The sequence below is a fragment of the Ammospiza nelsoni genome, chromosome 2, assembly GCF_027579445.1.
Source record: "Ammospiza nelsoni isolate bAmmNel1 chromosome 2, bAmmNel1.pri, whole genome shotgun sequence".
NCBI lineage: Eukaryota > Metazoa > Chordata > Aves > Passeriformes > Passerellidae > Ammospiza > Ammospiza nelsoni.
In genome coordinates, this window is record NC_080634.1 from 56297918 (window position 1) to 56370006 (window position 72089).

Consider the following 72089-nt stretch of genomic DNA (forward strand, 5'->3'; position numbering starts at 1 on the left):
CACAAAGAGCAACCTAATATAACTAAATTGTCCTGATCCTAAGGAGCTTTGTAAACTGATTTTGTTTGTGTTATGGCATCATCTCAGCAGTATATGACTGTACTTGGATTTGCCTCTACAGAGCTCCAGACCTTGGGCTGAGCAATGTCCAAGGTATGGCTGAGTGCTCATGCAGCACATTGCTGGAAAAATCTCACCTTGGGAGTAAATTCTGACCAACACTGATCTGAGAGAAGAAGCATATCCTCAAGATGAAATTAATAAAGAACAGATCCACATCACTTCCACCAAAATCACTGCTTATCAGGCTGGCCAGGATTGTGTCTCTGCTCTTTCATTTTCCCTTTGATTGTCCACATCTAAATTTTACCTCTTCTCTTGTAGTAAAAGATTATTCTTTATTATTCTATGTACCAAAATACTTCTAGTAATGAATTTTAATAAATATGTCAGTAACTGTGTAATGTCAACAAGTAATTCTTTTAGTAGATAATGATATAGGGAAAAGCATGGGAATCCTTTCTACCGAACTTATGTAAGTCACATGAAAACACATACATAGAAGACAGAATTGAAAAACCCACACAAAACAAAACTGGGATTAGATCTTTAGGCAGTAAAAATGGACTACTGTTGTCATGTTTCTTCTTAATTCTGAATATCAATATTTTTGAACTTATTTCCTTTAAAATATCACATTTTTTTGTATTATTACCCAGCTTTTCTCCCTAACTTGGTGCACAGTTTTCATTCTTCTTTTTTTTTCAAAATGCTTACAGCATGTACGAGGCTGCATTAATAAAATTTGGACCTTTCCTGGATTATTAAAAAAGCCAGTAATTAAGATACATTAGCAACAATCTTTGCAACACCTAAAGGCATTCCAAATTGCTCTGTTTTGTGGACTTTTACCCAGATTTCATGTTATGTGAAATGTTTTTTAAAAATTTGATTTAATTTTTTTGGATGAAACTTTATGAGACTTAGAGAAATGCAGTTCTGAAGTATAAATGCTGTTCTTCAGCTTGCTTTAATAAGTATGATGAAGTCAATATGGTTATGTTTCCTTTCTCCAGCCGAGACTCTGACCTTCAGTATAACATTTACCTCATTTTCTTCTTCCATTAATTAGTCTAGGCTATAAAATGGTTTGTCTGGCAACATTTAGTCTTGACAAAACAGTGCAGGTTATTGATCATAATTTTACTGTCTTCTAGATGTTCAAAGATTATTTTCCTTATCAGATGTTGCATTTTGGATTACAGTACTTTAAAAATTGTAATTACTAACAATATTCTCTTTTTAGAGGATTGCTAGTGCTCTTCTCTTCTTATTCCAGTCGTTTCTAAGTGCTTTCAGGTTTTCAAAAAGTAACTGCTCATTGTCTGGTAAGCCAAAGGGCTTGCTAAGACCTAGCTCATATTTCTTAACCTTTTTGTCATAACCTTAAAGTAACCATATGAAGGAATTCTGAAAAATTAGCAACACCTAATTTTTTTAGAGAAGGACTTTATAAAGGTGTTCATTGCCTTGATCTCGAATTGTCACTAATTGCGTGCCTGTTCACAATTAATAGCGGATTGTTTCCCAGGTTTTTAATCTTGCATTCTTTCAAAGTTAAGGATGAGGATTTTATTTACCTTATGGGTATAGAAGTGAATCATTTCTTCTCAAAAGAAAAAAAAAAGAGTGAAAGCTTTCATTTTCTTTAACCTCAAAGCCTAATTCACAGGACACACACAAGTTCACCCAATTTACACTTATTCCACACCAATACCAATAAAAACCATTTACTGAATACATCAGTTTCTGAGTAGTCTTGGCTAGGTTTCCTTACTCTTCCCCCTGTGGCGTATTTTATTACCTGTCTCATTGCGATTTGAAGCCACAATCAATGTAACAATCTCTTGTTGAGGCTACATGTGCTCTTCTCAGTTGCAGTCTTAATTCTCTTCCACTCATTACAGAATCATACAATGGTTGAGATTGGAAGGAACTTTGGAGCTCACCTGGTCCGACCCCCTGGTAAAGAAGGGCCACCTACAGCAGGCTTGCCAGGACCAAGTCCTGACAACTTCTTGCTACCTCCAAGGAGAGACAACCCACAACCTCCCTGCACAACCTGTGCCAGTGATTGGTCACACTTAGAGTAAGCAAACCTGTTTTCTGATATTCAGAAAGAGAGAGAACCTTCTGTGTTTTAGTTTGGGCCCATAGCCTCTGGTGCTGCCTCCAGGCATCACTAGAAAGAGCCTGGATGTGTCCTCTTTACCCTTCAAGTATTTATACACACTGATAAGGTCTTCTCTTCTCTTCTCTTCTCTTCTCTTCTCTTCTCTTCTCTTCTCTTCTCTTCTCTTCTCTTCTCTTCTCTTCTCTTCTCTTCTCTTCTCTTCTCTTCTCTTCTCTTCTCTTCTCTTCTCTTCTCTGCTCTTCTCTTCTCATCACTGAGCAAAACAAAAAACCCCATTAGAGTCAATGGAAAAACTCCGGTCTGATTTCTGCTGGTGGAAGTTTGACCAGGACCCCTCTGGGTTGTACTGCACCTGGTTAGCTTGAATAAAACAATTTGTTACAGTTTTAGATGGATTAGAAACATTTTTTTCATTTCATGTAGGAGGATATTTAGATGAGTTTTTAAAGCAATGTTTTTCTCTACTATGCAAGGAAAAGGTGACTACTGCTCTCATATGTTTACCAGATTTAAATTACTCATCTCTCCTAAGTCCATTAAGAAATAATACACTTTTTTCTGATTTTGCCAAACAGCAAGAATGTAAGCTTTTCAGTGGTACTCCATCAATTACTTCATGGCTATAGTGGAAAGGTAGCTGCACTCAGGGGCCAAACGGTGATTTACTCAGCCCAGTTAGTACAGTTAACTGAATCTTTGGCTTATTTAGCAGAAAGACGGGCATCTGCTAACACAGAGGCAACACTTTTTTAAAACTGTCTGTGAAGTAATGACTCATGTTTTGGGAAGTCCTAAAACATCATATTTAAAGTGAGGGCACTTCAATTTGAAGAATGCAGCCAGTGTAATCTAACAGCAGCAGTGACTTCAGTGGCAATTTTGGGAAGTATCCTGATCACTTTGGGAGATGTGGAAAATGAATCTTTAGCGATTGCATAGATATCAATTACCTCAGCTATAATCTTGTATAGTTTCTACAAATGCCAGCATTTCTTCATTACAGAGAAGGGACCATCATCCAGATCCTCTATGCCCTCCGAGCTGGAATTCAAACACTTTGTTGGTTTTTGTTTTCCTCTCTCTCTTCTCCATCATCCAAATTCTTTCTCCAAGAATTTCCACAGGACAGCTGTCTTAATGTAAATTAAGTAATCTCTCACACGTTGCAGGAAAGCATGCTGGTTGTGCTAAATGTGCTGGGCTGTACAGAAACTAGCAATAACTCTACTTCTGCCCTTCCTCACCCTGAATGCTTTGGACTATGAAAATGGCCTTTCACTGCCCATGGCAGTGGGGTTGGAACTAGGTGAACTTGAGTGTCCCTCCCAACCCAGACCACTTTTGACTCTCTGATTATACAACAAGAATCACTTAGGTATGTATTCTTACCATGCTGGTAGTTTTCCTTTAATTGACTAATTGCACAACCTCGCTTCAAATAATATCAGAAAAAACAAATAGAGTAAGATTTATGCACTTATACTGTAATATAAGGGTTCTGCAGTTTGGAAACCTAACTTTGTGGATACAGGCATCAGGTTAATGCAGAGGTTTCCTAAACTGGCACCAGCCTCATTAGCAACACCACTATAACTGGATTGCTGCCATGTGCTGAAATAACCAATAAATGAAGTAACCAATAAATAACCTATCAATGAATGACCAGGACATGACCATACATGCATCAAAACAAAGATTATGAGGCTTCAGTTTCCTTCCCCCACAGGCATGTGCTATTGGCTCAATTAGTACAGCATTCTCCAGGTGGTGCCTATCAGAAATTGAAATAAAGGGCTACGTGGCTACGAGCAGGAACCTTGAGCAATATGACAAAACTTGTTTCACAGGCATGATTGACCCATGGAACTGCATACATTCTCAAAACATAATAAACACAAAGATGAAAGAAGAGATTACAAACTGCAATATTTTTCTTATTAGCTCAGTAAAAAAGTTGCTGATGGGAACTGACCACAAAAGATGCATGAACAATGAGGAATGAAAACCTGCATTTAAATACTGTATAGGAAAAATATAAAAATGAAGTACTCTCAAGACATAGATCATTAATAGTGAAATCAAGGAAAATTTTCACATAGATTTTCTCCAAGATGGCAGCTGCTCTTAGGAGCTGATCCAAAGCCTACTGAATTCAATGGGAAAATTTAAATTCAATGGACTTGGTATCCTTTTCACTTTTGGCTGAGAGAGTTGTACTACTCCAAGTTAAAAGAAAGAGGACTTGGCAAACAATAGCTGAGACTACAGCACATTTAGGGTCAAAAGACCTTAGCTGCTAGACCAAATCATCCCTGATGTGATTCCACCTTACCCAGAGGATTTGCTGAGTCGGTTTTGTAGAGAATGATGATGCCATTTGTGATTTTCAAAGAGTTCAGTTTATAAGTCAGGGTAAAAGTTGATCCAGTGGATGCGACCAAACTGTAAAGTTTAGTTTATTTAAATACAATAGTCCTCTTGGTTTAAATAACTGCAGAAGTTTTTCTTAACACATTAAATGGCTATATTTTATATCTATAACCTCAGAGTTATGAAATATAGCTCTCCAATGATATAACTATTCTATATAACTCTCTTCCCAATGGCTGCTGGTAGGAATTTCACTGTTTCTGAAATAAATAGGATATGAATACATACCATACATGGAGGGAAAGGGAGAGCAATGAGAAATACAATGAGCTGACTCAAGATATGTTATTTATTTGCACACATTTTCAATGATGTCATATCTCAGAAGTGGTGGAGGGAACCTGAGCCACTTGTGAATTATGAAAGGTCATCAATAACTCATAGCACTATATGACACATCCATTCAGGTCATCCAGACTCACTCCATGCTTGGATCTGTTTATCTAACACCAGTTTTAGTTTAGTCTGTACTGTGTGTTGATTTCATAGTACATCATGTAGCAATGAGACCTCTTGGCTACACTCCCATGTAAGATGACTGAGTTTGAAGTATAAGAGAACCTGAAACAAATTTTCAGAGTATCAGTTGGTTGAACTGAACCACACATCTCTACTTCTAATGACATGTTGTGAGCATTAAGTAAAATAACTTAAATATATCAGATTGGTTGTGTGCACGTGCATCTGTAAAAACACTCTCACATTTCATGCAGTTGAAACTCAAAACTTTTCCTCATGCTTGTTTCTCTCCCTAAGAAACTGAAATAGCAAACATGCAACAGAGATTACTTTGATAGTAACAGCACAAGACACTCAAGTACTACGGAGATGAGCATAAAAGAAGAATGAAATTAATTGCAATCCAGTTTTTTACTGTCTTAAAAGAAAGCTAAAAGGCACATTTTATTCCCAGTCACATATCTGAAATTCAACAATTAGGTATAATCCATATAGAGACAAGGGTATAATTTGCTGTGCTATTCTTAAAAACTATGCAGGCTACAGTTACACGTTTTAATGATAGCTACTTTGCGACAGCTCTCCGACAATAAACCATATTTGAAAACCTAGTTCTGAAAAAAACTCCTATGATTTTAAATGGGTTTCGTCCAAGCAATCTTAATCAATCAATTAGAAAATATTAAACTCCTCCGCTAGTTTCTCTTGGTGACACTCATGATATCAAACTGACCAGGCAGTGCCCATTATTGACTGCCAGAAGTTCATGGCAATACCCTGGGGCGGAGCTCATTTCTTCCAGCCCCAAGCACCCCTGTGGTTATCCCTTCATGAGCTAATGTGAGTTTGGTGTGGGAAATACACGGCACGTGGCACACCTTGGGGAGCTGTGGTGAACACACATTCTAGGACTGCTGCATACTTAGAAGGAGCCTAATGCCAGCACTGTCATCACTACTCACTCATGCAAATTCTCAGTACGGACCAGTATCCAACAGCTACACAGCAAGACAGGATGCATTTTGGTGACCTACAGATGTGTTTTTTGGGATGGCTGCAAACATTCAGGCCTTTGGACAAGCCACCTGGCTCTATATCAGCCCAAATGCTATATAAACTATTTTGTAGTGTTCCTGCATCAACTTGGCATGAAAAAAAAATAAGTCTCCAAACATCTCACATCACATGCGCTGTTTGAGGCAGACACCAAAGTAATTTATCTGCACAGTTGTTCTCCAATTTGACAAAAAACCCAAGCCAAAGGGTCTTTGATAGCAAAGAAAAATAAATTCCATGCACGCAATTCTTGGACTTTTGAACTACTTTAATGAAACTCTCATGGTAAGTCATTTCACATTTAATACATGAAATAGAGCATCCTGTTTATAAACCAAACATAGTTTTTGTCAGGGCAGGAGAACAGCTCTCAGGCAAATGACAGCACAAAACAATACTTTCTACAGGCTGCTGGGCACTCCACACCACATGATAAAGTCAGGGTTACCTGTTTACAGCCAGAAGATGGACGAAAGCTTGGTCCTATCTTTTGCTGTCAAAACTTCCCTCAACTTAATATGGCAAATGTACCTATCTAAAAGTGACAGGACACCCTGCAATTAGTTTTAATTCTTTCTCCTTCACTTAGTCTTTTAGAAAGTTTCATGTGTTTTTCCCTCCTATCACCTCAAAATTGGCTTTAAAGAACTGATTTATGAGCTTTCATCAAGCTTTCAGGTTTTTGGTTGGTTTATTGGTTGGAATTTTTTTCCAAACAGGACAGCTAACTTTCTCAAAGTTAAAATAAAAGCATTGGTTGCAACATGAAAACTGAGTGAGTGGTGAAGCATAGTGGATGGCCCCTGCCACAAATACCCAGAGCTGCAATCTACAAAGCTCAGAACTGCACAATTTTATAAGTGAAAGAACCACCAGATCTAAAGCTAGAAGGGGATGGTTAGGATGGCTGAGGTTCTGCTAGGAAGGGTTTCCATACCTGACATGTTTCAAAAAGTAAGTGCAGGGTAAAAAAAGGGCCTGTTTGCTCTTTCAACAGGTTGCTCACCGGTCCTAAGTAAAAAAGCCAGCTCAGAAAGCCAGGTTACACTGAATTTTCCTCCTAACTCATGAGAGGTCAATCTTCTAGGAACAAACCACCACAATTTACAGAGCTCTAGAGAAGCTCACATCAGCTATCAGCGTTGCTCCTCCCTTGGGGATGAATGGACGCCAGAAGACTACAGTGCTTCTCACAAGGTTACAATTCTTCAGATTCAGATGTAAAAACTTCAAGTAAAAGAAAGAAAAGAGCCTATTGTTTTACAGTAAGCACTTCTTCCAGTTATTGTATGAACACACTGACCAGATAAACCCTCTGAACCTGATTCTGACATCACCACATTAAATATATTGCACTATCTCTGTCAATTTAAGTCAAATCACTGCTGATTTTTCCTACTATTAGATCAGAGTTAAGCAAATGAACTGTTCAACATGACTGCAGAAGTCAGGTGTTCTGAGAACAGTGTTGATTGTTCCTATGCACAGAGTTAAACACAACAAAACAGAATACAGCAGAGCCTGACTAACACAAATCTGGCATGAGACCAGGATCTAAGCCTCGTTTTTCTCATTCATACATCACCACCACATTTTTCAAGTGCCACTGTCATTAAGTTAAGATACAGTGCAATCCATCATTTAAAACCGTTAAGTAAACCTTTTGGGTCAAAAATATGGCTTTTCATACAGCTTGGTCTGAAAAGAAGAGCACTTTCCCAATGTGGCAAAGGGAATTAAGCAGAACAATGCAACACACTATCAACAAGTAAATCTAACAGCTTCATCACTAATTAATTATGATTTCCACAGGATTTATGCTTCATGGTTGACTGCACCTTCAAACAAATCACAATGAACTCATCCTTGTTTCACCTACAACCCCACCACAAAAACCTCAGTTCCCTCATTTCTCCTCACTGCAGGGCTCTTCAGTCCCCTACCACAACATCCTTATGCCCTTTCCATTTGTTCTTCTCCTAGGCAGATATTTTATCAACTTTGTGTAGCTTGCTGGTGGGCCAAGAGACATCAAGACCTTTGTAGGGACCAGGGCTACATGAACACAGTTTGACTGGCCAGGACACCCCATACTGGTTGCTCAACCAGTCAGTCAGAAGTCCAACACTTTTCCACAACAGAGTCCACAAGAGTGCTTCAGGTGCCCTGTGATGAATTCTGCCACACTTTTCTTTTGGACGGACAAGACAGGACATGGTGAAAGTCAGGTAACTGTGGATCCTCGTGCTCTTTCACCATACATCTCACAGACCTTTACCATAAATTTTGTATATTGGAGAATTAACCCTCTGTTAAATCTTAATGAAATTGGCTTGTGGATTGAAATGATAACAGTGAGGAAAAGAACTGACATACCCACCGACTTTACTCTAAGAGTAAATATACACTGATACCATACAAGCACATGAAAATGTGCCACCTTAGTAGAAGGTAGAGATTTGCTCACACAATTTAAAATGCTTCCTGTTGTGCAATTTTCATGTAGCTGCTCAAAACAGTGAAGTAATGGACATTCAAGTTGATAGAGAAAATCTGGGAGTTGCAGAGTTACGTTAGCATTACTCCCCTTCTCTGAAGTAATACTGCTCTGAGTATTACTCACCTTGGCCAATGGAAGGAGACTTTCTTTAGCTGCTCTTTACCTGTAAAATCTAAAAATAAAAATTATCAGGTCTGAGAATTACCTAGGGTCTTTCTGAAGCTTCTTGCAATGTTTAGAGGAAGAAAAACATTAATTCAACTCCCAGATGCACAATCTTCTGCTAGCAGCAAAGTTTCAATGGTTTTGCAAGTCCTGCTGTCAATAATTACCTGTCAGCTCCAGAACAGCTCTTCTGTGCTCAGGCTTTTCCTTCTATTCTGAATGATTGCTTGTCATGCATTCAAGCCATAGGCACTGCAACTATTCCCAGCTACTTTGAATTCTAGTCAATATTTGTGATGTCCAGTGTTTTCCTCCATTTAATTTATTTAGGCATTTGTAACAGATGGGTGAATAACAACAGATGATAAAGATAACAGCAGAAAGACACAGCAGTTGGGTAAGTTAATTTACAATCCCACTTAAAAATCAGTCTTTTCTGGTTATCACCTTCCTCTACTTCAGTTTCAGCATGATTTTTAGCAACCATGCTTCTCATAAAGTCCTGGACTCAGCAAATAAGGCTTAAGAGTTAAACCACTCAAAATGGAAGCAACAATGTTCTAAAATTGTCTACTGCCTCCATCCTTTAGACAGCTGCTGCTAAAATGAGAATGGTGTGGAAGCAGAGAGGAAAATGGAACAGGCAATTATTTTTCATGTGCAAATCAGTAAGATTCTATAGAAACATTGTGCATAGTCAGAAAATAAGCATTCCAAAGGTGTCCAGCCTTTCTTTCCTGTTCATGGTACTTCATGATCATGAAGGTTTGGAAATACCCACATATTCTTTTCATCCCAGCAGGAGCTAAGGATGTTAGTCAACATGCCAGGATGCTTTATTACCACTGGGAGCTTGGGTCAGTCCATCTGTACCGTTACTTGAAGATGGAGAGTTGTCCTCCAGTAATTAATACATTTCCACCTCTGTCTAATTAAAGAGATCTATTGCATTCATTCTCATTAAAAAAGAAATGTGGAGCTTTGCAGTTTCTCCAGTTTGGGGCTGTAAAAGAACTTCAAACATCAGAATAATTTTCTAAAAGTAATGAGTTCCCTCATTCTAGCTGGAGCTACAGCCCTGGTAATAAAGCATCTTTGCTAAAAACTGCTGTCTGCAGACTGATTCATTCTGGTGGCATGAGAGAGAGATTCAGACTGCAAGTGCTCTGCAGGGAATCTGTGACAGTCTTTCATCAGCTGCATATTCTTGACTTTTAAAAACAAAAGCAAAGGCATATTGTGAAGATCATGGAGCCTCATTGCTGGGCTGCAGAGTGTTTTAGCTGAAGATTTCAGACTCGGATACAAGAGTGTACTTGAGAAAAGGGCGCCATATAAACTTAAAATCAAGTGTGAGTTTTCTGTCTCCATTGCTGTCTGTACAAATCAACAAAATCTCAACTATTCTCCCTCAAGGCATCTTGTGGATTTTATTTTTCTCTTAACAGACCCACTCTATCCCTTTGAAGTGGCAAGCGGAGACAGTGGCTTGCCTCTCTGGGGTAATATGCATAATGAATGTGTTCACATACAACTGCCTCCTTTCTTGGCAATCTGCAGGATACTCGCACCATATTTTCATCCAGATCATACCAGTGTAAATCTTGAATAATTTAGACAGAAATCATTACAGCTGAGGAGAAAAAGTGCCAAACAGGCTCCAACAGGAGACTGGCCTAAGCAAAGTCTGCAAAACTACTGTAACAATACCTCGCAGAAATGTCCTCAGAAGCCAATGCCAGGGCACTAAGCTCCTAATTTACATGACCTTGCTTGGCTTTCCAAATTAGTCAGAATTAGGGAGGAGACAGAAGCTTGGGCTACAGCCCACCTTGCCTTTGCTTTGCACCTTCTGACAATCCTGGGCCTCCTGGGAGGAGCAGTTGTTCTGCTCCTTCGAGTGTGGGAACCACGGGCATTTCTGGCACTTGCAAGCAGAACTTTCAATATACTCTCCCCTCTACTCACACCCACATTAAGCATAAAAGACAGTGTTTTCCATCAACACTTATCAAAGTGCCAGTACTCTGAGATGGAAAACTGAGGGAAGGGGAATTCAGCTAAGAAAATCAAACCACTGCCATCAGCCTATTGAAAACTCTTCTAAAAGCTTTTTTCTTCCATATTCCCCACCAGAGTGCCAAACAAACAGTAATTAAAACATATATTATGCTCAAAGGCACAGATTATTCTTCCCACTGGATTTCTTGAGTGGTTCTCCTGTCTTCTTGCATCAGTGTTTCAAACTGTGAGCTTTCTGAGACATGACTTTCATTATCTCTGGGTCATTAGCAGCTCATAACTCAATGTCAGATAATACTGATAAAGAGAGACAAAGGGCAGACCCTTTTCAAACTGTGGAGCCAAACATATTGCACTGCATTGTGTAAAGTCAAAACCAGGCAGTGACAATGCTGGACACTTGTCTGGCTAAGCAAAGTAGATGGCATGGCACATTGCCTTCAGCACTGGGATTGACACAGCTGCTCAAAGGCACACTTTGACAGCCACGTTGAGTCCACGATGGGTCTTCAGGGATCTTGGTCACCAGAACAGAACCCATGACTCAGATTAGTTTAGCTAGGGCAGAGATTTTTTTGTAGCTTCAGAAAAATAATCTAAAAATACTCCTGAAAATCCCAAACTTGGCCTTCCACTGTCATCAACAGGAACCATGACCCACAGCAATGTGTTTGGACTTCCACATAACTTTGGGAATTCTGCACCAAATGCAGAAGGTGCCTCCAGATACTTAGCACTAGCAGGGCTCCATGGGATCTGCCAAAGTCACCTTGGAAAGCGAGCCTAGTGTCACTCTTTTAATAATCTCAATATTTTATAGGGGAAGTAACTTTTTAAGAGTATCCTAGTGACTGTGCATTCACTTGGAAAGCAGACCAGCCCTGGGGTGCATCACACCAGATGAATAGCCTGGCCTTGAGAAGTCTGATTCATCTCCCATCTTGGTTTTCATTCAAGTCTCATGATCCCCACATTCTATGTGACACCATAACACCAGTTCAGTGGGAAAGGTTGGAAGAACCCTCCCACACAACCTTATTTTCACAGGTGTGACTCAAGGTACTTCCCAGTTCAGTAGTGAATGTGGGTTTGAATGCCCTCAGGCTGATGAGGGTGGTGTACCCAGCTCCTTACTCCTTAGTTGTAGAACCTAACTCACAACGTAATATGTAAAGACACTGAAATTTTCCGGCCAGGGAATTTTTAACTGAGGAAAGGACTGCTGATGGTGAGCATGTGAACTGTCTCATGTTCTCTGGGCAGGGAGCATGAATCTGCAACCACACCCTTCAGGTAACCATGAAAAATACTTCTCTGATAGCTAGGAACATGATGCAGCCCAAAGACTGTTGGTTCTGCCAGCTTCCAGAGGCTCTCTGGGACCAAATCAGAGATGGCCCTACAAGGAACCTGCTGAGAGAGCGAGTTTGGGGAATCACAGATTTAATTCACCTAAAGCTTATCAAGGTGGCAGTAATCTTATTAAAGATCTGGCATCATCTGGTTTTCTTGCCCTCACCTGAAATATCTTCTTCCAGGGCATCACCACTTATCAACAAACCTCAGTAGCTGCCTGAGGTAGGGCTCCAGCACTCAGCCATCACCATGGCTCACTTGCAGCTTTCTGGAAGCAACTGAGCAAATGACACCAGGGTGTGGATACTCTCTAGGACAGCTGGTCTCCTAAGAAGATATTGGGCTGAACTGAGAGCAGTATATGTGGTTTTTTGCCAGAAGATCTTCAAATAAAAAAACATTTTCCACATGACTTCTGGAACCTTGTTTTGTCAGTAAAACAAAAAAAAAAAAAAAAAAAGTTCAATATTGCTAATTAGGAATTCTTTTTTTAATTATCATGTCAGTAATTTTTCTATGCAACTTTTTCTGCAAATGCCTATTGTGCTTTAAAGCCTTCTCAGTTAAATAAAAAGCAACTTCAGTTGTGATCCTAGATAGACACCTGAGCCATGTTTAATTAGTCTGGATTTTGCTGCTAAATATATTTTTAAAATTAAATCCACATCTTTGAAAGGATGCTAGGGGGAAAGGATGAAAATGCAGTATCATTCAACCTGCTGAAATTCTCTGTTACTCCAGTGTAACATGTCACTGTTAAAATTCCCCTCTTCCACAACATACACACCTGAACATATTAAGTGGGAAAAGAGTTTTAAAAGTTGGAGAAACTCATGATCCAGTTTAGAAATGGGGGAATGAGTCTGCCATTTTCAACATATAAAATTACACAGACATCTCAATTTAAGTATAAACTCTATGCTTGACTTACAAAGGAAGGTGGCAATTCTACCAGTACTTGGTGAAATATTAACCACAAAAATTTTGCTCCCTGATTTCTGAAGAGCAAGGAAAGTGGATTGGTTCTCCGATGGACTTATGTGATAAGGTTGAGATGGTGATCTGCCCCAAAGTTCAACAGGCTGAGGATACTACAAACTGCCAAAGGGGGAGGAGGCTGAATATAGAAACTCTGAGATTCCAGAGAGAGTTTAATAGGATCAGAGGAAGCTTTATGTGCATAGGTTGACATAAACATGGCTTTGGATGTCAGGCCTATATAATCAAGATGGAGGAAAGCGATTTGAAAAATAGTGCTTCTATTGAGAAAAGGCACCTTGGACGCTTTGGAAAGAGAAAATCTGAAAAAACCCAGTTTGGAACCATGTGCCTCCTTTTTCTTGATAAGGGTCTGCTGGCACCTCCAGCTCAGTTTTCACCATTGCTAAGTGTCTCCCACCTTCAATCTGGTAAACTCCATGATCATGGTCCCAAATGGCCCCACCTGCACCACGGCACCAAATAGCCTGAAGGTCTGAAGCTGGATCCAGGAGCTCCCATCACTCTGCCAGGCTGCAGAAATCCCAGCATGGCTTGGGATTAATCTCCAGGCAGGGTGGACAGTGCCATCTCTATCTGCAGTGCTGGCGGCTTCCAGGTTCCTCATGTGTCCCTGAAGTTACCCTATCAGGCTGGAAAGGCTTTAAGGCTATTTGATCCTCCCAGAAGAGTCACAATAGAACCAGGGCAAGAGCTGTGTGCTGACAGCCCAAGCACAGCCCACATGTCCATAATGAAAATCACCAGTGAAGGCATCATGTAACACACCTTTCACCCAACAAACCTTCCCTGTGGCCACAAGAAGATTACAAAGGTGAACAAATTATCGTACATTTCAGTACTATTTACAAACAGGTGTGTCTCAGATATTATATAACTGTGCATGAAGGAAAGAGTTTTGATTGCTTCTGCAGTGCAGAAGTAACACTGTCAGGAATGAAAACAGCTCTTCTCTGAAGATTTTTGCAGCTGAATGGTCAGACCATGTTTTGTCTATGAATATCAGGGAGGAGCAGTTCTTTCTTCTTTTCATTTGTACCATCTGCAGTGGTGCCTCTGTGAAAATACAAGACAGTTGTGAATGACAAGGGCTGCAAAGCAGGACTGCCATGGGATGATTTAAAAGCAGAAATGGATATGGACAGTTAGTTCTTATAACAAAGTTCTAAGTCTGACAAAACAGAGCCTGGGATTATAGTGATGCCTCGTGAAGGCTGACCTAGAACAGAGACTAGATGGAGCTAAAGAATAAAGTAGACATTTACTAGAAGGCCTCAGTGGATACACCTCGGGGAGCACAAGAGCCCAGCCAGGACCACACCCAAGATGAACCCAAAATGTTGACAAAATGGATGACAGGTCACGGGGTCTCATACTTTTATAATTCTTGTCCATTAACATATTGGAGTTAATTGTCCAATTATAACTTTAGCTTATGAAGTCATATCCTTCTTGTTTTTCTCTCTTTGGTCCACTGTTTTTTATGCTCTTGTGCCTGAAATTTGGATCATTTATCCTTGGTTGCCAACTAGAAAAGGAATTGTTTTGTCTACCTACTCTGTGAAGATTGCTTACTGTCCCCTAATATGAAGCTCAGAAGTACACACCAAAGCAGTACAGAATCTGAAAAATATAAAAGCTAAAACCTGAGGCATCAATACCATGGAAAGAGAAGGTAGATTTAGGAAGTTCACTGTTTCATTTAACTAATTTGAGGTCAGGGCAAGGTAGGGCAGATGGAAAAAAATAAATGGAAAATGTTCTTTAAATGGTTTTATTAATCATGAGAGGATCTAGTGCTGAGGGTGGGAAGAGAAGAACGTCATGCTTTTTACTAGCATTTTAAAACAGTCCCACCTTCAGATGAACACAGTAAGGGAGTATTCCTTCAAGCAAGGGATAGGGAGGAAGAGCTTAAAGCATGTTTCTGGAACATTTGTAGCTTCTTCCTTCATGGTTTTCTACATCCAGTAGTAAGGAGCACTGAAGTCTATACTGGTAAATACAGTAGTAAATTAAACATGCTGAGCTCTAGTGCCTGTCCCTGAGGGTAGCAAGATGCAAACAGCCCACTTCACTTACTCTCCAAAACTGGGTAGCCATTACCAAGTTGTTCTTTTGGAGTTCTCCTCTCCGGCACTAATTCTGGGCCTACCAGCCAGACACAGAAAGCTGACCAAGGCCAAACCCATGCTAAAGACTCTGCTAACAGTTCAGCGCTATGGGCAATCCCCTTCCCATTGCCTAAGGGGCTGGAAATACAGAGCCACATTCAGCAGCTCTAAGTAGGCAGGATCCCGCTGTACCTCACCTCCAAGACAAATTATCTCACAGACAAATTTAGCTTCATCATCTTCCTCTTTGCCTACGGTTAAGGTGGAGCGGCTGGAAGGCTTTCATCCTGGTCATTTTGTGCCAGTGGAAAGTTCCAGTATAAAGGTCCTACCTTAGCTCCCTGATCAGTGATGTAAATGTCTCTTCTGGACCTGAGCCTAAAGTGAAGACTAGTTAATCTTTTGGGAACACAGAACTGACTGACCTTTGCTGTGCTTCTGCTCGGGTCTGGCCTCTGGAGGAAACAGGGAAGGGACACAGCCAGTAGGTCTGCAAATGTGAGAATCACAAAATTTGAAAAAAAGTTCTCCCATTAACAGGAGACAAAAAGGTGACAGCTGTCACCACACCACCGTCATTGCATTAGTAGTGCTCTAGTCCCAGTTTTGGGAAAAAGACCCCGTTCCAGTCCCAGTCCGTGCAGTGGGGGCCCAGCAAAGCCTGTTCATTCAGCTGTTAAGCATTTGATCTTCCATATTTCATCAAGCGGATCACCTAAGAAAGGAGATGGGAGCTTTGCCTGAGAGGACTCTGCAGGATTTTGGTCTTTCTTTTTAATGGTTAAGCAGCTCTGAGTCTCAACCTTCAGCATGGCTGAGGAGATCTGTGCAGATGGGAGACTGTTCCTTCTTTTCTTGTGGTAAAATTAAAAAGAAAAAGAAGCTCATACATCATAAAATGTGACAATTCCCAGAGTAGTTCTTTTGGGGCTCCTTCTACCAAAGAGTTGTAGCACTGCCAGGCAAAAGGAGAAATTATCTTAATCACCCAGACCCTAGGAAAACACTATATCTTTTTTTGTGAATCGAGTTTAAACAGAAGTTATGCAGGAAGGACCAAGTCAAAAAACACTTTTTCCAGATGTCAGAAAGATTGAAACACACATGAGGGGAAAAAAGCAGCGTTACAAACATTTAGCTTGATATATCTTGTACGTGAAAGAACTAATGCTGTAAAGAAAATGTTTGTCTAGTGCCGCTGAGTCTGCTCTAGACTATAGCACCGGTCAAGCAGCTCTTTGACCAAGCATTTCTTATCCACTCTGCTGTTTGAAGAGCAGAAAGTACAGGGAGGAGGAGAAAAAGAAAAATCTAAATGTGAACACTAAGTTCTATTTACTGAGATAAAGATTGAAGAAATAGATATGAATATAGAAAATGTTCTAGAAATATGTTCCTTGTTATAAATAAACCATGTTGCCAGCACTTAAATAAAAAAAAAAAAAAACTAAAAAAATCCCTCTTGAGAGTCACAGGGGAGGAATACCATCACTGGAATATCTGCTGATGCAGCTGAACTATGCTTAAGACATCTGCTGAGATGAAACTACTTTGTGGCTGGAGGTATTAGGAAAAAGAGAGTTACTTCAACAAAAAAATAGCCAGTGTGTGAAAACAAAACCACACCAAACTCTAACAGATCACACACTTCTACAACTGTGGCACCACCATACCGTAGTTATTCCATCAATCTGTCTGCCTCGGAATCGAAGCAGAAGATTGTAAAACAGGCTGATAAATGAAGAAACCTCCCCCACAGCACCACTTTCTCTTGAAACCTCAGATCCTGAGCAGACGCGCAAAATATTAAGAGAAAGCGAGGATCAGAAATAAGAGGGATTTGCAGCCAATTTATTTAAAGTGAGCGCCTTGCTCACTTTGCTGGCAGAGCTCTGAGCTCAGCCCCGCGAGGGGAGCCCGGCGGTCGCTGCTGCTGTCGCCGCTCCCCAACGCGAGGGCAGCACCGGCGGCGGCGGCGGCGCCGAGCCCAGCGCGCCCCGGCGGGCAGCCGGCATGGGCATCGCTCGTGTGACATGCACCGCTTGACTGACCACGGGTGAGTTTCAAAACTATTTCCTTAACTCGGAGTGGCTCGCACTTCGGCTCGCAAGTGGTTTGATGCTGGCTTTGCTGCAGTTCATTCTCTAGTGTCTGCCGCTTCATCAGATCAACTGCTTGACCACAAGACACAAAAGCACCTCTTTCTGATTAAACTGCTTTAAAAGTCAGCTTCAACAAAACACAAGTTGTTTCTGCACACAAACCATACCTTGCCTTTCGAAGGCTGAAGCCTTCCATTTAGTTTTTTATAATGAGTACAATTCTCTGCACTTCTGTAAGGAAAGAAGGAGTTCTTGTTTTCACTTTTAGTATGAGCTCCTTACTCCTGCTTTTTGAAATGCTGCATTGTGATTACTAACCATTGGTCACGTCTTCAGGCAGTAAGGGACAGACTGGCAGACCTAATGCACATGTAAATTAGAGATATAGTTCAGGAATACTGAAGTACATGTAACCCACTCCCACGTCCAAACTCTCACTTGAAATAGCAAAGCATTACTCAAAGCGTTACTGCTTTTCTCCCTTCTCCCCCCATTCCCTTCTCTTCGATTTCTTCTTCTCCCATCTAAAATTTTCACAGATGTTATACATAGTTGTAGTCCCAGGTGTCACTCAACAACCAACTTCACCCCACTTTGCTGTTTCCCCCTGATGCTCCTCCACCAGCATTTTAAAAAATATTTACCAGCCACCATACAGAGTTCCCATGTTCCCCTTTCTTGCCAGCCTAATGATATTAATTTTCCTCAGTTGCTTGTAAAGGGTTTAAAACATGAATCAACTTTGGGATTAGCTTTTGTTCTTATAGAAAAATTATGTGGGGAGGGAGAGGTGTTGCAATCAAAAGCCCTGTTTCTCTGCAATCAAAAGCCCAGTTTCTCAAACAGTCATAGCTGATACCTTTTCACCTGTACATCAGGATCAGACCAGATGAGTGATGCATTGGACAGCCAAGAGAGGGTCAGGGCTTCCCAGAGGGAGGATTCCACAGATACTTTACTACCCAGTGGCAGCTTTATATTGATGAAACAACACATGAAACTTTAGATCCCTGCTAGAGCATTATAGTGAATCAACAGCTCAGAAAATTCTCGAAGGCCCCTGCTCGCATGGAAAAGCAGTGGTAGCCTCCCTGATTTACCTCTGGTCCCTTAAGCAATAACTCAGTAACTGAGGTAACTTTATTAATACCTACTTGACAGACAAGAAAGGTAATGACAGTCTTGTCACAACAAGTCTCATTGTGGCTTTTGCCTTTCCTCCCTGCTGCTGCTTTCAGCTCCTGTTTACTGGGAAACCTGACTCATTTGCTACTTTTGTAATACACTGTAATGCAGAGTTGGGGGATTCCCTGATGGAAGAGCTATTTAAAACTTAGTTGTAACCAGAGTTCATACGGGATTTTGTGTGTGTATGTGTGTGTGTGTGTGTGTGTGTGTGTGTTGTACACACTGTCTCCTAATCTAAGGTGCTCTTGTATGGTAGCTTTTGCAAAACAAAATAGTACGGACATAAATAAGCGTTTTATGGGTACTTAAAAGAACCTTCACAAACAAAATAAGCTGAGAAAGTATAGGCTGCTTTTATCTCCCCCTGATGTATATGAACTTAAGAAACTTCTAGGCCATTAGAAGAAGTGTACAAAAACACAGCTCTCTGAGGTCAGACAAAACACAAAATATTAGTCATCGTAAAATTATTGAAGGAAAAAATGAGATGTTCGGTATCAGGTACACCTTTTTGATCACAAATAGAGAATAGGTGACAACACGATGCAGATGGTCTGTATGATGTTTTGATAAACACTTAATAAAAATGCTCCAAGCTCCCACTGTGTTAAGTGATACATAGATGCTCTTGTGGCCATTTCAACGGGGCCAGTTCAGTGGGACTCATTTTTAAGTATATCTGTATTGGTTGCTCACGTGTGTTCTAGTTGCAAGTATCAAATGCCAATCCCAAATGCAGAAGGTTTTGGAAATCATTCAAGGAGGTTTTACTAACAGCATTTGCAGGAGGGCATTCACATCAAGAATAACTTAAGACCTAAGATGTCTATTCCAAAGTAAATTTCTTTATTCTAAAAAATAAGGAAATTATTTATTCTAAAGAATAATTTCTAAGAGGAAACAAGTGATGGTCAACATTGAACATTATTAAGAGGAGTTTTCTTCTTTCCTGGGAATCACTTTGGAGCAGTCATGCAGGGAATATGTACCATGCTCATTGTAAGTGGAGCACATGCTCATGTCTCACGTTAAAGAACACCCTATATCAACAGTGTATTCTTCACTCACGCAAAAGCCCAGAGAGAAAGGGTTTTATACAACTTATTTCTGCAAACTGGAAAAATAAAACCAGCATAAAACAAACAAACAAACAAACAATTCAGAGACAAAGATGTGAAGTATTTCTGTGAATACATACGGGCTGGTCTTTTCCACCCAAATAAATCTTCATGCTACCATAAGTATTACACTAATTTTACTTCAAAAGTTATGGGTATATCTGCAAATATTTCCCCCCACATTTTTGTGGTTTTTTTATCCTCTCAACCCATTTTCAGCTATGGAATTAATTTACAAACAATGTGTGTTGTCCCCCAAATGACTGTATGAGAAGGATACCCTGTGCAATGAGGCATTTCATACCATTAAGGCCACCCAGTCTGCCCACGGAGACATGTCCTTCTGAAAACTGTGCTTACATTTCCATTTTTATATAGTATTTGAAGTTCAGAATTATGTCTTAAATGCTCGGCATAACCTTTTCATTAGTCCATAGTATACTTCTCACACAAAATAACAGGCAAATAAGAGAAGAGGATCTGAACATATTTTTATGGTGTTTATGTCACAGAACATCTGGTATTACCTTTGATTTTAAAATCCTTTTAGCATGTAAGAGTTTGTAAAATTTTTTCAATCACAAAGCATTTGGTCCACAGATCTCAATGTGTATAATAGTAGCTCACTAGTTCCTGAGAATTAAATGATACCATTTTTTGACAGAGGAAAAATTTTCAGAGGCACTGTAGGTGGGGTCTAGCACCAGATACCCAGAACAGGGGGTAAAGGAAAAAAAAAAAAAGAGAGAGAAAAAGATTAAACCATGACAATCTTCTACTATTTTAGGCATGTCAGCACAGATTTTTCACAGAAGCATTGTTTCAGACTAGGATGGATATAGCTGATAGACACAACTCCACACTGTTTCTTCCACCTCTTTAATGAAATTTAAGGAGAAAAAAAAAAAAAAATGTTCACAAAACCACCAGGCAGTATTTGGGTGCAAGCAACCCTGTACCCTATAGACATAAGTATCCTGAACAGCCCAAGAAGTGGTGGCAATGCAAGTGCTGGGGTGCGTTTCTTGCAACCAGCATTGCTGCAACAGAGCTACTCCAAACAAAAATCCCCACGCAGTCCTTGTATGGTTCTTCTTATGGGTTTTTCGTGGATGCAGGCAGCTGGTCCTTCCCCCTCCTCCTCCTCCTCCCCCCAGGGCTGGTGCGTGGGGCCCAGGTTTTGGAGGTGTGCTGAGGCCATGCAGGGGCAGGCACTGGCATCAGGGCCCTGGCCCACCACGGGGCAGGTACCAGAGCAGAGATGCTGGCAGAAGCTCCTGCCCTGGATGCCCGTGGCAAGATGGGGTGCACCTGGCCCCAGCACTACAAACAAAGCAAGGATCTTTGTCTGTGGCTGAGTGCTATTTGAGACTGTGAGCTTCACATTTTCTAGCTTTTTCCATGACCACAACAGCTAAAATTAATTTCCTTTTTAATGTGTTAACTGAAGCTGGACACCTGTCTTCTAAAATTTGGATTTGAATTCCCCTTGTCCCCATCTAGTCTCCCCCTTCTCCTCTCCTCTTCCTCCTCTCCCACAACACTCCAATGCTCAAATTTAGGAAGATTCATGCTTGAGCTGCTGGAGCTGGCAGCATTATATTAGTAGCAGAAGGTGGTATTCGAGTAAGGGCCAAAGCAACACAGAATTGCAGAGATGGATACAAGAGCAAACAGAAAAGAAACACCTACCATACAGTTTTTTGCATCAGAGCTGGCTGCAAATTTTTCACCAAAGCAAATTTTCAGTGAAAATTGTTATTCCTTGTTTTGGCCAAAGACAGATTCTACATGTGAGGTGTCCACTTTTGCATTTGTCCTTAAAATAAATGTGAACTATGAAACAAAAGATATTACAATAAGCACATATTCAGTTTTCAGCCAAATTGTGTTTGACAAAAATCTGTCCATTCCCAGGAGAGAAAAGAACCTTTTTTTTACCCTGTCCTATTTTATAAGCCTACAGTATACAATACCTATTGTTTTCTATGTTGTTAAACCTCTACCATGGTTCAGTATTGCAGCTGGCTGTCATGCTTGTGTTTGTACACTGGATATCTGTGGAGTAGATTACTTCATTATTTATGTGCATCAATTCCCCATTTGGAAAGGGAACATACCACACTTTGTCTGCTCAGCTGATAAGCATAGCAACTACTGTCTCTTACTGTGCTTGGGTACAGTGCCACTTTAAATGGGTCTTCAGTTTCAATGAGCACTAATGTTGTGCTAATGTAATGCAAACAATACAGAATAATAGTCTTATTAAATTAATATCTTCTGATCAGCTCCAAAGCAGGCAAAGAAGCACATGCTCAGGTTATTTTTTCCCCCAGAAACAGGCCTCATGAAGCAAATCTCCCTGGTTCTCTGACAGAGGATGATGTCTATAAATCTTTTCAAGCCCATGTTGTTTGCTGAACAAACAATGAGGATGAGGTATCCTCTAGGATTATTTGTGCACTAGTGACAGAAATCACATTGATATGAGGCTAACTCAGTACTCATTCTTTCCTGTTCCTCCAACAACTACCCAGATTATTCTCTTTTTTTTTTTCCTCCTTTCTCAAAAGGATTTTATTTTTGCACTGTCGATACAAATGTCCATCACATAGTGGTGCCATTTTGTGGTAGCTGCTTTAAACATGCTTGCCATCAGCTGATCTGAGCTGAAGTTCAGAATGGAGAGGAGCTGCCTTTGCAGGACTGTCATCTCTGTGTGCTCTTCCCAGAACAAACCAGTTTGAATTTACTGTCCATGCCCAGAAGAGAGGGTCTGGCAGGAGAGGTCCAGCTAGGCCTCAGCAGTGCTTTCACGTCCCATCCCCACCACAGGGAATGCAAACGTTCTTTGTGTGCAGAGCAGCTGGACTTTCCTGCCCAGGTGGCCCTTCATATGATGACAGGATCCTGAATTCTCAATGCTGCCACTGTACAGCACCAACAGCATCTCCAGCCACTTGTGTCCTGCTGGGCAAGTCCATCACACAGTGCTGCTGGCAGGGAGGTTTAATCCAGCACAATATCACCATCAGAAAAGGGGAAACACTCCAGGAACAAAGACGAGGAACAAACTGAGGAACAAACAAACCGTCTGCTTGCTTTATTCTAGTCCCCATTTTCAGGTCCTGATATGCCTCTTCTGCTGGCTTCCCCCTGAACCTGAGCCCTCACAAAATACAGACCAAGTGCAGACCAAGTTTCAGAGGTATGCAGAAACAGTATGATTTAGGACTCAGCTCTAAAAGAAACTGGAGCAGTTTGGTGCAGGCAAGTGCCTGGACAGCAAGGGATGTTACAGGCACACAGAACTCATTGCCTTCCCTTTGTATCTCAAGTCTACAGATCTGAAGTACTTGGCTTTTGGTTGCACCTCTGAACTTTGCCTAAAGCACGTAACACTCATGAATCTGCAAAATTGGACTGGAAGTCTCCAGAGAAGAGGATTACCCAGGAGAATTTTAGTATTTCCTGCTTCCAGTTGGGCTGGAACCAACACAAAAACATCTATAACAGTATTTGGCTCTGACATGCCTGGTCCCAGCCAAAAAGCAGGAAATTTAGAGGTATGTAAAGATGAAAAAAAAAATGATGGGAGATTGGGGTGAGGAAAAGAGCTGAGCTTTTGAGAAACTGAAGGGCAAAAAAGATTCATTCCGTCAGTTCTTATTTGTTTCTGAAGGATTTTGCTAACCTGCAAGGCTAGGTCCTCTTCTCTGAATAACACCTGGACTTTTGTACAGAAGAAGAGTCCCTAAAGGCTAGATTTTCAGCCCTTGGCACTGTTTTATACCTCCCCAGAACAGAATAAAACTGCAAAGTCAGACTGGGATCTAGCCCAGAGCTTGTATTAATTAAGTTATTTATTTAGCTGATAATTACAGGCTTCCTGGGCCTGAGACTCTTTACAAAAGTACTCTTTGGAGACCTCTACGGAATTCAGAGGGAAGTATAATCTTCTCACTGTTCTTCAGCAGATCTGGCAATAGTTAGAAGGACTGCAGCAGCCCTGCATTATCACGATCCATGCACAAATTTAGCACTTCAGACAGAAACCACCTATCAAGACAAACAGTGGGAACTTGCTTTGTGCACACATCTGGAAATGAAGGGTCTAGATGTAGCACTTGCAGACTTTTGCTGCCTGTAATCTCCCTCACCAGCACAACAAATTGCACTTTGTCAAGGGAGAAGCTGGATTTGTATACATCTATGTGGCATGAACATAGTCTCTCTCACTGCTGCCTTCACTGCACTGTTGTATGCAAACAGAAAACAGACCCTTGTAAAAGCCAGCAATGACTTCAGTAGTAATCACAAGGCATCACCACAAGTTTGTACCTACTTACAGCCTGGTGGCCATGCAGATCACCTGGACAGCCCTGTGGCTCTGGAGGTGCCTCACCAGCCTCTCTGGGACTTGAAGCAGTTCATCCCAGCTGGCACTGCATCACAGTGTCTGCATCGACCAGCACGGACCCTGCCTGAGGCCGGCTGCTCTATGGCCACATTGTCACTGCCTTCTTCTTCCCACTCTGATCTCACTCAAAATTTATGTTCTTAGACCCAATCTATATATATTCTGTATTTTTGCCTTTACTCTAGAGCTGAATAATCCAGTGTAGACCAGCTTCAGAAAGCTCTCAGGTTCTCTCAACCTGTTGTATTAAATACCCTGAGTTGTTAATGGTGGTTCACACCGGGGGATGAAGGAGCATTTTGATTCAAGCTTATATGTGCCTGCAAAGAGTGTAAGTGCAGCACCAATGCTGACAGGTTTTTTGCTTCTCTAGCTAGGAGAGAAGGTGGGCAAGGAGAACAGCTCTGGCCAACATCACTGGTAACCCCAGGCATGATCAGCCTGGCTCTCTGGGATCTCTGCAAAGTTCTTACTCCTGCATCTTCCCTTCCCACAGCCCTCTGACAGATGGGACAGCTGATAGTTCTTGACTCTTTGTATATCTTGGTATGAACCTCAGAAATTTGGCAATCCCGCTCTGATGAGTCAGCCCACATGCATCTTGATAACTGGGGATGTTCATCGACTCCTGAAGAGAGGGAATAATCTAATTAGGTTCTCACTAGTCATAAATTTGGAATAGTAATAGAAAATTTTAAAAACAGAGTGTTTCCAACTGGCTTTCATATCCCTGAAAGATAACTGCATAAATGTTTGGGTAATGGTCATCTGATTGGATATATATTTACCTGAATCCTTTCCATTGTGGGAAAAAAGAACTTATAAAAATTGCTCTTGAGTGATAGCTTGCTTTAGTTTTAAAGCAGTCACTAAATGAAAATTCTTTTAAACCAACTCAATTCAGTTTTCATTCAAAAAGGGGCAAGCACTTTGAATACCAAGGGCCAAATTTAAAAAGAACCTTCTAATAAAAGGAGGAGACAAATAAAAGCCTTTGCCCTAGCTTACAAATAAAAGCATAAATGCCCTTAGTTTAACCTTTCTCTAGCCTCTTACTCATAATATGTTTACATTGTCACCCAAATGCTTGAAGAGGAAAACTTTTCCCTAGGATCATGACCTTCTCTCTGTTTTCTATGGTCCTCCCAGATTTCATGTTTCAGAACAGAATACAACTCCTACTGCACATACTACCAGACCACCCCATTTGTAACTTTTGATACACTTTTGTCCAAGAAAATGGGCAAGGACTTTGCCTTCAGCTGTCTCTTCTTACTGGCATCTTAACTTTGACATCTTTCACCACCTGGGGCTTTAGAGGCCTCTTGTAATTGAGAAAGGGCAAGTCCAGCACTTTTTTTCCATGATCCTGTGCCATGCAGGTCCCACTTGTTTATCAGTGGCAGCAAAGCTACACTTGTTAACTACTTAGAGGATTTTTTGGCTCAGCAAGTAAATCCTTCAACAGTTCTGCTTCTTACTCTGCTATCCCATTAGACAGCATAACTTTGGGGCTAGACAAGAGGAGTTTTTACAATCCTGTGCCTTTGCAAGCAGAAAATCCTGAGTGTTTAGGGTGCAATTCTTGCACAGCTGAGATGACACAGCCTCTTCATGCACAACAGTTTTTCCCTTCCCAAAATCAGAGTACAACCGGGAGTGTAAAGGATCCTAAGGACTACTGCAAAACAGATAATAAATAATAATGTCATCCTCCCACATACTCTGGGGGCAGGAAAGCAGGAGGGTGGTTGTTGTCACTTCTTATTCTTGGGAACGCCTACATCCCTCTCCTTCAGAGCACTGAGGTATCAGGGATACAGAACTAGATCTGTTGATGCCTGGGGTTAAGGGAAATTCAGACAGCACCATACCATGACCCCTTTGGCCCAAATTAATCTCCCTTGAACTCTAGTTTAGTCCTGTGCACCTTTAAACTGAAAACTTTTGGGGTCCAGCAAGAGCTACGAACACCTTGGTTTAGACACGGCAATGGGATTTAGGTTAAATGAGGATTTCTTTGGCCATGAAGTTTAGAAATTAAATCCTTATCTGTATAAGGCAAATTGGCATTGACTATAAATATGCATCAGTACTCTTCCTTCCCTTTCAGTGAGATCAGTCCTTCAGCCTGGGCAATAGCTTTGCAAATTGCCAATGACAAGGAGAAAGCTTCTACAAACCTCAGTAGTACCTATAGTGTTTCCTTGGCATAGTAAAGGCTGTGCTTATGTTCTCTTCATTCTCCCAGTCTTTCCTCTATACAGAATTTCTACCATCTGGATCTTCTTCATCCTTCCCATAGCAAATATCCCTATCTTTAGTTTCACTCCCACTTCAATTCACCCTTTCTTTTTCTTTCTCTTTCTTTCTTTCTTTCTTTCTTTCTTTCTTTCTTTCTTTCTTTCTTTCTTTCTTTCTTTCTTTCTTTCTTTCTTTCTTTCTTTCTTTCTTTCTTTCTTTCTTTCTTTCTTCTTTCTTTCTTTCTTTCTTCTTTCTTTCTTTCTTTCTTTCTTTTTCTTTCTTTCTTTCTTTCTTTCTTTCTTTCTTTCTTTCTTTCTTTCTTTCTTTCTTTCTTTCTTTCCTTTCTTACTTTCTATCTTTCTTTCTTTCTTTCTTTTCTTTCTTTCTTTCTTTCTTCTTTCTTTCTTTCTTTCTTTCTTTCTTTCTTTCTTTCTTTCTTTCTTTCTTTCTTTCTTTCTTTCTTCTTTCTTTCTTTCTTTCTTTCTTTCTTCTTTCTTTCTTTCTTTCTTCTTTCTTTCTTTCTTTCTTTCTTCTTTCTTTCTTTCTTCTTTCTTCTTTCTTTCTTTCTTTCTTTCTTTCTTTCTTTCTTTCTTTCTTTCTTTCTTTCTTTCTTTCTTTCTTTCTTTCTTTCTTTCTTCTTTCTTTCTTTCTTTCTTCTTTCTTTCTTTCTTTCTTTCTTTCTTTCTTTCTTTCTTTCTTTCTTTCTTTCTTTCTTTCTTTCTTTCTTTCTTTCTTTCTTTCTTTCTTTCTTTCTTTCTTTCTTTCTTTCTTTCTTTCTTTCTTTCTTTCTTTCTTTCTTTCTTTCTTTTCTTTCTTTCTTTCTTTCTTTCTTTCTTTCTTTCTTTCTTTCTTTCTTTCTTTCTTTCTTTCTTTCTTTCTTTCTTTCTTTCTTTCCCACATGACTAATACCAGTTATTTTACTAACTGCTTTTCCTTTCCTATAAAATTTATAGAAAAAAATGTATTAGAGTGTCTGTTGTGGTTTCACCCCACCTAGCAGCCAAGTCCCACACAGCCACTCACTTACTGCCTCACCAGCAGGACTGGGGAGAGAATCAGACGGGTAAAAGCTGGAGAACTCGTGGGTTGGGATAAAGATAGTTCAACAGGGAAAGCAAAAGCCATGAAAACAAGGAATTGATTGACAAGGAACAAGGAATTGACTGTTTCCCATGGGCAGGTGTTCAGCCATCTCCAGGATAGCAGGGCCCCATTACGTGTAGCAGTGACTTGGGCAGATAAATGCCATCACTCCAAATGTCCCCCCCTTCCTTCTTCTTCCCCCTCTTCTAATACTGAGTATGATTTTGCATGGTCTGGAATATCCCTTTGGTCAGTTTGGATCATCTGTCCCAGCTGTGTCTCCTCACAACCTCTCATGCAGCATCAACTTCCTTACCAGTGCTTCAGTACAAAAAGCAGAAAAGGCCTTGGCTGTATGTAATCCTTGCTCAGCAAACAAAAACATCTCTGTATTATCAGTTCTGTGTTCAGCACAAATCCAAAATACAGCCTCATACCAGCCACTATGAAGACAATTAATTCTACCCCAGCCAAAACCAGCACAGTATCAAAAAGTACAAAAAATAAAAATGTCATGAACTAAAATGTAGTGTATTCATTTTAGCCTAGTTTCTTAGTAAAGACAAAATTAACATTGGCTTCAGTATTTTCATCATTTCTGCTTTATAACAGAAGCCACTGAATAATTTCAATAAAATTTGACAGGTGTAGAGAAATCTCAAAATATTACGTTTCAACAGCTTTGAAACGTTATATAGAGCAGCTGAAGATAAAATTTCAGACACTGGGAAATCAGAGCTAAAGAGAGGAGAAAGGCCCTTCTGCCCTTGGAAAAGCTGCAATAAGAGCTGACCATCTCTCAGGCCATATGCAATTTTAATAATACTTCCCTAGGTTTCCATTTCCTACCTTTAAGCCCTGTGTCTCATTTGTTCAGGTTTTTGAGTTTCTTTTCCCTCATGTTCAGGGAAAGCACTGGTTTCACTTGTTGAATGCATTTATTTTCCCTTTCATAAGCCAAATATCTGGTCATCCCAATAGTCTTGTGGGGAGTTTGTCATGCATCATGCTGCACAAAATCACAAACTTGGCCTTGATTTTCAGACCATTCACATACTGATCTATTGTTTCTGCATATCTGCAGGAGTCTGATATCTGGTAATAAATAAAAAGAGAAATCCGAATGTCACATATTTCTTGGAGCTGAAATAGTCCTGGAACTGGTCCATTAGTAGAGTTAATTTTGCATTATCCTTTTACACTACAGAGCTGAGACTACTATCAATACATCATGCCCAGTCACGTGAGGGAAAGCAGATGTTTGTCCTTTCTTTCCTCACCATCTTGCTGGTACATAAATACTGTTTAAGCATTTGTCTCCCCTTTCTCCCAAGCTCAGATAAGACCTCTGTAAAAAGTCATGGCTTGTCAGGTGCCATGCATCTGCTCCCCCATGAGACCAAAGCAGTAACAATCCAGTTGCCCTGGGGTCAGAGACACGGTGTGCAGGAACAAAGGCAAGGGATGAACTGACATGTTGCATGTGATTGCTGCAGCCAGGAGCTGAACTGAGGTCCTTGACATAAATACAAGTACTATGTCAACTGTTCCAGTCTGGTTAATCTAGTATCTTGCAATAGTTGTGTTATATCAATATAATGTGTGCCTGTGCTAGAAAACCAGATCATGCAAGAAAAGGAACCCATGAGAATGAAGGCTGCTGACACACTGCTAAATTGTCAGTGCAGGCAGACACCATCATGTTCAGCATTGTGGCAGCTGGTCAACCCATGGGCTTAACCACAACCAGCTGATGTGATGTTAAACATTACAGTCCCTGTCTGTGTTCAATGTTTAACAGCATGTTTAGCATTGTCTTAGTTACCAAGATTCCTCAGGGTTGTGTTTTATCATGATGAAATTTTCCAGTGTGGAAGAGCTCCAAAGGGCTAATGTTTTACAACCACTGGAACATAAGACAGAACATAAAGTGTCAAAGAGGAATAGATGGGTTTAGCAAGTATGCTTGCCTTATGGCTATAAAGAGATCTTCCTCCTACATGTGATATTGCCACAGGTGCAATCTGGGGAAAAAAGATCCTTTCTTTAGGAAGGAAGCACTGGTAGCAAGCATTTTTCTCTCTGGGGTCCTCCATTCTGGAGCAGCCTTCACCATCTTTGTATGAAAAACCTCAAACTCACTGACTTGGGGGCATCCTGGCAAGGTCCACCTGTTTTATAGTTCTTATTGGAGATGACAGGTTGAGTGAATGAAGATTTCAAGTGGAGAAAGACTTTTTCTTTGGCACAGGAACTTTTCCAGTAGGGCAAATTAAGATACTTGGATTTTTATCCATAGCTCTGGTGTGTATTTAAAATAATTACCCAAGTGTGGAGAGCCATCATGATGGGTACTTTATAAATAAGCAGAGAAATAAGAAAAGATAACACATTATGTCATCATATAACTCCTAGAGTCTGAGTTCTCCACTGAGACTCTTCCCAGATATTTAAGGAGCTATCTAAGAACTATTCAGCCCCAAAATCAATTTTGGAGAAGGTTGGACCTAGGTTGACAAGCAAGTTCTGGATCTGCCTCCTTTATCTATTAGGAAATAAAGTCCGTCTTTGGTCAGAACCTCCCTCAACTCTGAGAAATTATGAGTATGCTTCAAAAATGGATCTTTGCTCCTCCAGTTTTTGTCCCCTGGACAGATGGATTCTAATGTGACTGACTGATCCTTAGGTTCTTGGCACAGTTGTACTGCATTGGGTTGCAATGGATCCCTAGATCCTTGACAAAGGCTCCTTAAGGAACTTTGAAGTTCTCCTGCCAAACATTGCAAAAACTGTCTAACTCTCCAAAATTAAACTTCCAAACAATACATGTAGGCCTTTTAGCATCCCACATTTGTTTAAAAAACAAAGGAAAAGAATGGAGAATAATCCACTTTCCTGAAACATTAAAGTAAACTAAAAGAGGCAAAATCAGGGAACATCAAATTAAGGCACCTCTCACTAGTGGCATGTCATCCGACAAAGCTGATTGGAATTTTAGCAAAACCGGGTTATCTTAGACGTGCATTTTATTTAAAAAAATCACTAAAAAATGTTAATTGGGAAAATATTTTCTGCCCTTACCTTTGCAATCATACTGGCTATGCATAACAGGACAAACCAAAAGAAATTTGTATTGGCACTGGAATTCTCTGGCTTTGAGGAAAATAGGGTGAATCATACTTGGTGGCTTGATCCAAAATCTATGAATGACCGTGGAATTTTGCCCATTCACTGCATCGGGTATAAGATCAGGCCATAGTATTTTAATGCAGTCATAAGTAAAATGTAAATAAATTATTACCTTAATCTCTTGCCTATCTCTGTAAATTGACTGTGTAAGGTCCAGGAACCAATATTATATATTTTATTTTAATTGGCTTGACTCTTTACTATGTTTTTGGTTGCTTCTTTAGGAATAAAACCATGTTTTCATGTACCTCTGCACATCCCAAAGATCTCTTTCTTTGGGCAGCTCTTTTTAACACCCTGAATGTTGGACAGTCATCCGATGCAGACACAGCAAATGGTTGTTTCATTTTGGTCCTTTTCAGCAGTTCAGCTGCCAGATAAGACTCACCACAGCACTTTTGTCACTTGCACAGCTACGTCAATGTGGCTTCAAATTCTGGAAACCCAAGACATGAAGGCAGACTTTTGTTAATAGCCGTGATGTTTCATGATTTTCAGTGGGGGAAATAAGTCAGAAGCCAGAGGAGACACCCAGCCACCGTTGGTACTCTCAAGAATGGGTCCTGCAAGGGGAGAAAAGAAGTCTGTAGGAAAAGTTCTGGTTTTCTTTTGTTTTCTTTAATTAGCATCCCAGACAATTACGAGAAGACAATATCTGATTTACAGAGCAGTTGAGATATTATCAAGGCTTCTATCACAGCACCATCATGTATAATGCTGTGTCCTTAAAAGGTACCATCTTCGGGATAGTTTCAGTAAGTGAAAGGCTTGGAAGCTATGTAAGGTAAACAAGATGGTTGGTTTGTTGTTTTTATTCCTGGTGTACCCACACTTACAGCTGCCAAAAAGCAGGCAAATTTTGCCTCCAAAAATAAAAAGTGATTATACTCTGTCTAACCAGCTCTACCCTTAACTGCACCACTGCCTATCACAAAGAGGACAGATATGTATTTTGCAGTATTGTTTTTGGAAACATTCCTTTCAGGAGTTTGCAAGAATAATGCGGGTGTGGAGCTGAAGTTTCATGAGTGTGAACTCATGGTCCTGCGGAGTTGCCCACTGTTATTTGTGCATCTTCCTATGGGCACTGGACCCAGATTTTTTTTTGTTCACCAGAATATCACCAACTCTCTTTAAAGGACTGATTAAGTACCACTGATGCCTGTAGGAGCCTCTGCACAGGAGTCCAATGGCAGTTATGATCAAGTCCTTTGAGGAATGATGAGCTTTCCCTTGGAGATCAGCTTCAACCAGCAGAGCAAGGGTGTGTGCTGTTGCCTCCACATTCAGCTACGTTTACCTTGCCTCAGACCAGTCCCTGTGATTCTTCTTCAACAGCTGCTTTGCCCAGACTTTTTCCACATCATTAACAAAGACAAACTTTGGTCCAACTTTCAGACTTCTGTGCAATTTTGAGTAGGGGCCATATAAAAAGCCTTGTGACAGGAAGAGCAGGAGCATCAGCATCGCTGGTTTGTTGAGGTATTATTTCTGGCTGAAGACTGAAATTCTAGCCTGTCTTCATTACACATGTATGTGAACAGTTCTGAGCCCCATCCAAGGGTGTCTCACACCTAGTTCTCAAATGGTGAATGAATGGCCTCTTACACTGGACTTCATTTTCATCTAATTTTGTTACTGCTACTGGCTTATTGCCTGAAATTGCTCAAGTCACTGTCTCGCTTCATGCTTGTGTTTCTCTCCCCTCTTTCTGCATCTTACCACTTGTGCCCTTCAGTGTCAGGAGCCAGGGCTTGGGTTCCACAGGGTCCCTATATGTGCTTACAGGTGGTTCAGCCCTGACCATGATTTGGAAATCATGGCACCATCACAACACAAACATGGGCGATCGCCCAACATGGGCGATTTCAGGCTTTAATCCACAGCAAGGGAAGAAGACCTGGATGTGTGCTTTCTTTGCACCAGCATCTGAATTTTCAGTGTCACTAAGGACACCAGGAACCAAAGTGGATGGAGGAACCAAAGTGATCCTGAGTGGTTCCCTCTCTGCCCCTCTTGGCTCTCACCCACCTCTCCCAGGAGACCAAGCAGACGTGTATGACCACCTGGTGATGTGCAAGAGGCATAGGAGAAGGGGGCTGGATCTCAGCTCTGTGTTTCTCTGCATTTCAGCTCCCTGCTAGCAATATGGGACTAACAATGCGTAGGCTTCCTGGTTAGTTTGTTATTTGGAGCATCAATTATTTCGAGATTACATATGTTTCTAATACCTTTGGGCTGTTACCCAAAAAGACTCTGCAAACTTCTGAGTTTGAATCAAGTATAGAATTTATGTGACTAGCAGAGTATACTCAACAATGTTTGTGGAGATAGCAAAATAAACTCACGCCAGCAACGCAAAGAATGGTCACAATTCTAACCCCAGGATAAACTGAGAGTTCCACATATTCTTTGTGAGTAAATCTTTCCTATAATGCTTCTCCAAGTTGTGAAAAATGGTCACGCTTTTCCAGGAAAAAAAAAAAAAAAACCTCTCTTGCTAACAAAATTGTGAGAAATATTTAGAACAGCCAAGTAAAAATTATGCCAACAAAATAAAAAAAATGACTCAAGCAACCCCCAAGCCACAGGTACAGCTGCTTTCTCCAAATGATATCAGCTCTCTAAAGAGTGGCATGTTTCATAAATGAAACACTTCTTTCTTGTAAATATTGTAATTATCTTTTGACAAGCCAGAACTATCTTCCCACATCTGGACTGCCCCAAGCCATGGCAAGGACACTGCATTTTTTCAAAGTCTCACCTACTGTCACGCTTTTTAGGCATAGCAGCATTGCTATTTCACTGTATTTTACAGGTCTCAGTTAGCAGAATAGGGCAGCAAAATATTAGCCAACTATCACAGACAAGCAGTTCTGCCTTGCAAAGCCTTTTCCACACTCAAAATTGGACTGGTTTAATTCGAGGTGTGTTTTAAAATCGAATTATTAAGCCAGTGCAATCACTGGAATATTTTTAAAGCTATGTTGTATTGATTTAGCTTAATGTGATCAGGAAATTATTTATACTAAATTGATACAGAGCAGATTTAAATCATTCTGAGTGATGAAATCTTGTACCAGTTCAGCTAAATTATTTTAGAGTCAATTTTATATGGATCATATCCCGCTGTTGTGCCAAGGAGCATGACCTGAAAGGGTAAATGAAAAAAAACATATAAAGGTGCCTGATTCATTACTGCAAAACTTCAATGTAAGTCTGCTGTTGTAGAATTGTTGCTGGCCACAGTAGTAAAACTCAGAATGCATTATAGATAGATAGAGCCTCGTCTAAGCATTTTGTAAGGTTTCCAATCCTAAAACAGGATGAGCTATTTTGGACATTTGGGGGTTTTTTGTTTGGGTTTTTTTTAACGGGCCTGGCAGTAGTTCTCTGAATAATTTCCTGAGTTGCATATTCATTTTTCATTTTTTATTTAAAATTTTTGACCACTTCTATCATTCTAGGCCTAAAGAAAACAATAATATTAAACCTTACTTGACTTCTTTCAAGAATTATTGCTTTCTAATCAAGGTTGACAGTCTTTCCTTTCTTACAGAAATGAGGTAAGCTCATTTTTATAAATAGTGTATTTCCATCCAAGATCTGCTCTTTTCATTCTGCATAGAAAGTAATAAAGGGGGGTGTAGGGATATTGCATTTTCAAATAAAATTTCCCCAAATTAAATCCTACAGAAGCTTAAGATCTGAGAGATGTTTCTTGTTGTTCTTCTACATTGTAAATACTGAGGGTTTAGATTACTTACATAAATTTCAGTCACCAAAAGCGCTGGCTATAACAAATGAACAAAACAAAAAAAAAACAAAAACAAAACAAATCCAAAAAAAAGAGAGAGAGAGAACTCTGAAACAGCTGTAGCACTGTGTATGAGTCACTTGGGCTGTGGCAGAGATGTGAGTGCTGAGGTAGGAGTAACACTGCTCTGTGAGCTTACCGAGGCGCCTTGTTCCTCCAGGCAAAACGTGACCAGTGTGTGCTGGGCTCACCATGAACACCCTGCTGCTGAAAATCAGGTAAGGCACATCAGTGGTTTGCTGAAACAGGCAGTCACCAGAGAGCCCGTGGGTGAAATAGCCCATCCAGCACTGTGGGCAAACAGGAACTGGTGCTGCAGGGTTGGGTGTGCAGGTTGGAGGGTCTGTGGTGGTGAGCTGCCCTGGGAGGGAGGAGCTGGACATTCTCCAGACAAGTGTGGGCCAATGGAGATGGGCAGAAAGATGAACATAATAATGACAAATTGGGATTTTTGGGGGCTTCTCTGCAAACCAGCACAGAGAGCTCTGTCACCCACACCCCAGCAAAAATTGTCATTTATCTCTGGAGGCAGGCAAGCATGTTGCCATGAATTACAGCAATTTAAGAAGCTCACATTTGCACTTGGGAGATGGTAATTATTTACCAAGAAGTGCAATCATTACTGTCAGGTGATGATGACATTTCTCCCACTTTACCCATTCAGTAACTTTTTGAAGACTCTGTGTGAAATCTTTGTAGGGCGGTGGAATGAGGAGCACTGGCTTCCCTCCAGCACTGCTACCAAAAAGGGTGTGTATTTTGGCAGTGGTTTTGCTTGGAATATTCAATTCAGATTAATGTAATTTCAACATCTACTATCCCGAGTGTGTGGTGGTGCCACTAAACATACACATTTCCAAACTATGAAGTGCAGGCTGTGTCATTCAGCACAGGAGTGAAGTGATTCTTATCTGTCTCCCATGTGTGTACCTTTCAGATTAATTCCACCAAAACCAGTGGCATTACAAGGGTTCAACAGCAGCAGCAGTGGGAACAGGCCCAAGAGAGGCAGTAGATTATTCAGGCCATTTGAGGTTGGGAACTGTGTTTGTTTGATCATCAATAACTGTGTTAAGGATGTAGCACCATATTCTGGTTGCAACCATCCAGCCCATTCACACTTCACTTGCACAAACATGGGGGCAGCTGGGAGGTGATGGGAGGAGAAAGTCCTTCCCTGGGGCAAACAAAGCCAAACATTTCTCCAGTCACTGCTCTCCCTGCTCAAGGGGGCTGTCTTGTCTGGAGCTGTGTGCAAAGCAAGGCCATGCTATAATGTCTTAGGATGGAGGGCGTCCTGGGGCTCTGATGTGGCTGTTCCTTCTTTTTTAATCTAATTCATAGCAACCACATATGTCAATCTCTACAGTATTAATTGGGGATTTCCTACCCTTATGAATCTAGTACAGTCTTTAGAAAAAGGCCTTGGATTGCAGATAATGAATGCACACCTTCTACTATTTTTCTTCTGTCCCTTGCATATTTATTGTGTATATTGTAAATTCAATATGTGAATATGTAAATTGTATATTCAATTCTACTGCTGAGACTTCCCTTGGTTTCCCATTATATCATCCACATAATCTTGTAGGGATAGATGTCTTCTCCATTCTCGCTGCCCAGTTATTTGTTTGCTTGCTCATTTGCGTGTCAATAACTTTCAAATTTCATCTTTTTATGAAGGCATCTTCAGTCTTGGGCAGAGGAGCATCTTGAAAAGAGTATTTGTGCCAAGAAAAAGAGACTGATTTTATTTTGCTGAATCATCAAATGTCTCCGAAACAATTACAAGCTTCATCCTGCAAGAAACTACAGATGGACAGACCACATAGGGAATTGCTCCTACACAGGTACAGCTTACTACAGCCTGGTCAGCCCAGCAGTACCATTTTCCTTCAATCTTGGCCAACTCAGTGAAAATCCCTGCTCTTGGGCAATCCTGTTTTAGAGTCAGCCTTTGCTCCTGAGCAGCCCCATTGAGCCAGACCCTGCTCTGACAGCTGTGTAAATAGTCAGTTAACAGTGATGATGACCATCTCAGGGGTTTGAGTCCCTCACTTGAGTTACTCTTAATTGCTTGCACTACATTTTTGCTTTCCCAAAACCTGGCAGTGTCTTCATAAGACTGAAAAAGCAGAGCTAGGCAGAGAGCCTAGGAGATGAGCCCTTGTGTTCCCAGTGACTGCACAGGGCACCATTTGCTGTATGGATGCTGTTATTCATGTGAATAGATTACTGTTCCATTCCTGTCATTTTAAAATTTATCCATCTTCATGGATACTTTCAAACACAATATTTAATATCCAGGTGGTTTCCTTTGCACTTTCACCATAATAAAATGTTATGAGGGAGCAGAGAAATATCTGCCACTGCCTTTAAAACTGTTGATTATTTTCAGACTATATTTCTTGAAGAAATAGCCTGGTATACACACATGTCAGAAGGCAAGTGAACATGTGTCAGGCAGAAGAACTAGCATTTAAAACCCATAAAATAAGTAATTTATTAACAAAAATGCAATATGAAATACTTTACAAAGTTCTGGTTTCTTTTGTATTTTTAAAGCATAAGAAAATCTATCTCTTTTCTCTTAATGTAATATCTCTAGTTGGCCACAAAGAGGAAGTTCACTGTCAAAAAAATACCTGAAAAAAGCTCACCATAGATAGGAAAATTGAGCAAGAAAAAAAAAACCTTTATCCTGCTCATTACTTTGTCATATTACCTGAACAGCCACCCCTTTGCATTTTTGCCAGGGACTTTTTCATGCCAATGCTTAGGTTGGTGCTGTAGCAGGGAAGCAGAGCATCCTCAGCCCCTGAAGCTCTGAGCCCCTCTTCTGCGCTTGGGCACTTCCTCATGCCAGCGCTGGGTTGTCATCTGGAGCAAAAGCGTGGGCATCCCAAAGCTTCTTGGGAAGTGGGAATGTGCTTCTGTATATACAGTCATTGCTAAATCTAGTGGTGAGTTACTGTGCAGACTTTTGGACCAGCTGTAGCTTGTTATTTGCATGACTGTGTTATTCCTGACTCATGCTTTATTTTAGGGACATTAACCTGCCTGTGTGCTTCTGCTGGTGACTTACTGGTAACCTTCTGTGCTATGCCAAGCTCAAGACTCCTCAGTAAAAGACTCTTTGTGAGTCTTCATTTTAAACCCTTTTTTGTTTGTTTTTTAATGTCTCCTTCTCTTTCCTACCCCCTCCTGTGCCCTCTCTCTTTCTCTTTTTCACCCTGTTGTCTCTTACTCTCTGTTTTTTGTTTCTCAGTCAGAGAGGGCATCCACACCATGAGCTGGGTAAGGACATGTCACCTGTAATCTCTCTACTGCCAAAACCCATCATTACCTTGCTGAGAGATCTAGCGACCAGCTCCCTATCCACAGAAACAGCCCAGACAGCAGCATCTCCCTAAACTGGGAACCAGGGCTCCAACAGAAAGCCTCAATTTGTCTAGGTCCCTGTGGGCTGGAAAGAGAATAGGTAATTAGGCAAACCTCCTCAGCCCACCATCACCAGCAGTAGCAACAGGTTGGATCTAATTCTCAGGCTGGAACAGGGCAGGGCAGAAGACACAAATCCTGATGTCAGCTGGAGTCGCTTCAGGATGCTCCCTCCATCCCTCCCACCATCAAAGCTATAAGCACCCTGTCTCCTCCCTCATTAGAGCTAGGAAGAGGGAAGAGAGGAGCAGAGAGAGGGAAGAGAGGAGCAGAGAGGAGCAGAGAGAAGGGGAGATTGTCAAGAAGGAAAGCAAGAGAGGAATTAGCAAGAAAGATAGCAGGTAAAGAAAGAAACACATAAAGAAACTGCATGTTCCTCTTAGTTTAATTACTGTGTCTTTTTTATCTCTTTCTAGTTAAGTTAAGCTAACATGATCAACATTTTGCCTGGTTTTTACTCCTGATCATTCAGCACCTTTTTTTAATCTTCGAAATCAAAATATTTTTTTTCAAATTACAAATTACCTTGTAGAGCATTTCTCCACCAAAATGTAACCTTATGTGGTTGAACATGATAAAAAATTGCATGGAATTACAGCTCTGGATAAGGTAGACAGAACCATATCAAACTAGCAGTGCTTTCAGTTAAAAATTTGATGCTAAAGGTACCTAACAGCCACGAGATATTTGGTGTTGGATAGTCGTTTACCAGGGCAAAAATGTCAAGTGACAGTAGGTTAGCATCAGGAGTTGACCTTTTATGAACCTGGAGACTGTAATTTCTCCTTTCTGTGACTTTTTGTCATTTGTCTGCTTCCCTCAACAGGAGTCCTCAAAGTGGGAAGATTAATGTCTCATGTTTCATTGCCTAAAACTTGCCAGCCTGGTTTAAAGACTGTATTGCAAACACTGTATCATTGCATTACTATATTTGCAAACACAAATTGCCCTTGGTAGCGTAATTCAGGGGTAGAAGGAGGTGTATGGGGTCAAAGGGAAAGCACAGTCACCAAGTTCTGCATACTCCTGGCTGACCAAGGAAAGCTTATGGAAAATAACACATGGTGGGGCTTCACATAGGAATTTTCACCCACAACCTCTTCTTGCTGCTCTGGCTTGGGCTGTGACTGAGCCTGACTGGTGGCAATGATTCCCCATCTCCTTGATGTCTGGGAAAGTTTCCCACTATCAAGGGATTTCCTTCTGCCAGGACCATAACCATCTTCTTTCTTAACCCTCTTTTCTTTTTCATTGTCACTTCTTTTGAGATTTTTTTGGCAATTCTTTCCAAGCCACCAAGGCCTACGTTTCACAATCTAAATAGTGTATGTGCACATAATTAAAAGCACAATATGCTGTCAGTCTCCTAACAGGTGTTTCTGATTCACATCTCTATTAACAAGAGAATTTAGGGCAAAAATTGATAACCAGCATATATTAGTTGCAACTAGCAAGCAGCAGGCCTCTGCCTGATGTTCAAAATCTCATTTTGGGCCATTCACACAGACATACATATACACAATTTTCTTCTGTCTGTTAGCATTCACAGTTTAAGCTCTTACTCGTCTACAACATCCACAGTTCATTGTTAACCACTGAGGGATTACCTGTCAAGGAATAAAGCCTGGGCTGTGAAGATTTGCACTTTGTTGGAACATGTGTGACACCTCCTCTCCCAGCAGACTCACTGGATTTCTGCTCAGGCTGCTCTTCCCAACCCTCTGTACTCTACAGTGCCTAAAGGAAATTTGTAGAAACTAAGCATCCCTAACACAATTACAAGTGAAATTGGGATGAACTCTGCCAGCTTGGGCTCTCATGGGCTGCTCTTCACCTAGAACACAAGAAAATGGGCAGCCAAAGGGAGGGTAAGTGGGATTTCCTGAAATTAATGAAAGAGATGACATTTCCTTTTTGGTTTTTTTTTTTGTTTTGTTTTGTTTTTTTAATCTAAAGGAATAGGGTCTGACCTGGTGGAAATTCCATTACTCGGGAAAAGCTGGCAAAAAAACCCTGACATGCTTCACACTTCTGACCTATTTAAGCATTCCCATCAGTGTCATCATCACAGAGCCAGTCATCCATCTAGGGAAGGAAAACCATACCATGTGACTTAGGGTAAGTAATGTTTTTCAAACAACTTCAAGAGAAATAGCAATGTGCTTGGAGAGTTTTTGGGGTGAAATATATCAAGAAAATTATTTGGTAAGAATAATTCTTGCAGTGCTATTTACTGTCACACATTCGTATCAGGAAGTAGAAAAGGACATGTGGGACAGAGAGCCAGAGAGAAAGAAAAGAAGGCAAATCTCCTCCCACACACTGAAAAGATGCACCACTTCCGCATTGCTTTGAACTAAAAGAGCCCAATAATTATGATTTCACATTTCCAAGTGTACTAAGCCCAGTACTACACAAATAGCCTCACTGTAGTAATATGCTGCTAGCCACTAATCCTAACCCTGAACACACTCTCCAGAATGGATGAAGCACTAATTCTGGTTGTGGCTAGCCTTCTGTTGAGTGTTCATTAACTCTGTATCACCCAGGTCTTCATTAAACCCTTTTTATCTTTTGATGCGCTCATCCTGACATGTCTTGAATGGTCAAAACCCAGACTGTATGCTCACAAAATGGGACAAGATTCAGGGACATCAGCTAAGAGTATGATTTGTACTGGCTCATGAAAGAATAGCATCTTACAGATTTTTAGTCATGTAAACCAGAGCCTGCTATGGTTTTGCCAGGAACAAAGCTGCTGGGTGGCCTTCCTGTGAGCAAGAGTTGGCTCCTGGGATAGACAGTCCAAATGCCTGCAATGCAGGCCAACCTGAGCTCTGTTCCCAATGAGAATTTGAATCAAGATCCAATGAATCAAGATTCAACTGTCTTGGCTAGTACTTTTCAAGAATTTGTAAGACCGTAAGACCTTCCCCTAGAAAGCACCTCGTGCGTATGTTGGTTTAAGTTGACAGAGCTCAGAAATGCACAAGGCCAGAGCAAGGCTCACGCTGACTCCCTGAAACCAACTCTGCAGGGACTTTGTCACTCCACCCTTCTAGTGAATGGACACAGAGGTGTTTTCAACTTGGAAGATGATAAAGAGTTTTTCGTTCAGTGATCCTATCTAACAGCAAAAGGCTGTTGCACTAAAACTGCTCTTGTAAGGAATCTTGTTCCAAACCAAAGTTCATGTAGCAAAGAGAAGACTGCATGAAGACCAGGTCCTGAACAGATGCTTAAGTCTATGCATGCAAGCAAATCTTTTAATGCCGTAGGACTTGCTCCCAGAAGTTACTCTACTCGTGTGTACACTGGGCACAAGGCAATTCTTTTGCAGCAGAACAATGAGTTCACAACCCCTCAGCAGAAACAATTCTGGTTTCTGTACATTTTCTTTCATTTTTGAAGCAATATATCAGCTTTTCAGTATCTCCCTGAAAAAGGAGATTCCTGTCTGATAGAGCACAGCAACAAAAGGGAGCACAGATTTTTATGGCTTTTGTCATCTTTTAATATTATTTTATGAGCTGTGGTTATAGCAGTTTCAAGCCATAGCCATTGCATGCTGCTTTGTTTCTACTTATCAGACGCAAAGCCAAAATGAAAAGAAAAGCTAACATGTTTGACATGCTTCATCCTGTGCAAGAGAGCAGTCCATAACAGTTTGGAAGAAAACACTGAATTGAAAAAATAAGGAAAGAAATAAAGAAAAAGAAAGGAAAGCTCTTATTTTTATAGAATTATTATTTGAAAGCCATGGTATATGACTCTGTAGCTGAGTGGTGTAGCTGTACATTGCACAGGCTAGTGTATGCCTCTGACATGCTAAACACTGATATCTCCTTATAATGATGTGTTAATGTAAAGGGAGTGATTTTGCAAAATTTTATGCCTTATTAAGGAAATGATTCAAGCCCAGGAAATGTGCGGGTTAAGTACTTGCTTTCATAAACATGGGTTATGGTGGAAAAAAAGATTTTAGATATTATGTGGAAAAATGCAGTAAAAAGTGCTGAATTAGCCCATTCCATTGCATTGAATTGTTCAGCAATTATGGTCATCCCCCAGCCTATAAAATTAAAGTATATGATGAAAACCCAATCTAAAGATATCCACTGCTGTGCTGCTGAAGACATAGCATCTCATTCTTTAGAGTCACTTGGGGCTTCAATGACCAACCAAAGTTAACCAAGGAATAAGTTTGAACTAGCTACAGTCACAGTCTGGGGCTGCTCTCTGCTCTTTCCTTTCACTTCTCACACCATCCACACTGCAACTAGGAATTGCAGCAGATTTTCCGGGGCTCAGACGTGTTCTTTGTAAGGAGATCTCCTACAAAGTGCTCAGTTGCAAAGCAAGAGCAGCGTTCTGCGCTCTTCATTCCAGAAGGCAGGATCAAGCCACCAGGCAGTGTGATGGGGATGGCCCGTCTCGCTGTGGAAGGAAACTGTGCTGGGTGGGGTGGAAGAAATAATTTCCAAATATTCATTTGAACTTGCAAGCCACTTTGTATTTCACCATTTTCCCTAAGCCTTCATGTTGCCCTCTCCACAGCCATGTCAGTGCTGGGGATGTGTAAATAAGCACGCATGCTCTTCATGCACATGCTTGAGCAGTGTCTGTAAGTCCCTTCCAGGCCAAATCTCTACCTGACACTGATCTTCTCAGTGCTATTTATGATCTAGTATTTACTAGAGATATTCACACCTAGTGGATATTAACTTAGAAGACCTTTCAGCTCCAAAACCTGACCCTTCTTTCTTGCCTTGTCTTGGTTGCCTCTCCCCAAAGTTCAGAAGCAGTAACTTTAGCCATATTCTTTTTTCCTAACTTTAAAAATAATAATGTGTCTTCTCAGTATAAAATGTCTGTCTCCTCCACTCCCAGCCTCCTGGGGTTGCCATGGGCATGGTCTGTAAGTTATGTGGAGGCACTCAGCCCTCAGCTCAGCTCTAGTCAAACATTAGCTGCAATGTTTACCCTTGTGTAATCTTCAGTTTTGCATTAATTTAATACTGCTCAGCACTTTTTAACATATTCAGCAAATCCATGGCACATAGTGTTTTGTGTCTGTATCTCCCCCATGAAACCAGGTTTTGATTTTTAACCAAACTCATCAAAGCAAACTCCTCATAATACTCTCCCTCTACTTGGATCTTTACATAATTAAAAAAAAAAGTTGTCATAATTCAGCTATACTCTGAGGGTTTTTTCCCTTTTACCTTCAAGGACAGCAAATTGGAAATTATTTTCATTTTTCTTTCACATTTCGCAAGCAACATGTTCTAGTTGGTTTTGAGCAGCAGAAGGTAGTAAGCATCTCCCAATTAATAATTCTCAGGTAATATCATGGCCTCTTCGAAGCACAGATCCCAAGCAATTCAGTTCATAACACAAGCAAATAGAATTTCTTGGAAGCTCTGGCTAGAGGACAGTCAGAAACTGAATGGGCACACGTTATCTTTTTTAATCAGTCTTCCCTCTTTGAGCCTTCTTCTGAGCAAAATAAAACAAACAGAAACCTTGGACTATGTAGTTAGAAAGCCACTAACCTCCTGGCTTCAAAACTGCAAAAATCCCACTGAGCTGGAAAAATCAGCAACTAAAGCCACACAACTTGGATATCTCACCCCAGCCCCGTTACAGGTAATCCCACCAAGAAGAGGGAAGGGATTTTGTTAAAGCAAAGACTGAAGTAAAGTAAAAACAAGACCTGGGACTTTTTGGCTGATCCACTCAATAATGATCCAGAATTTCATATCCATCAAGGACACTTGTACAACTCCCACCACACAGAAGAGTGGGCAATCGGGCTCTTGCATCAGCATTTGAATTGCATGATCTTTTCTGGACTGGTGAGGTACTTCAGCGCATGCATCATCCCACCTACACCTATTAGTAACTCTGCAAGGATCAATGGCTGTGCATTGAAAAGATTCCTAGCTCTTTTTGTTTCATTGTGTGGGGGCTCAGGCAGAGCCTGGAGAAGAGCAGGAGGAGCTGGAGGCAGTGGGGACCATTTTCATCCATGTCACAATGCCCTGGTGAGAAGCTCTGGCAGCAGCAAGGGCACTTAGGCTGTGGTTAGAGGCACAAAGTCCAAGAAAAAGAGCTGCTTGAGCTCCACCACTTCCCCTTGCAGCTGATTTTTCATCAAATCTCCCTTACTGTTCTGCTCCCACCCCAAGGACTTGACATGTCTGAGCATGGCCCTCCAGGAGGGGGGCTGCCCTCAGTCTCCAGCACGCTAAATTTAGCACAAACAGCAAAAATCCCAGCACAAACAAGGGAGAACACAGAGCTTGCTGTTCCTTGTACATGAAACAATTCCCTTCAACTTACTGACACACATCACTTCCTTTCTTGTCCCATTTAGGGAAGTGTACAATTACGTGTGCGGCCGGGAGCTGGGAGAGCCAGGCCGGTGCTGCTGCACGGTACCCACTGGCTCCACGCTCCCCAGGGACCCCCTTGATCTGCTCACGCCTGTCTGAGGCCCTGCTCAAGCCAAAGAGATTAAGGAAAAGTCAGTGAGAATTTAGGCACGCCTGGCTCCAACCAGCCGTTTGCACCAATTCACAAAGGGAAAAGCTTGGAAGTGTTTCCAAAAATACAGGCCATTCATGTGAGTTGAGTCTGCAAGGGAGCCTAACGTGCTGACTTTCCCCATAATCAGGGTTTACCTCAACTCTGTTTATTCTCTAAACTCTGGTTTCCCAACAGAAACAGCTCATCACACTACACCCTGGCTTGACAAATGTGCAGAAGGCTTTTGTAAAGAGCTAGAAGTAGAACAACCCAGCTGTTTCTTTAATGAAAACTGTTGTTAGCAAACTATCTCCTCATTTTCCCCAAGCATTTTTTTGGGGAAAAGAAGATATTAATAATAATTACATACAATGGGAAGTTGCCAGATTGATGGCACTGAAAAGGAAGGGAGTATCTCAGCCCATGGACAATTACCAGTGTGAACAGTAGCAGCATAGCTGTCCCCACAGCCTCTGGTGAGGGAGCAGAGGAGGGAACCCAGGCTTTATTCTGGAAACAAGTGAATTATTCAGAGCAAGACATTTGCCAGTGTGCTTTCACTTTTCTTTTTTTATACTTCTGATTTGAGGGCCGAATTTTTGCAGGGTGCTTATGATTTCAGAGATTTCTTTCTCAGAATTGTTGAACAGCTCTTGGCCCACATGACATCCACAAACTATCCACAATGAGGTTGCACAGGTTGAACAGAGTGAGGGAGGTTAGATCTGGATGCAGGTTGGGGTTGTAGGCCACCAAAAGCTAGGGAAAGAACTCACACTGGACAACTTCCACACCAGGGCTCAGCCCAAAGGCCAGACTGATGCTGCATGTTCCTTAGCAGATGAGAGAAGGCAAGAGCTCAGTGTCTGTGCAATGCAAACCAAGTCTGTGGTTACTGTGCTCATTGATCAATGTCAGTCCACCCATGCAGTAATATCACATTAGCTGTGCTGCATCCACACAGCTACCAGGGGAGGTACAGAATGTACATGCAGATGTAGTCACCAGGCTCATTATTTTTCTGTCCCTATCACTTTTGTAATCAAATGTCAGGACTGAATACCTGTATTTATTTCTTTCAGCATTTGCCTGGCTATCGACCTGAGTTTCCATTGAAGAGGGGCACGAACAGCATCAGCACAAATTAAGTTCTCAAAATAAATCAAATACTTATGAGAAAATAAATGCACACTATTTTGTCTTGTTTGATGCTACTACAGGATGGACCCACAAGAACAGTGTGGAGGAGAGACAGTGATTTTCCTGCAGTAGGATGGCTAATAAATCAAGGGCAACACAACCTGGACCAAATTCAAACCACTGTAGGCTCTTCCCTTGTATTACTGCCAAACCCTGAGCCACTCAGTTCTTCTCTGTCTCACCCCCCAAAAAATATGTTTAGATTCCAAACACAAAGCTTAATTGTTTATTAAGGAAGTGGTTATGATGGGTAAATAATGTTGTTGTGGAAGAAAGAGCAGGAAAGTTTTACAAGATGAAGTAGAATTTATCATCATCTCCTCCAGATACACTCCCTCGCCCCTTTGTTCTTTTTTTCACTTTTGCTTTAATTCCTATTGAAATAGAAGTCACTTCTCTGGCTGTGGACAGGATGGTATGCAAAACCCACACAGGATGACTGCATTGTATTGATATCATGAAAAAAGATCAACTTTCCTTTTATTCATAGCCCTCTGAGACCTCTGATTAAACATGTGGCCTTGTTTAACCTCTGCTTTATTCTCTCAGTGCAGGTGCTGTAACTACAAACCAAACACGTTCTACACCCTGTTGCAGTGAATTGATGTATCTCCTGTTAAACAAAATAAAATCATGCATGGTAACTGAACTGAATTTTTCCCGTTGAGGGTGTAAGACTGAGAGCTGGTACCTAACTATCTATTCCATGTAATGATACCCAATGAAAGCAACACAAAAATCTGTAATCACTGGCTGTAATACTTTGGCTGCTTGGTTTATGTGACTGAATTAATCTCTCCATCATGTCCTGTGGAGTTGTATCTGGGGCAGACTCACACTAATAAATTACTGATGTCAGAATCATAAAATTCTCGATAATGGAGAAAGGCACAAAACACTCTGGCTTGTTCCTAAATCTGCAGTGCTCACATCATGTATATCTTTATTCAGTGATGCAGGATGACTCACAAAAATGTTAGCTCAAGATATATTTTAAACTTCTGAGCTAGCACTGTCCTGAGAAGAAAATTCTAATTTTGCTTCCTGTGGGCATACTTCTGAGAGCAGATTATAAATCTGAGTAGTGAAAATTGCTCTCTCTTTTTTTCCACACAGGCAGTTTTGGAAGATCAAGATTTTTCTCTGTGAAAACAGCAAATTGCCCATATAAACAATTTACATGCGCACTCAAAACCAAACTCCCCAAATCCCATGCTCCTGTTCTCCACCATTGCAGTATGTTGCTCTCTTCTCTGGTTGATCAAAGCTTGGCTTTGTTAGATTGTCCCTAGTTTTGCAACACGAAATCTAGATCTTTCTACTGAGGCAGAAAACATTCACTCTCTAAAACCAGCAGGGCCTGTTCCATTTCTGCCTGGATACAGTCAGGATCACACATTCATTCTGGGTGCTTCAACTGGAAAGCTGTACTGAGACCCTTTTGAATGTCCAGCTTTGAATGTCAGGCATGAAACAAAGAGAAATGTGCTCTCCCATTGTGGGACACAAGGCAGCACCAAACAAACCAAACTTCCAAAGGGAGTAGCACAGCTGCCTTCCCACGCTGCCCCATCCAGGCTGTCTAGCAGGCCCTGCCTCTGCCAGTGCAGCTACTCTTCTCCTGGGAACCCCTTACCTCCTTTTAAACCCAGGTCAAGGCGATCACCTTGATTCCACCTTCTATCCCAGATTCTCATCTTCTGTTTACTCAGCATGTCCTGTTTTTGTCTTTTGGAGCATATTAAGTGCTTCTCTCAAGAAATTAAATCCATGCATGATTTTGGGAATTGCTGGCTTCAAGGACTGCTCCCTCTGGAGAGCACAGGCAAGATGACATCTGCTGTAGTTTTCTACAGTACTGCGGAGTTATCTTCCAGTAGTCTTCCAGAATCAGTATCACAGAAGAGTTGAGGTTGGAAGACATTTTGGGAGGACATCTGGTCTGTACTTCTCTGGTCTCCTGACCATCTCTGTGGTCCTTCATTGGACTCTCTTCTCTGTGTTCCTGTCTCTCTTTTCTGAGGAGCCCAGAACTGAACATAGTTAATTTTGTGAGAACATCATATTTTCAGTGAAAAGCAACAACTAAAGACATATGTAGACAATGAATTCAATTCAGGCCTATTGGCTGGATGAATATGGCTGACACACACAAAACAGAAATGTCGCCTTGGAGGCAGTTAAAGAACATCCTTCTCTTTTAACCAACAAGACATCAAAGGTAATGGTAAAATGGGTTTGCTTTCTGACAAGAGGAGATTACTAGGTCATGGACTCCTTTTCCAGACATCTGTATATTCCTCAGCATTTGTGTGTAGTTTTCAAAATTTGCCAGGAGCAGTGGATTCAACCAGATTCCAGGGGAAGTCAGTCCCCAGCAGGCAAATGCATTTGTGCATTTGAGCTTGTTATCTGCCTTTTTGGCATCCCTTGTGCACAAAGACTTACTCTCTGGCCACTCCACATAAATGAAAATGGGACCATAAGGGTGCCTTGGAGCCAGTGCAACACTGCCCGTGTCTGAGGTTAGCTGTGTGTACTACTTGCCTGCTAGGATGGACCCTGTGAGATTTTTCAGGTCAGTCAGGCCCCAAGTTTCAGGGACCTTGAAGAGGCCACAATGAACACACAGCTTGAAAAGTTTAGGCATGGCATTTGTCCCAGGCCACCTAGCACTCAATTTCCAGGCATGTTTCAAGGGTTAACATGAGCAAGGGGCTGCTCCAGTGGGAAATTTGGACAGGTACCACTTTTAGGTAGATGAAACAGTCCAATATGTAAGCAGGCCCTTCCATGGCAGTAAATGGTGTAAAGGGCATTTCATTCACCACAAGACCCATCAAGATGAGCCACAGCGGTGTTTTCAGTGGTCCCAATCCCTAGGGATGTTGGCCCACATTGCAAAACCCCTGTGAGAGGCAACACATGTGCCTGACTCCCCAGCAGGCCGGTGGCACCAGCAAAGAGGAATGCATCTGGTCCAGAGACAGGCAGAGAAGGCACAGCATTGAGTACACCAGAGGCAGCAAGTGTGCATCTTTATTACCACAGGCATGAATGCAATATTTCACTTCCAACCCACCCATTCCTCTTTAACATAACATGTTTGAAATGGGGGGTGGATATTACAGGGGTTTCAGTCATGCTGTGTCAGCCTAGATTCACTCTGTCACCAGCCCTGAGCACATTCCCAGGCAGGAGGAAAAACACCAACAGCTTTTTAGAAAGATGTTTCAGCCTACCTTGGGCCTTAGATCACCTTCTGAGATCTTTCTCCACTGAGTCCTCAGGAGTCTTGGGTGGCTACCACCATATCTCAAACATGGAGGTAGAAGACAGAGATAAACCTTCGAGATAAGTCTAAGGCAACATTTCTGAATGACATCAACTAGGGAAGGGCTCTCATACAGAACATGCACTCCCCACAGCTTGCAGGCCAGTTGTACAAACAGTGTATGCCATCCTTTCCACCTTACACCCCACAAAGAGTCTGACCAGAACAACCAACCACCTCTGAATCGTGGATCTAGCTGGGGTTAGACGAACATGCCTCACCTTTTGTGTTGGAAACTCAGCACATGCTTGTTGGGAGATGTCCAGGCAATGCATGATCCAGCTGCTTCTTAAAGTGGGGGTTTCAAAACCTGCCCATACTGACACTATTCTGCTTCCATTTAGCAGCACAAAGCTTTTCAAATCCATCATCTTTTTTTCAGTAATTAGTGCATAATGGTATTCAAGCAGTGTATCATAATTAGCTTCTGCCTTGTGACCCTTCTCTGCCACACACAGATTCAGAACACCTTTATGTTCTTCTAAAAGGCATGAATCTTTATGGTCAGGCATTTTTGCTTCTTTTTCTCCCCTATACCCACCCCAACAGACACTATCTTCTCATGAGTCAGTTAGGCAAACCTACAGAGTGTTGCTAGAATATAAACCTGAAATCCAGTAGCATTTAAAAGCAGATCTGCCTCTGTAGTCAGTGCAAATGTTTTCCCCTGTTTGAGCCACTTTCTGTAGTACACAATGCTATGAGCCCATGCAATATTTTCTGCACAGCTTACCCCTGAGTAACTTAGTCTGATCTCTGCTGAATAGGTGGCTATTTTCTTTTTTCTTTTTAAATGTGTGTGTTTGAGAGCTGGGAAGAATGCTCTGGGTTTTGAAGAGGCTTTATGGTTTAATCAAACCAGAGGTTTTGTGCAGCCATCACACCTATCACAACTGGAGTCTGATATTATCCTGGGAAGAGAAGGGTTAATCTATTTGAGTTCAGCTAATAGGCAAAAGGGAAGAAGAAGAACTGTGATTTCAGGGGACTGTCCCTATTTACACCATCCACGAAAAGATAAGCTTTCCCAAAACACACCATCCTTCTGCTGCTGAGCTTGGGGAGGTTTCTGGGGGTCAGATTAAACAGGGCTGGACCCTGGCTCTGCCTCTCATTGCTGGATGTTCAGTATGTGTGTAATGTTCTTTGCTCTTGAAATTTATTTCAAGGTCAGAGAAACTTACCTTCTGTGTATATTGGGTTGAGACATGTTTTGTTAGGAAAATTTATAAGATGGCTTGTTTTAACAGTTGTTGCTGTAGATTGATTGGGTAACATTTACTCATGCTATAATTATCTTATTTCATAGCAGTGAAAGTAAGGAGGCAGCTAGGCATGCTGAAACCAGAATAACAGAAATCAGGAGATTTGCAGCAGGAGGCAAGGTGTTGCACTGTATGTACTGTTGTGTCTTGTTATTTATATCATGCTAAACTTGTTTTTCCAGCTATATTTGCAAATGACCAGCTACCCAATAAATTACATCATTTCCAGCACTGAATGGCACCATGACATGTTAACTAGGAATTTAAGCACCAGAAAATAATCTTGACTGACTTGAAAGTGCAGCTATAAAAGCCCAATGAAAGCTAATTTTCTGGGATAGGGAGGATGGGGAGGGGGATAGGTAGGAAACAGGCAGGAGGAGGAAAGGAGGGAGCAGGGTTGGGAGACCGATAAAAAGAAAGCCTCATGCTCAACCAAATTCACATACACAGGTTTTAAAATTCTAGGTCTATAAATATATTCCCTGTAAATATTCATTTGTAGGTTGATCAGTCTCTCCTTCCTTGGCTGAGCCAACTCTGAGCCCTTCTCATGTTTTCAGGTGTAGAGGAATATCTGACTGGAAGCTAACTGCAAAGAGCTGGTGCAAACCCAAATATATGTAACTATACATGGCAAAAGCTATCAAAGGGCACTGTAAAATCAGACATGCATTCTCCACTTTTACATTAAGCCTTTTGTATACAGGAGCAAGCCAGTGCGGATAGAAACAAGAATTCAAGAATTTTTTTGGTTTGGGTTTTTTACACACAAGCAGTTGCAAACTACTTAAACCTTTCATGCAAGCAAACAACCTCACAAAGATACCGTGGTCAGAGCCAGCAAGGAATGACTGATGCCCACCACCAGCAGGCACTTGGGCAGGGCTGAGCATGTCACCAGCACATTGTCTCCCCAGGACATCCAGTCCAGGTGGGGTTGGATCCTGCTGGGCCTTCCTGCAGCCCACTTGCCCTGGGTTTCTTCACTGAGGGCTCACCCCAACACGCTCTGGGAGCTCTGCAGGACAAGAGGGAGCCTCTTCTGCTGAGGTGGCATCCCTGTAGGTGGTCCCAAGGCAACAGCAAGGGAATGAAGTGATGAGAAAGATGTGTGCATGAAGAAAAACTCTCTCCCCTCATCCCACAGTAGTCCCAGGACCATCTCCCACAGCCTGTCACCAAGGTTTGCTCCCCAAATGAAGCCTCACTTCAAACCGAAGCTGGTGTAAGTTAAATTTTAGCCTAGGAAGTGAGAATCCCACAGTTGTACTGCCTGCTTGCCTGCCTTTCTTTTACCCTCCCCTTCCTCTCAGTACACACACCCTAATAAATTTTGATTCCAGTTTCAACTAACATGAAGTGAGGGAATAGAAGAAAGACTCGAATTTGTGATTCCAGTAATGGAAGGGAGCTCCAAACTCGGCTGTTATCCTTGGCAGTGACTGGCCAGGCAGCCAGCACAGCCTTTCTAGCTGGCAAGTGAGCATGCAGACAGGCTACAGATGTGAAATCAGCTCTCTGCTAGAGGGGAGCTGGGGTAAGCCAGGGCTATCATGACAGGGTCAAGGCATTTGCAGTCAAAGGATGTGAGTTTGTATGAGACAAACCACTACTGACTGAAAAACCCAGAGAGTATAAAATGGCACAACAAGAATTGTGCATGTTCATTTTCCTTTTTACTTTTTGGAACAATCACAAGAGCAGAGGTGGCAGTGCAATACCTCTGGGGATCCCTGGACACCTGTTGTGGCTGGAAACAGGGCGCGCACCTCCTTCACAGATTGTACAAATGAGCACCTTGCCTTTGGTCTTCCCAATTTCTCATCCAGGCATCCAAGCAAAGAGCAACTGGATCTTCTCACCATGCTGAAATATGGGATGTCTGGGAGAGCCTGAAGGCTCTGAGCATCCAAACTCAGAGCAATTGGTGTCCCAAGAACCACAGTATGTGTGCATCTCTCATTGTCTTTCCTCTGAAATCCACATGTTCTCATGCCATAACATCTTGGCATGAGTAAATTTACAAGCTTCCTCTGTCCTTCTGTCTCTCAGACAGCAGGGTGCTCAGAAAAACCAGTGCCACACACACTTTCATGTCAGCCCTGCCACTTACCACACATGCTGCCATCTCTGTAGGCAAAGATGGCGACCACTCTGCACCGGGCCCTGCTTTCGGCTCCTTTTCTCCAAGGTCAGTGGGTTTCCCCCAGTGTAAGTGAGAGCACAAAAGCTGACCCTTTGTCAGTGGATTTTGGGGCTCTTTAATGGGATTAAGCCAGTTCCACCCAGTGCTGGTTGCTACAAAAGCTTTTTCTCCTGTCTCAATGACGTGTTCCATCTTGACGTGTGTGGTCATATCTGCAGTCGATTTGTGCAGCTCTTTGTTCTTTGCACATGTTTTTATTGCCTGGGGGGCATGCAGCAACCAGCCAGAGAGCTTTTGTGGTGCCCAGCTCATTCGACTGTTTACTCAGTTAATGCACTGCAGCCAAAATAAGAATCTGCAATATCAATTCATTGAAAGTAAAGCTGAATGACAACCACAGAGCACTTTCAGATTGGCAGTACATAAAGGATGCAACATTGCCAGCAGTGAAGCTGAGGCACCTCTCATTTAACTTCAGCAATCTATTTGCTTGCCAGCTAGATGTTTAGCCCCCTCCTTGATAAAAACACATGAGAAGCAGCACATTCAAAGGGCTATTCTTCCCCTCAAAGCATCATGTAGAGGTTCCTCTGTCACCCTCCCTTCCCATCAAGGATGGAAGGATCCCCACACAAATGATTTTTCAGTGGCCAGTGCCAGAGTTAATGCATCATCACAGGTATCACATTGCCCAGGATTGTCCAGGACTCAGAAACCCGAGAGTTCTTCTCAGATAGAGAAGCCCACAAACCATTGCTGGAGGATGTGCATATTTGATCAATTATGACCTGAGATGTGTGTGGATATTTTGTTAGAAGTAGTGCAGAAGTGAAATGCTCTCTTGCCTGCCAGCCATGGGTATATTCCTTGGCCACAGACCATTTATCATAAGACCATGAATCGGCAAGCACCTTGACAAAAGTACTGGCCACCCAGAAGGGCATGAAGTGTCTCCCAGCACTGGCACAGAACATCATTCTAGTCCAAGCAGCTTTCACCAACATTTCCTGGTAAATAGGATACAACAACCCAGTTTGAGTTACTGTATCCAAATTTGGGAAAATATTCAGGGAGATATCATCAAGAAAACAAGGAGTCTGGATCATTTGGAACACTTTATATCAGAGGAATAATTTAAGTTTTTAAAACATTTGTAGAAATATATTTTTAATATAATATTTTTTAAATCTTGTAATATCATCATCCATAAGATTCAGGAGTAATATTTATGTCTTACCACTGTTGTGAAGAGCACTAAAAGTTCCCATGCCTGAAAACAACAATTCATGTGTGTGCTGGCAGTCAGAAATGTTCATTTTGCTATTTTAGTTTTGAATTCCTTTGTGTTCTGACCACTCTTTTTTCTGCTTTCCTCTTCTTTGTAATTTCTCTCCAATTTTTCAAATTTAAAAAATGGGAAGATAGTAATTTAAAAGTTATGGGATTTATTTGCTTGTTTCCTACCTTTTTATTAATCATATTTTCCTTTTCTCCTGGAAGGAAAGAAGAAAAATATTGTTAACAGATTATGAAATACTATCCATAATTCTAAATATCAAGAATGTGACATTTTTTGGGGGGTTTTATAGTAGATAACAATGCTTTGCCTGTGTCTGCCCCTTTCTGGGAGAGCTGCACATGTGCTCCAGGTTTCAGTGGTGTCCTGTCCAAAGAGAGACCTCCTCAGCAGTCCAGAACAGAGGGCTCTGGCTGTGTGAAAGCAGCTCAGCACCTCCGTGCCACCCAAAAGCCTATGGGTGACCAAGCAAGGAGCACTGGGGACAATCTGGTGTGGGGCAGGGCTGTCTCTGCCTTCTCTCTGTTGGGTGTGCCCAGGTTTGGCTGGCTTGGCCATGCCCTGCTGCTGGAGCCCAAGGGCTGGCATTCCCACCCAAACCTCGGACTCGTGTGCTCTTCCGTAGCTGCAGCCACTCCAGAAAACGCCCTCAGACCGTGCAGGTTACACATAATAATCACCTGGGAACTCTCTGGCACTGCTTTTCTGCACACTCTATCCTCCATACCAGATCAGCACACCAAAGCCTCTGAGCAAATGTAATGACTCCTTCCCCGTGCCCCCTCCTCTCAGCAAACCTGTGGCTTGAAAACCTATAAAAGTGCTATTTCAGCTGTTTTAGAGAGCTTATCATGGTTTTCTGAAAGTCTGGACTCAAGACTCTGGATCCCCTTCATAATAACATTTAATGCTACCATTATGTAATTGAATCCATTTTGTCTGTGTGGTGGGAATATTATTAAACTGTAATTCATTTCACTGTCTTGACGCACTTGGACTTTAAGGTCCAAGTCTGGAATGACAAAAGGTGAAAGGAAAGGAAAGGGGAAAAGAAAGGGGAAGGGGAAGGGGAAGAGGAAGGGGAAGGGGAAGGGGAAGGGAAAAGGGAAAGGGAAAGGGAAAGGGGTAACTATCCAGCACCTTCCATTACAAGACTGATTTTTTTCCAATAAGAGGAATTATCAGTTCTTTTATCACCCCTGTTCTTATATTTCTTATTTTTTTCCATGTGTGCACAAAGCTCATAGGACTCCTATTCATTTGTCAGAGCTTCATCCTTTCCTGATATGGGGGGATTTTTCATTATCCCAATTTGCTGAGTCTGAGCTTTTTTGCCATAGAATTTTTGGAAATGCAATCATGTCAGGGATGGTACTTTTTTACATCTGTTGCCCCCTCCATATTAAGTGCTTGGCTTGTGGCCAGCCATCTTACAAGTAGCCATATTATTATTGAAACCACATGCTCATTAGTGAGGCTGGCACTAGCTCAACAACCACTGTCCGAGGCGAACATTATATTCCATTATGTCCCAGACAACAGGACAGGGTAGCATACAGTTTGTTCAGAAGAACAAACAGTCTCAGTTGAAAAAATCTGAATGTTAAACTATTAGAAATGCAATCCATTTTCTGTCTCTTTGTATGTGGGCTCTGGTAGTTCACGGAGAGACATGTTTTGAAAGAAAATACTGTACCACTAACTTATCTACTTGATTTTTAATTTCAAGGTTGCAGAGACAGCAGGAGTTCCTGGGCCCTTCTCTGTTGGGCTTAATCACTTTATCCCTTGGGAGGCAAGCAAGAGTATTTCACTTAATATACAGGAATGACTCATGATCATTGCTTTCAATTAGAAATGTCCTCTGGGATTTCTGGGAACGGTGTTTTCTTGAGTGTGGGAGGGGAAAGAGAGTTAAGAGGCAGAAACATAGACAGAATCAAACCAGTTCAGACCAACTTTTCCAAGAAATGCATTTGGAAGTGGGTAAGATACCAGTTGCTCTCATACATCCAAGTAATTTGCCTTGCCCCACAGAATTACTGGCGCTACTCTATAGATACCATTTTCTCAGAGTAAACCAAGGATTTATGTGAACTACATCTTGTGTTGGACCTCCTGATTCTTTTTCTATGATAACCATATAAAACAGCACTCACTAATATCAGAAATCTCACAGGCTGGAAATGGACTGGGATGTTTTCAGTGTTTCTTTTCCTGCTGGAAATAGCTGCAGATGAAGGTCAGTTCCTGTTTCTCCTGCTGTAGCAGGTATTAAACCAATGGCTATGTGCTTAAAGTCTCAGGTGCAATATAATATTTCTCAAAGACTTCTGGACTGACTTAAGTTCAGTGATTTCTCACAGCGGTAACCTTATTCCATTAAACTACTTTCATGCTGGTGACCAGGACATACAGAAATACACAGGGTTGAGTCCAACAGTTTTTAAGATCCATACAAGAAAGCAAGACCATCCCACCCCCCATCTGAACAGGGCATGAAAACACTTTCAGGGGAGGAAAACACTTTCTTTGGGTTTAAGGGTACCCGTTCCTGCATGAAAGTACTGTGTCCTGTTCCCAGAAGCAGAGATAAAGTTGCATTTATCATAACTTTGAAGAGAAATAAAGGCTCATAAAACAAAAAGCCATTATAAATTCCTTGAAGTTTAGATTTTTTTAGAGGCAAGACAAATATCCAAATACAGACTATAAGAAGATAACAAATAAGCTCCTTTCCTTTGCAGAAGGGAAGGGTTAACCCTGACAAATGACATACTAAATTTAGAGTCATTTTTGCATGTGGTTGCATGTCTAGTTGGAACTAGTCTGCCAAAACTCATTTTACTTATGACCCTTTACAGCTAGCAGAGAAAGAGGTCCATTGTTTTCTTTGTATTAGCGAGATTAAAAACACAGTCCCCCCAACTGAAAAGGCAAGCACTGGAAGCACTGTCTGAGGCAAAAAGAAGCATTTTTAATTCTCAATAAACCACATACAAACACACATCTATGTGTGTGCATCCAACACATGCAAGCATGTGTACTTCCTAGAGGGCCGGATCTCATTCTGTAAGCAGCTACGTGCTGTGTGGGTGAAAACAAAATGAGACAAAGAGGGACGTGTCTTGTCTCTTGCTGGCTACCCTCGCTTCAAATGCTGCAGCAATCTTCCCCTCATAGCCCTTGGGAGGTACCTTGTGCAGACAGTCTGTTACCACATCTCAACCAGATGTGACTGGGCAGAGATGCAGATGTGCCACCACCCTTCTGGTACAAGTAGCAGGCAGCAAAGAAAATGTGTTGGGGACATCTGCTCTCCCTCTCCGGAGCAGCAGCACATTGTACACACTGAGTCAAGTTCTATGGGTGCAGCCAGACTCATCTGAGAGGCTTTCACCCAACCTCATCTTCAGCAAGCACCTGCTGAGGATGGGGTAGGTTGGAATGTAGATGTCTATGTCTGACCTAGACAGAACAGGGTTTATATTTGGCATTTGCGCAGAGGGGAGAAAGAGAGGCTTTTGGACATATTTCATCCTAATCTAATCAGAACTACGTCTCTATGGACTATTGGGAGAGCTAGAAGACTAACACAGGTGTGAATGCTTCTACTCTTGACATCAGCAGCTAGCCAGGATTAATCTTGCCCCGGATATTTCGTTCCTCTTCATACCTCTTTTAAACAAGTAGTCTTCACCCGCCTGCCTGCTCCTAATGAGGAGCTGGCCTTCACCCTCCCAAATCTTGCTCTAGCTGGCAAAACTCCTGGAGCAGCTTCCCCAGGGTACAACCAGTTAGAAAAGGAGTCAGTCTTACATGAAAAATAGCACAACAGCTGCACAGTTTTTTCTGTGGGGAGCACAGTGGCTGAGCAGCAGGACTATAATAACTGTCTCTACCTAAACAGGTCTTCAGTTCTCCATCAGTGGTAGAAAACTCTCTTCTCTTTCCTCACAGGTTCAGAATATTTGTTTTCTGGTTGCAAGAGGTACTCAGTTAGACAAAGTACTTGATTTCCCTTTGAGCTGTTGAGAATGTTCAGTGACATTGGATATGTCTTTCCCAGAGGCTGAATCCTGTGTAATACTGTCCTAGAAACAAGGTAAAACTGGTACAAAGAGAAAACATCTTGCCTCACACCAGCTGAAATGGATGGGATAAAACAGATGAGGTGCAGGGGTTGTTCATTACTTCAGAAAGGGAGGCAGCAAGCTTCAGAGCTAAATCTGGAATGCGAACAATTGCTCTGAATTTGGCTGTTTTAATCAGTGAGGTGGTTTGAGAGAGAAGATGGTTTCTACCAGTTGCGCAAAAAGTTATGCTACTGAGAAGGCAGATCCCTTTGAGACAGACACTCAGAGACAGAGAAGTAATTATCACCAATATAACACCAAAGGTTTAGTTGGAAGGAACTGGAAAATTACAATGTGCACAAACCAACTTCTCAAGCACTTTAGGCAGAATTTAGTCACCCATGTCCAAATATGTGATCCACAAAGGATTTGCTTAATCCTTTAGATGTCTGAGAGTCTGTAAGCGCTTAAGTTTGCACAGGAAAGCTTAGTTTGGCGTCAACATTTCTGCTACAAAGCATGCCCAATGGAACCATGATACTGGCTGAGCCAAATACTTTTTCTCCATCTCTGCCAAAGACTGCGAGATTCATGACTTGTACCTCACTCAGTTCAAGGAGGTTGGATCCAGTAAATATATTCAAAGCACACCTACAGTTTCCTAATAATCATGAAAGATTGAGATGCTTTCATTAGCAGGGGTGGTGATGAGAATCTTAAATGTAACAGCTTAGCAGTTACCCTCTGATTTCCTCAAAGTACAAGGAAGAGGTAAGTTCCCTTGCTCTTTGGGTGGTCAGATTCCATATCACCCACTTCCATGAAGGTGTCCTAGTCACCGATCTGTGGACTGCATCAATTGCTTGTTTCCCTGAGAGGCAGGTGGAGCAGCTCCCGATAAAGATAACCCTCCTGTGTCAACAGGAAAAGGAGAGTTCACGAGGCTAGAGAAAGGACAGGACAGGTTCTGCGGCCTTCTGCTCTGGACACTTTCCCCAGAAATGGAGATTCCTGAACTCTAGCTCTTGAAAGATGTAGGTTCAGCTCAGCCAAACCAGCAGGGCTGGTTAGTGTACACAGCTGCAGAGTTGCAGGACCCTAAGAGCTTTTTTGGCTCAAATTTCGGCACCTGGTGACAGTTTAAATCATACATTAGGCATCCACATCCTTCTTTGGATTTTGGCCTAGGGAGCCTATAGTTATTTATCCATGTCAGGGGCATCTGTGGACCAAGAGGTCTTGGGAGCTGTGCATATTCCCACTGACAAGGACCTACCACATGGTTAGGTCCTGTCCTCGATGCCTCATTACTCTGTATTTCCCTTATGCCAAACTCAACAGCCCAACAAAGTATAGCCAGTTGCCAATGGTTTCAAAAGGTGCAGGTGGCCACAATCCTCAAAGCACTGGCACAGAGAAGATCTCTCCCTCATCTCCATCCTCCTGAGACACTTTTCTTTCACTTCAGATGGTTCTAGTGCATGATCATGGGCACCAAATAATTTCCAAATGCATAGAAACTAGGTTCAGTAAACAAAAGAAAGGTTTTACCTGTTTCCCAACAAGTATAGAGTAGCTTATGGGGTTTTTCCTATTTATGTATTCATAGTTAAGATCCCATGGGTGTTTCCCCAACAAATAAATTTCAGCCTCTTTCATGTCTTTCATCTTCCTGATCTCAGTGATATCCCAGAATAATGACTTTCATAAGGTAAATACCTGTTGTGTTATTGTTTATAAGTTTTAATTCACTATTTCAGTTTCACTGTGCTCCCCCAGGATTTCGTTTTGTGTGTGTGTGTAAGGAAAAATTATAAGGAAGAGCATCTGATTTATCTTCTTTATTAACTAGCTTGGATAGGTCTACCATATAATTTTTCATTTCCTCCCCAAATGATCCCAACTTTTTCAGTCTCTGTTCATATGGAAGTCATTCCGTGCCTGCAGTCTTTTTTTTATTGTCCAGCTCCCTATCTAGTTTTACTGTTTTCTCTCCTGAGCAGGGAGACCAGTGGAGAGCCTGCCATTCCAGGCAGCTGGAGGAGTACCATTTATGCCACGACACAGTGGGATCCAGCAGTCTCAAACTGTGAATTCCATTTTGTATTTGAGCCTCCATTTTGCACAACATGTTGAATGCGTTTAACCCTGAGCCAAGATGTGGAAACATGCTCCAGTACTGACAAGGCTGTCAAGGAAAGGTATTAGACACTACCCAAGAAAGCCATTTCATAGAAGTCTGGACTCAACCACTGCAATTGGTTTTGAACTGTTGGCCCAAATCCAAAGGAAAAATAGATTTTAAACAGAAGGTGCTGGCATGCCTGGTGGATCTGCAGCTTCACAGTCTCTGCACATGGCAAGAGGAAAGACATTTTGCTAGGCTGGAGATGCTGGTCTCAGCAGACCTAACTGCCTATTGCCACGTGATGAAGGTAGGGGAAACACCTCCTCTTCTGACTGATGGACAGATTCTTTAAAAAGTGAGGTTGTGTGGAGAGAAAGGTGGAGTATCCAGACATTTGTCATGAGGAAAGTTTTAGAGTGACTCTAAAAAAAAAAAAGAATGGGAAAAAAACATAATAGAAAAGAAGAATCACCGTTAGCTAGAAATCATAAGGGGACTGGAGTTGCTGTGATTTAAGCACAAATTTGATCTGAGTCTACTGGACACTACTTTCTGTGGTAGAATCCCTTATATTTTACATTGTGGCTTTTACTACCACGGACCTTTTCTCCGTTGTTTGGTTTGTAGCTGTTGCAAAATTCTTTTAATCACTGCTGCATGCAATCTGTCTTTGAATTAATCAAGGCTCTTTCAGCAATAGATCTTGCTTTTCCAACATGGTCCATGTGGCAGGACATGGGCTGGCCCTGCTCCTATGATGTTTCCACCCAGTCACACATTGCCCTTTCAGAGGAGACCCTGGATAGAGACTACTGTCCCACCAGATGTGTCAGCATCCAGAGGCTTAGCTGGTCCTTGCAGCCTCCACTTCTTGCCACCCCATCTCATCTCCCCAGGGTATTGAAGGCACCTGTGCAGCTTCACACCCGCAGAGCACAGCACAGACAGATGTGCTACTGCAATAAAACATTCAGGGGGGCAGAGTTTGTAAATGGGAAAGGGCTCTACCTGCAGAAGGTGGAGTCCATCACCCACTGAAGGCCTGCTGAAGTTCTGGACAGAGCTCCTGAAGTTCTGGGTTGTGTCACACTGTGCTGGGGAAGGGCATGGTGTGTAGGCACTGTCACCTAAACACCTAAGAACCAGCTCAGATGAATCACCTCAGGAAAACATTCTCACACCTCTCTAAATTTTACTGTACTTTATTCTGTGCCTTTTATTCATCTTGTTACCCTCTCACATTATGAAGATCCTCTGAATATGCCATGATGTTCCAGACCTGCAATACCCACCCTACCTCCATTCTTGCCTTACCCTGTCACATCACCAGCAACCTCAATAGCCAACCAAGTGCATGACAAGGAGCAACAAAATTGTTCAGCTAGAAACTTATGGAAATAAGTTTCCCTTAGGGGAAGGGGCCACCTCAAGGCTCAATAAAAGCTGAATCAACACAGAAGTGAAAGAGCAAGTGCTCTGGCCATTAGGAAAGGCAAAGGCTTTGAGGCTTGGATAGAGGAGCAGTAGAGAATTTTTTTTCAAGTAGCAGGGGCAAATGGGAAGGGCAGAGGCAATGGTAATGGATGTCTTATTCCCTATAGTGGGAAGCTGTTCTTGGCTCTTGAGATTAGGATGTTATATGCTCTGCACACATAACAAACAAATATTTCTTTTCCCTTCAGCATAAGTTATTTTCTTTCTCTGTAGTGGGGCTGAATAATTGTTTCTAAAACACCTGTACTAATGAATGACTTTGACTGGACAGGGACTATTTCACTTTTCATTATTCACTTTGTCACTTAGTTATAAGCTAACAAATTGATCAGTAAGTCCTCCCTATTACACACTAAGAACTGGAGCCTCTATTCAAATCACTGAATTTACCAAATTAAAGCAGGTGAAGAACAACAATAAAAAGCAAGGGTAATGAAACACAATGGGCACTTACTTGGACAATTCTCATTGGATTTTAATTATTGAATATGCCATTGTGTAGTTTATAGAAAAAGTAAAACCTCCATTATGCAAGTCAAAAATACTGCAGTTTGTTTGTCACTAGGTTCTTGGTGACACAGAGAGTGAAGCAAACTTTTCTGCTGTCCTGCCCTGTGCCAGGCAGTGAAAGGGAGAAAGGATCCTTCATTCCCTGGTATGGTTTACCCTTTCCTTTCCTATGAAAGGAAAGTCCAGGTTAAAAGTTCCTGTGTCTGAAGGGAATGCCAGGACAGAAAATGAGGTGATGCTCTTCTGGTCATACCATTAATGGGATCATCTTCATGTACATGGACTACAGCTGCGAAAACACTGGGGAGAGAAGTGGGTGGTGAAATGAACTGGTGATTAACAGTCACTTCATGTGCCTCTTTCCAGAATTCAGGCCCATGAAATACGATTGAGCTTTTGGATAACTCTAGGGGCAGTTTAGAGCTGTTCTTTTCCAGCAGTACTTTCCAGGCATATTGGATAAATCCATCTTGTCTCAAATGTGTGTGGAAGAAGCAGCAATTGTAACTGTACCACTGCCTCCTTTTTGTCCAAGCTTAGTGGGAAGAATATTTATCACATTTGTAAGAAAGAGGGTTTAGGGTCCTTTTCTAAATTAATTCAAGTCTCCTTGGAAGGAATTCAGACATTTGATCTGTGACCTGACCAGGAGGCAATGAGATTGATTCTCCTAATCCCTACAATCCAGCTAATATATCCTGGCTACAGGGAGATGTGGGGATAGCACAGAAAGCAAAATTGGTGGTTTTTCTTCTTGCATATGTCACATGCTTTGAATAAGAGGTGGAATAGGGAGCAACACTCTCTTTTTCAAATTATTCATTTGTTTTTTTCTCAAGAAAGGATTTGAGGGCTAGTCCCAAACCAGTAATTTAAATTCCTGTCTATCATATCGTCACAAGTGAGGCAGCAGTCATTTCTCCTCCATTTACAGTCTTATTTGCTCACCTGGAGATTGCAGGACCCTTCATATTCACAGGCTCACCTTGGCAGAAGAAATAAACCCAATGCCCTCAGTATAACAACCTTCACTGCAACAGACTCCTGTCTGCTTCATCAGAGCATGAACTTGCACCAGGGTTTCTCACATCCCTAATAACTAGAGAGGTAGTGGGGGTCTCTTCTTTCCCCTTGATTCTCTAAGATGCTACCTTGTCTTTGTTCTGGCCAGTAGAGGGTTAATTTTTCTAGTAGACAGGAGGGGACATGGACCCAGGGACCCAGAGGTTATTCTGTACCACTTCTTTGCTGGGGGTGGGGGAAAGGGACTCTCTTCTGCACAGACAGGGTCCCTTCCAGAGTGGCAGGGGGAGGAGTGGGGTAACGCCGGTTCCGAGGAATCACGTGTGAATCATTTACCTGTCCTGTACAGTTAGATATTAACAATGTTGTTGTTACTGTTGGCTCTCTTATCTCATTACTGCTTCTAGTAAACTGTTCTTAGTTTGTGAATGTCCCCTTTTGTGCCTCCAGCTGTCCTCTCCAGCCTGCCGCAGGGGAAGAGAGGGGAGCGAGCGGTGAGCAGCGCGAGGAGAATCTCTGTCGGAGCACAAAGTTTGGGAGTGCCATTCCTAAACAACTACTTATCTGTATCCCAAGACAGGGAAGCTGGGGACGACCCATGTCCCCAAAATACTGTCGAGAAGGGCAACGGGTCCTACCCTGGCTATTCTCCAGCTGCTGTACAGTGACTGAATTTGTAACAGATCTAAAGTCAATAGCGCCTGGCTGTTACATTAGAGATACCTAATAAGCTTAGCAATGTAAAGAGCTTCAAAATGTAATTTATAAGGTACCTGAAGGTATTTACTTACACTACCTTTGGTGTAAATGGGAATCAGGCTCATAGGCTCTGTAGGTTGTTCAGGCTTGTGTAAGGAAACACTCACACTTGGTTTGAAGGAACTACTACTAGCCAAGGAATCACAAGCAAAAATTTTCCTTTGGTGGAAATGAAATAGCTCACACTCATTAGACCAGACAATCCTCATCAGGGGGGCAAAGGCTTTAACCAGCTTGTCTGTAGTAGATTTCTAATGTGTGCAGTTTCCAGTTGCTGGTGAAAACTCATACAGAATTGCCAGACAACATTTATCAGCTCACACAATGAAAAAATATTAATTCTATGGAGAAAAAATTTTGGCGCATATATTTCAATTAAACGTAATGAGGAGGATGAGGGGTAAATATCTGTCTTCCCTGTGGTCTCTATCACTTATAGGGGGTATAGGGTGTATAAACCTGTTGGAGACAGGAATGCTTTGCTCCAACAGTTACCTAGTGATCTAGTAAAGACACTAACAGGATTAAATGTGGCTTTTGAGATTTGAGATGAATAGGTTATTTTATATTTTGAAAGCTAAGCAACATAGCTTTACCATGTACAGAACAGACCAGAACTTGGCTGCAGTCAGTGCCTTGAGGAATAGACTCCTTCTGGCAATCCTATTCAACAGTGCAAGAAACACCCAACCATCCTAACTGAGAAAGCTTTTTCCAAAAAGGTATTGTAGGGGAGGGACAAAGCCTTTCTAAGCCCATCTTTACTCTGAAGAATCCTTCCACTTTGCTCTGATCACTGAATCACACACTTGAAAAAACCTCCTATTGAATCTTTTAAAAACTGTCAGTAAAGTTTGGGATGTTCCTGTTTAATCAAATGATTGCCCTAAGAAATAAACTCTATTGTCATTTTAAGTTCTGGCAGACGCAGTAAACATATTTGGGTCGAAATCGCATTATAGTATGTGCATGCCTTATATTGGATCAAGTACATTAGTGCTTTCATAATGTGTTTTACACATGAAAAAATGATAACACAACCTTTTTGAACATACTATAGAGTCTGCAGATGAATCAATACACAGAAGTCAGAAAACACTTATTTCTCTGCTTAAGAACAGTTTATCATTCTCTCACATCAGTTGTAGAACTACAATGAAATTAATTAGGAGGAGAATAATGCCAAAGCTGCAACATAAAGTTGTCAGTTCTGCATGAAGTCCTGAAAACATTCATTCAGAATGGAGAGAGATTTGGCCTGACCCACATTTGCAGATCCTCTTGCTTTCAGTTTTTGTAAATACTTGAACATGATACATCTACAGCAAGATCTGGTCACCCAAAATCACCTAAAATTAATAATGCAGAATATTTGTGCAAAGTCAAGTTGAGACATGTAATGGAGACAAATTGCATTAGAAAAAAAAATTCTGAAGGTTAAACATAGTCGTTTAGGGATCATTCTTTGCATGCAGCCAAAAGGGCTTGAATTTCAAGTATCAATATGCTCATGACCAACTGATTGCAAACAAGTTACAGACCAAGAATTATTCATAGAAATTATGCGATGAATCACTCCAAATAAATTTCAATAATGAACAAATGAATGAAAATTGTGGTCAGATGATGGAAACTTTGTGAACAGAAGAGAGGAGGTGAAATTTATTGAGTTTCTTATTAGGAGCTGTTTGCCCAGATTCGCCTGCTACCATGCAGTAACAGAAAAGCTGCAGGAAGCATCTGTGGAGCAGATGAAAAAGTAGGCAGAGGAGTGCTTGTCCTGTTCTCCTGCCACAAAGCCCATTCAGTCAGGACAGCTATGGTAGAAATAAATACAGCTGCTTTTGCACTGCCAGTGCAGAGCAATGCACAGCATGAAGGAAACTGCATTTTTTACTTTTACTAAATTTCTTTTTTTCATTTTGCTTGTGGAAGAACACAAATCATTTTTAAAATACCCAATTCTCTGAGCACCACGTTTTAAAATGTCTTTCAAGCTTGTTACTACAGAATAGCTCAGCTGATTCAGCAGAGTCCCGGTAGGTTTAAAATGGCATAAACAAGATCAAAATATGGTCATTAGTGGAATTCAAGCAATTTCTACCCAAGTAATTGGGTAGGAAAAGAATTGGATCCTGTGCTGAATGCATATGCAACCCAGTTACTTTTGATTGAGTGACTAATAGGGAATATATACACTGTCTCTGGAGCTCAGATCCAGTTCTTCAAAAGACTCGGCATTTCTCATGTTTACTTTCACTGCATGGTACCTCTTTCCTTCATCTAAGATTCTTGGCTCTGTACAAGTATCTATGCATAAGGAAGGGAGATTCTATCACTGTTAATAATGAAACTGCAATGCAAAAATACAGCAAGCACTTTGGTTTATGAGTGCAAATAAAACATTTCACTTCAACACACTGAGGACAGATTTATTTTCACTTGCTTCTTTATGAAATGGCTCCCTATACCACCACATACATTTGCAGAAACGTGCAGGCAGAATAGGAAAGAAATCATGCTGATTCTTGGTTGCCCCCAGAACTGCCAGAGTTAATGTATGGTCCAAGAAGTTTTCCAATGGAATTTTAACCTTTTCTTCCAACAGAGATTCATGGATTTGATTCCTGTCATCACTGAAGCCAACAACAAAACTATTGTTTGTTTCTGTGGGAAAAGGATCAGGTCCCTTATTTGCAATTTTGGCTTTTTTCAGAATAGTGTATTTTTTTATTAAAAGGAAATAAATCCCTATCTGCATTTAATCACACAACTAGCATGAAAATGAACTCAATGAATAAAAATGTCAGGAGTGGGAAATGATAGGGTTCTCTCTTAGCCAAGTTTTCTGTCTAAAATTAGCCTGCCTTTCTGGATTTACTGCTGTTATTAAGTGAATGTCCTTTTGACAATAAAGCAGTTCTTCTTGGATTTAGACAGTGTTGTGAAGAATATGATAAAGTGCTCTGTGATGTATGACTTTGATTGACTCAGGGGACCTTACTGTTTCGATGCTGTGGTCTGTTCTTTGTTTGCTAGATGAAGATTTTCTGTTCATTTAATACTCAGTTCAGGACTAGAAGTTGGAGAAGGATGTGTGTAAAGATGTAGAGTACCTTGTTTCTGCCATACTAACATGATGAATTATAGTGTATTAAGAAAGTGTTGACACATGTGGGAATAGACTCTTGACATGCTTGCCAGTAATTAAAGAACATTGTATGTAAAGTCACTAAAAAAGTTGGAGGCTTATTCTTTGTTATAGGGATGTTTTGCCAAGTGCTGTTATTCATAGTCTTGATGGAAAATACTTGTATCTTCGAAATTGTTGTGGTTCACACAATAATGAAGGCAACAGAAAGAGATTCATTAGTATAAATTTTTTCAATGTTTCCAATGGCTGGATAGGTAATCATTTTCCTGCTGGAGAGGAAAAAGTGTTCTAAGACTAGTGCCTTACTGATAAATTACCTGAGCATTACCAAAGCAGTCACAGGGCTTGAGGAGCTGCTCCAAGTGTAAGGGACTCTGCATCCTCTGCACAAACACCCTGAGCCTGCACCTGAAACCTGCTCCTTTGGCTTCTGAGAGCATGCCAAGGGCAGCCTCTATGCCTGGAGGAGGGAGCAGATGAGAGCCTTACAGGGAGCTGCAGCTGCCCTCCCTCATTACTCTGTGGATCACAGGGGCTCAGTCACTGTCTTGGAATGTGGCCCTCGTGTCCTCTGCAAGCTGCTACCTACTAGCCCTGGTCCATTTCCAGGGACCCCAAGCAGCTCTGGGGGCTCAGTCCCTCCAAGCTTTATTCTGGTAAGATATTCGTCCCCCAGACACCTTGTGCAGGGCATAGATAGAGCTGCCCACGTGATGTGTTGTATCATGCTGCTACCCCTTGCTCATTCTGGAGAAATTTGTCCACTTGTCTATGCTCCATCTGAACCTGTCCCTTTCCTACAACTGAAGCTCTCCTGCTGCTGACATGAGGCTCTCATGAGCCCCAAGATATATTTAAACCTCTCTTTGGCTTTTTTTCCTTTCATTGGTGAAAGGTGAGAAAACCCTGCCCCTCCATCATTTTGAGGGGCAGGGTTTGGCAGGGAGTTAGCACAGTACCAGTTTCCTTAGCTTTCCCCAGAGAGCCTGTTGAGTTCATTGTAATGCAGCCTGGGCCTATCCTCCCTTTTTGGCTTTATGATATTTTGTTTCTTTTCCTTCTGAATAATTTTCTTGAAGACTGAAAAGCAATCATTGAGGCATTTCAGCCAACTCCCTGCTAAATCCTAAAATATGCCCTGTTTAGATAGTTTTTTAATGTGTAATGCATACATTTAGCAGAAAGATTTTACTGAGGGAGTTGGCAATTAGTGTTTGGTAAATGCTGAAAAATTTGGTCTGCAGAGAGAATTTACTACTTGATTCAAAGTTACAATACACCACTGAAGGACAGACATTAGAGAGACTGAACAGAGCTCGTGGGCTGACAGTTACTCAAGCATTTGGTATGAATAAATGCATATCTCTCAATGTGAAATTTCTCAGCAAGACTGTGCAAGTGTGGCTGCTGAATACACATCACCATACTTAACAAGTCAAACTGCACAAATATCAGTTCCAAAAAACTCATGGAAACACACCCCAGTGAGTGTTGCAGGGCTGTGCTGCGTGTGCCCATGCTGGCACAGTTAAGACTCCCTGGAAAATGTGACATTCTGTGATTCAAACCATCCTTGGATGTTGAGGGTAACACCATTCATTCATAAAGCAAGTGACAAGTTCACAGACAACACAACTAAGTATTGAAGCTCTCAGAAGACAAAAGTAAACTGGAGATTATTTCAAGGGCACTTTTTAGTCTTTCTTTCTTTTGTACCTTCTGGTACACTCTTCAATATCAGAATTTGCCTCAGATTTCCCTACAGTACTGTGCTTAAACATGAATTCCAGTGCCTTTTGATTTATCCAAAATATTTAGTTCAATAAATTTTATTGTTTATAGTGCCAAGTTCTTTTATATCTTTCCATTGGCCATCGTAGCCTCCACGGAGTGTACCAGCCAAATATATAAACTCTACATATGTTTCTACTAGAGTAACTGGACTCTCAATTAAGTCTAATTAGTTTTTACTCTCAAGAATTTAATCACATCCATCATGGTACATTCAGTAAATCAGAGTTTTTCTTTCCTACCTCGTTAGAGATTTACTTTAACATTCAGCTCCTGGGAATGTATGAACCTTTCAGCTCTTCAAGGAAATGATAAAGAGAAAAAAATGGAGAACAAAATAAAATCCCAAATGGTATAACAGAGGTGGGTGGGGAATGATACCACTGCTTCTCACAGTACCAGATCCAAGGGGCACCCATTAAACCTTGAAGCAAATGCAGATGTAATATTATGTGCAAAGTGCCGTAACTGATTGCAAAAGAGGTTTGTGGAAGGCAAAGGTATAAAAGTGGTCAAAAAGGGATTACCCAGATTAGTGGAGAATAGGCTATTTAGTGACTATAAAAATGATGGTTTAGCTGCAGCCTGAGACAGGCTGTCGGAAGGGTGGTGGGGGAAGCATCCCTCCAGCCTGCTCTGCTCTCTGCTCTTCCAACTCAGCCAACTCTGCCATTCAAAAACCTGTTAGGTTATGGTGACTTCTGGTCTGACCCAACCAGTCTGGATGCCTCATCTCTCCTGTACTTTCATTATGAAGGTGGGTTTTTGGTAGCTCATTGCACAAAGACGCTAAACTTCATTTTTCTTTTTAAAAAAAAAGAATGAAACTTAATCTAGACTATTATGCTGTGGAAAGGCTGAAGATGTGCTCTCATCTACAGCACTGGAGTCCTTTTTGATCCTGTTTAACAAGACATAGAAGACATTTAAAAGGTTACAAATGCTGCTAAGTAAATGATTCAAAGAATTAATAGTGTGGGAGGGAATTTCTACAGGAGATATAAGTAAAAAAATAATAAACAGGATCATTTATTTTACAATGGACAAAGGAAAACATATGGTAGAGTTATATAAAAAGTACAGTGTGTGTAGAAGTCCAAGAATATGTTTCTATCCATACTGCCCTAGACTAAAAAAGAAATGCACTCAATATGAAGCAAAATGCAACAAGTGAAAGAAGACAGATTTGTTTGCAATTCCTAAATACCTTCTAAAGATTACTGCTACCACACATCTTTGAAATAAATATATCCATGGCACACAGATTTAACTGTTTTCTCAGGGAAGAACTTTTCCAGTTCTGTTTGCTCCTAAAGAGTTCCAGCCCTGTTTCCACTCGATTTAAAAAAATAGTGTCATTGACATTTTTCATTTTTCAAACTGAATTTCAAAATGCATTTTCAAGCCAGATTTTTTTAACAGTCAGAATGAAAGTTAAGGAAGACTCTTATTTCCTGTCAGCTGGCATTGGTTTTCATATGTTTTTTGTCCAGTATTGGGCTGTTCCACTTCTTGTGGGAAAACAGATTTTTCTCAAAATTGGCTAAACACAAAACCAACCATACTGCTGCAATGTAACTTTCAAAAAATAATTTTCAATTTTGTTGTCACAAAAATAAAAATGAAAAAACAAATGATGGTGATGGATGAGGGAGATTTTAATGATATCCAGTTAATCTTCCAGAAATATCCATCAAAGTAAACACTTTGAATTCACTTTAGTTAAGAAGTTCCAGAAACGAGATTTAGAGGCAAAGGGAACAGTAGGAGCAAGCACACTGAGAAGTAGTGATGCAGAAGGGAAGAACTGCAAATGGCTATGGCTCTCTTTATCAGCCATCCATTAATGACTGCTTAATGTGATCCTGGAGAATAAGCAGGTAAAAATAGACTTAGCACAGAATACTGAGTTTAGAGTAACCTCCAGAGAAGTGTTGTAGCTGCTGTCAGTGATTGTGGGATATTAGTGTGGTTGAGCTATGAGTAAAATACAGCTTAGTGGTTCCTATATTTCTAGCAGATATTTATGCCTAGTTTGGGGTTTGATCTTGTAAACCTTATTCAAGCGAAAAAATACTGCCCAACCAACAAAGAAATGCTGGTGCATCATCTTCTGGTGCTCACACTTGGACTTTATTGGGTCAAAACTTCAATTGAAGGTGGCAGAAATTCTGCCTGAGTAAACTCTGAGTGAGCACTTCCAGGTCTGTCCCAAAGGGACTCCTCTTAGGAGTAAGGGTTGAATTGTTATACCACAAAATACCAGCTGTAGTTACGTTACCCAGGATAAAGTTTCAAGGGATATCCAATCTCCATGCCTCAATGTAAAGCTAATCACCAGCTGGACTACAGAACAAATTTCCCCTCTGGTATAATATCACACAATTATATGCATTATGAGGGTTTAAAATCTGGCATTGGCTGTGCTATTGTTGGAACTCGGATAACCACTCCAGTTCCAACAAGAGGCCATTCATCTACACTAATTTGTAGGTTAGAGAAGGTTTTAAAATAGGAAGTCTTTTCTTATGCAAATAAGGACCTGTTAAAAAAGCAGGGGCCTGCATGCAGTGATCTGGAGCATCACCAGATCACAGAGGATGAGTGCAAACATGCCCACACATCAGGGCAACCTTCAAAACCAGGCTTTCATGGCACTATAATGTAATGAAAGCCTTAAGGCTGGTTCTCTGCACAGGAATGAGTTTAACTTAGATTTTGCATCCAGCTTTTAAAATATTGCTAACAACCCTCCAGTCCAGAGTACTGGGAAGAAGGAATAAAACCAGAGAAATTAATCCTAATAAATTGTTCCCCCAAACAACTGTTTTCCCTTTTGTTGCTTTCCCTGGATTCATACATGACTGTATTTGAAGTGTTCAGCAAACTCTGTGCAAACAATGAGCACTTTCGCTTTTGATCCATGACTGTGGGTTGTTTCAGGGCTGTGCATTGGATATGTAAGACACATGGCCTTGGTTTGTTTTCTATGAGCTGAGTTTAGCCCAAGGCTACTCTGGAGAAAAAGTTTCCTCTCTGCCTTATTTCTTAAAGCTATATCTCTTCTTGAAATCAGAGAATTTCCCTTCTCACTGACCAAGGAGCTGGCTCCTTCCACTCCTTTCAATTTTGAATTTTCCAGTGGAGAAGTCATTCCCCTGTACAAATCTTACATATAATGTCTGTTGTAAATGAGCTTCCTGCACTCAGTCATGTCATGCAAAATCCCTTGAACCCTTTGGGTACTGTCCTGGGGTGATCACTTTCCATCACTGATGGCCTTTGGGAACACTTTGCAAGACTGACATGAAGGGGCAGGATGGAATCATAGATGCACAGAATCTTCTATGTTGGAAAAGACCTCTAAGTTTATCAGATATGACCATTAACCCAGCACTGCGGAGTGCACCACTAAACCATGTCCCTAAGTACCACATCTACATGATGATGAACACAAACTCCTGTTCTTCCAGAGTGACCT

At 41.4% G+C, this 72089-nt stretch overlaps 1 long non-coding RNA gene across 1 annotated transcript; it reads left to right on the forward strand.

Moving 5' to 3' along the window:
- The first annotated feature begins 17264 nt into the window (after positions 1-17264).
- LOC132070409 (uncharacterized) lies at positions 17265-45613 on the forward strand. Its single transcript, XR_009417977.1, has 4 exons — positions 17265-17351; positions 36140-36306; positions 39854-40015; positions 45511-45613. It is a non-coding gene; the product is annotated as an uncharacterized LOC132070409 (long non-coding RNA).
- Positions 45614-72089: the final 26476 nt, after the last annotated feature.